General features: G+C 34.9%; 1 protein-coding gene, 1 long non-coding RNA gene and 1 pseudogene across 2 annotated transcripts; 2 read left to right on the forward strand and 1 right to left on the reverse strand.

The window, feature by feature from the left end:
- Window positions 1-4459: 4459 nt before the first annotated feature.
- Window positions 4460-5504, forward strand: LOC115452349. The gene is made up of 2 exons (XR_003939477.2): window positions 4460-4565; window positions 4877-5504. It is a non-coding gene; the product is annotated as an uncharacterized LOC115452349 (long non-coding RNA).
- Window positions 5505-12157: 6653 nt separating this feature from the next.
- LOC115452348 (odorant receptor coreceptor) lies at window positions 12158-28157 on the reverse strand. The gene is made up of 11 exons (XM_030180847.2): window positions 27974-28157; window positions 27468-27567; window positions 26783-26993; window positions 19993-20129; window positions 19290-19450; window positions 18399-18585; window positions 17563-17776; window positions 15407-15506; window positions 14850-14954; window positions 13656-13811; window positions 12158-13110 (listed from the first exon to the last, which is right to left on the reverse strand). The coding sequence occupies exons 2-11, from the start codon at window positions 27565-27567 to the stop codon at window positions 13060-13062; spliced, it is 1422 nt and encodes a 473-aa protein (XP_030036707.1). The 5' UTR covers window positions 27974-28157; the 3' UTR covers window positions 12158-13059.
- Window positions 20406-24729, forward strand: LOC119188820 (annotated as a pseudogene).
- Window positions 28158-72089: the final 43932 nt, after the last annotated feature.

The raw sequence follows: 72089 nt of genomic DNA on the forward strand, positions 1-72089 counted from the left end.
TTTCTTCAACTGCGTGAACTAATCACTAACTAGACGTGAATTTAAATTCTTTACTTGCCAATACTTGTTTAGTTACCCAGATTAAAGCCGAAACAAAATGTATGAAAATGGACCTTGAGCTACCACCTTAATAAACGTTTGTACGTGAGCAGTCTATTTCACAAACCAGACAAAAAAACCTGAACCAATTTCCAACATAGCACCTTGTTTTTTGCGTCATAGCGTCGAAAATACTTTATACTACAAATAATACTATATGATGTCTCGTCAGAATTATTCTTTTGTTTTTACAAATAACCTTCAAACTAATCTACGGCCAGACAACATACAAATATCAACCAGTAAATCTCCGCAACGAACCACACACAACAAAACATTTAAAAAAATTGTCTGTAGTGGTTTGTATTGGCGTACCGTTGCAGCTGTGTGTCAGATAAATCATCTAACAAACAACGGCCTTGGCATTATATATCAATTTGTTCTGCGTTTATTATCTTTGCTATTGTATTGATCCAAGTTGAAAAGAAAATTTGACTACCCTCACTCTTATTTTTAGATTCGTAAAGATCATAATTGTGTGTCAAAATATTTTTAATAATAATAATTAATAAACATAGATGCAAATGTTCAAGGCTTGCTATTGTTTGCTTTATACTAAATAGCATAACCTAAAACTTCAGTGAATTTTGTCCCTTTGTCTAGAAATGCGGCCCATTGAAATTCACCACCACTAAACCAATAGTTCAATGCATCAATTTTCGGTGGCAGCTTTGTCGACTCAAAGCAAAGCAGAAATTGGGTGAAGCCAGTCGAAAATCGAGTTCAATAGAACTCAGATGAGGTCCCCATGATTGGATTAGTTGGTTATAGTTGATCGTAGATGTGTGGACGCTAGATATGATATTTAAGGCGATTATTTTGGAGTTTAAATCTGCAATAACCTTGAGGAACTTTAGAATTTTCAAAATACTATTAAAATTCAACATTTTGGTCTTTATCTTATATTTCACTTACAATAGAACTTATTGATACTTACACTAGTTATAGATAATTGTTCTAATTCTGCTAAAGTATTCTATTTAAAACCAAACTGATAGCCAGATCGAAATTGTGAAATGCAAATTAGCATTCCTTCACAAATTTAAGCTTTTTTACAGTAAATTTATTGAAACAGACTTTGAATAGACCCAAATAAAAATAAATTGAAAAACACGTATGAGATGTTATCGAATATGAATCTATTACAAGAGATTTCTTATCAAAAACAGAATATCAAAGTAGACGCGTCATAAGACCCAATATCGCGCGATGTGTAGTTTTTGGCGAATTTTCTATGTCAGCGTGGGTGACAAAGGTGAGCTCGCAATATTTATCGCCCAACTATCCCTAATGTGTCCTTGTCACTGAAGTGACAGGTCACCCTCTGACAAATGTTGACCTCGTTGATACAGAAACAAATCGTTTAGAAGGCTCATTTGGGTTTTCTTCCAATTTTGAACAAATAGCTTATATGGCGAAGAAATTTAAGTGGCAGTGGCGAAGCGTCCATACAACACCATTACTACCGGCTTCCCTTTTTGGTTCATTTACGTTTGTCTTACTTTTTGTTTGCTGTTAAATTGTCCGTAATATTTAAACTAAGGCAATTATTTTTGCCTGAGGTTAACTTTTGAAAAAAATCACGTAGTTGTTTAAGTGGGTAGATTTATTCTGAGACAAAGTCGACTCTATTTGTCCATTATACAGCTGTTATATTACAAAATAATAACAGAGATGTCAATGTACCAATACGTAGTAAACTAGTATAATGGAATATTAATAACTCGGTGTTTCAGTCATGAAAATCGATTCCTACTATAAAAGTCCCTTACACTCAATACGAAGCAACCTTTATTTAAACAAATCTGAATAAAAATATCCGTTATTTCCCATGGGAGCAAATTATCAGGTTAAAAGGCCTATGTGTTTATCCCGGACATTGTCTAACCGTGAGCTAGATTTCATCAAAATCCATTCGGCTCTTTCTGTAATAACTTTTAACAAAAATATTTTCACATACTTTCGCATTTATAAATAAGATTTGTTACAAGTGATTCATCGCCAAGTTTTCATTGGTACATTGGCCCAGATATAGCGTTTAAGAGCTGGAGCGAATCGTCCGCGGTTTGATTACTACGTCAAGCAACACTTTATATAAGTTTTTCTAATATATTTTGTTGATCCCAGGGGCCAAAGAGGGTTCATGTCAGGCAAAATTCGGCAATAAAAACCATAACTTGTGTATGCAACTGGTAAAAATTGTATTGCAATAATCTAATATTATTCTCCGTATACGTAGAAGAAGAAAAACTGACGAACATCCAGAGGCAACCTTTGGGGGAGGCGAACCGGACAACCGCCTCGGGCCATGCGTTTTTTAACGATCAGGGATTTTTTTTGCTCCGCACGCGACGAGGTCCCTTTTTTTTTGCTTTCGCCTTAGGCCTCGGTTGGCGCCGCCACTGCTTTCGCTAGAGCATCGCGTCGTATTTTTTGCTTTCGCCTGTAGCCTCGTATCGTTTTTTTTTTTTGCGCTTTCCCCTGGAACTTCGCGTCGTTTAGGGTCGCCATAGTCAACAGCTATATTTAAACAACGATTAAACCAAAGACATTAAATAAATCTCTCTTTAGATAAAACCAATGGCACTATAAAAGTGAAGTATCTGTACCATGTTTGTGTTGTGTTTATTCCCGATGTCGTACAATGTTTACCTATGAAACACAAACGCCGGCATACGGAGAATAAGAGTAGGTGTTTTTGCTTCTCGATGTACGTATTTACGTAATTTATTCTACGTCTGTTTTCTATAAACGAAGCCAAAATGTTATTTTTATCATGTACAATTTTTCTCTATTTTGTTTCGGAATTTCTTTGCCTTTATACAGGGCCATTTTGAGATTGCGTTACAAAGTGAAACCACATGCGTATCTTCTTGAAAATAACGTATTACAATAAGTTACTCGAAAAGTTGGTAAAATAAAAAGTGTAAGTTTCGAACAATATAAAAAGTAATAAGTAATAAGTTTTTTGCGTAAAATTAAAATTAATAAAAAGTAATTTTAATTTTACGCGCCCTAAGCCACCACTTCTGCTCTAAGAGAATTTCTTGCAGCGACAACATCACACTTTTAGTCAGAAACTACAAGAAAATAAAAAAATAGAAAAGTAAAACCGGGATTTTTGATGATTATATTTTTTATTCATGTATATTTATGACAAAAGGTTACCAGAGGTAACGTCAAGTATATGACTTAATTTATTAATAAAATGTAAAAATAACCCTTAATATGTTTTTACTGTATTCTAAATTGAGCGATGCCTAAATGAGGGTACTCTATAGATATATAACTAAATATTAAAGACAGGTTTAAGGTAGGTCTGATTATGATTGTGATTCTAAACACAAAGCATGGTTTCACGTCAATGATTATATAGGTCTATTAAAAGATGTCATGAATAAGAATGTACAAAAAAAAGGGCTCGCATGCATGAAATAAATACCCGCGAGGTCGAGGAAAATACGGTTGGCTTATAAAAACTTGGGAACAACGTAATATACTGGCTTGTATAAACTTTTTAATTATATTTACAGGCTATGACACTAGCCGTTATTCAATCTGAAATGTACTCTAAATTTTATATAAAATAAATCACAAATTGCAATAAAGCGGATCATAAATTTGCAATCTAGACAAGTATTCCTGCTGGGTGAAAAAAAAGCTTCTGTTAAAATATCCATAGATTGCTCAAATTCGTATTCCAACCGTAATATACATTTTTTTTGCTTTGAATAATGAGACGAGCTTGCCTATCGCCTTATGGTAAGCGATACGAACGCCCATAAACAGTAGAAACACTATCCAATACTATGAATCACACAGTATTATTTGGTATTCCACTGCACTCGCCATCCTGAGACGTGAGATATTAAGTCTCATTATGTCCAGTAGTTAAACTGGCTATAATGTCCTTCAAACCGGAATATAACAGTGACTACATACTCACACAGACATTACAGTGCTGCTTGGCGGCAGAAATAAACATTGCGGTGGTACTTACCCAGGCGGACTCTCACATATGAGAGCTACCACCATTCTTTTTTGAAAGTTCCCACTTGTTTAGCAGTATGGTAAAAACAACGGGAAATTAATTTTTCTTGATAAATCTTGCCGACTGATTCCTGGAAATACACATCAGGAAAAATTTAAAATACTCAATTATCGACCAAACGAGAATTGTGACGAATTTAAGTCCATCATTATTATACCTGTGGGAACATCCACTTGTTAGGGTCAGCGTAGAGCATGACATTAAGCGACTTCATCAATAAGTAGGGGAGACCGAGGGGTTTTGAAACAGAGGTGAGTTGAAACAGTCCCGATTTCTCGGAACCTAAAAACGTTACCGACCTGGCAAAGTCGTTTTTCAACCACCTCGCGCCACCCGCTATCGCGTCAGCTCGCGCCGGTGGCGTCAGTCGTGCGGTTGTGTAGTTCTGAGTGACATGTGCCGAAAATCGCAAAAAGTAAGTATTTCACGATTTTTTACTATGCTCGTACTTTCATAGTGGTTTTGTATTTTGGGTTGAGTTATATACGTTTTAACAACTCATTATCTATAGATTCATGAAATATAATTGGTAAATTTGATTCCTGTGTATATACTGCTTGATCGTGATTTGAATAAAAATTGGGAGGTTTTTTCTCACTGAGGTGATTTGAAACAGACTGTTTCAACTCTCCTCGTTTTCAATTTCATATCTGATTATAGCTAAGAAATAAAAAGTGCAAAGATTAAAGGATTTTATTGTTGCTTTAATGTGTTTATTTGTATCAGCATGCCTACTGATAAACGAAAGACCGACAGAGGTAAGGCGAGTCGCGAGATTTACGATCTCGCTGCTGAAGAAGTCACTTTACGACACAAAAGTCTCCGTGAAGCGACTTCGAGTTACAACCTGAACCACACCTCCCTCTACAGATATATAAAAAAAAAGACTGCTTATGAAGCTGACGAAACTGTGGGTGCTCCAACGATTGGATACCCCGAGAAAACTGTTTTTACTGCTTCAGAGGAGAAGATACTCTGTGACTATCTTTTAAACTGCGCTGCTGCTAATTTTTGCCTGAGTAATAAGGAAACCAGAACTTTTGTCTATAAGTTGGCTGTGGAATATAATAAAAACATTCCGTCTTCTTGGACACAGAATCAAATGGCTGGAGAGGTTTGGCTCCTCCAAGAAAAGGAACTCAAACAAATAGACGCAAAGGGAAATCTGCTATCTTAACTGACACTCCCGTAAAAGATGAACTAGCTGCAATCGAAGCAGCTAGAACGGCTAAGGAAAAAGTGAAGAAACCTAACTTTGAAGAAACTAAAGCAAGAAAAAGATCAAAACCAGGGAGTAAAACTAAAAAGGTTAAGGTTGTCAAGAAAAAGAGAGGAAACAAAGACAGTGATGAAGCAGAAGAGGAATCCTTCTGCATTTGCTGTATTGAGCCATATTCAAATAGCAGATCCAAAGAAAAGTGGGTTCAATGTTTGGAATGCCAAAACTGGGCTCATGAAGCTTGTACTGGTGGAGAATTTTTTTACGTTTGCCACAACTGCTTGTCTGATTAATTAGTTTCCAATTTGTCTTTGACATTTTTTACATTATTGTTATTTAAATATTTGATAGTTCTGATTGTAATACTTAAAAAACAACTGATTGTTAATACTGATACTGATAGATAAAAATGTAAAACATTTTGTTGATTCGACTGATCATAATTGATGTTACGCATAGGATGTCATGTTACTTTTTAGTAATTTAGGAGTTTATTATTTGTATTAGACCTACTTGACTGATATGTCATTAAAACATTATTAAAAAAGGTCGTTAATTACTTGAAAAGTTTAATTTTAATTAAAACCTTTAAATCAGATCATCATTTTTTATTTTGCAGCTCCTATTACTCCCCAAAATCATAATGTTTCAACTCTCCTCGGCCTCTGTTTCATCTTATCTCGGTATGAGGGGAGTTGAAACAAGTTGACTTGTAACGGTTAAGTCGATTTTTCACCACAATTTTTAACGCTTACAGTTTCTTTATGCTAGCCATTCGCAAGTGTATAGAATAACCTATCGTTTGGTACTAGTACCATAAGATTTCTGATAATAGTATGAGTTATATCAAACAAAACGTGAAAATTGTTTCAACTCCCCTCGGTCTCCCCTAGAATAGGGGAGACCGAGGGGAGTTTGTTTGATATAACTCATATTCAAATAGACCGCTATTTGAATATGAGTTATATCAAACAAAACGTGAAAATTGTTTCAACTCCCCTAGAATAGGCTAAATATTGGATTTTATTCTTATTTTGAAATTAATGCAAAAATGGACGTAGACGATTTGACATGTAAACATTCCCAATGTCTTTAGGAATCCAAATCAAATCTGCCTTCTAAAATGCTTTTCTGGGATTTCAGTCTCTGACATATGCCAGATAGAACCTATACGAAATTTTGTTTAACCTGAAACTTAAACTCAGTACCTGCCAGTCCGCAGGACATATACTGCCAAGCGAACAAGGATCCAATAATGCAGTATAATCTCTACTATTATACAAAGCTGTTGAGAACCTATGTTTTTTCTTTGAACGCACTAATCTCAGGAACTACTTGTTCGAATTGAAAAATTCTTTCAATGTTGGATAGCCTATTTATCGAAGGCTATAAGCTATAAATATATAATAAAATAATACTAGACTTGTATTATAAACTACAGATTGCTGAGTACGCAATCGCAATTATCTCTATTATTCAGAGGGTTTAAAAAAGCTTTATTCTCATGCCTTAAAGGTGAGTATCCACTAACTCATCACTCACCGTAATGTGCCATTGTCTGTTTTATTGTTCATTTTGACGTTCGTTCTTTATTTAACTCCGATAACCATTCGTAACATCAGAAACGAAGCGTCTCTTATAAACGACTTCACCGGTGTTTTTAATGTTGCTATTTTTCAATCGAATTCCTTAATCCCGTTAGAGTGTTTAAATGAACACAAATTACGAAATCAATAGGGTTCTGCGGAACTAAAAATGTTTGTAAATAAGTATGTAATGGATTATTTCAATCTGTTTGGAACAACAAATACTTAATTTGTTCTTTGTCTACAAGTTACCATATAAGACTCTCCATCATCGATTTTATGTGTTTTTATACTAATAATAGTTTTTACTCGCGGCGTCTGTGGGAAAATTTTCCAGGATTAAAGTCCTGCGATATATTTTCCCGGAATTAAACTCTTCTATGTCTCTTTCAAGATCTCATACTATATCCTTGCCAAATATTATAGGAACCCAGATTTTAGTAGTTTTTGAGTTTATCGCGATCTGGCAGACGCGGCGGAGAACATACTATTATAAAATTTCTTCTTCCTCTTCAGGCTTTTGTAGCCCAGAATATAGGTCTCTCCCAAAGATTTCCATACCTTTACGAGGCCCTCTGCCCGCCTCGTAGGAGGACGTCCAACGCTGCACTTGCCAGTACGTGGTTTCCACTCAAGAACTTTTCTTCCCCATCTTATAACATTTTAATCTCGGATGTATTTATTTTAAAAATTACCTTCGTCACATCTCGTAAATCTCGAAAAATTACTTATAAAATAGTTATATAAGTAAATTTAATTGTTATTTAGAAAATATAATAATAATTATTCCTATACATTGTTTTGACGTAAAGATATCTATCTACGATTATATATGAATGACATTTAACCGGATAGCGGCACCATACACAAGGTGTTAAAATTCCCCATAGTGGCCACGTAAGTGTGTCAGCCTGTTTAAATCCGGTTCTAACAGGCCGGCATAATTATGTTGATTGTCGAGGATGTGAAAAAACGAGATTGTGACGATATACGTGTTATGCTTTATACAATCACGCTTTAATCCTCGAAGGTGACGGCAGAAGGGCAACCAGGCATCCACTTTTCGCTTGTCAAAATGACCCTGTATTTTAGCGAAGTAAATCTAAAACGAGAGAACAGTATCCGAAATTTAAAGTGTATGGGCAAATTGTATCTCCGCTATGCTTTAATTAAAACTTGAAAATGTCTTGTACAGTTTAAGATCACCCGGGCTGGGGTTAAATGGACCAAATTGATTGCTCTGAAAAGTTTCATTTATATCTTGAGAGTTTAATTTGCTTTTACAGCGGAGATGTATTTTATATTCATGGCTTTCATTTGTTTTTATGAGATTGTTATAAAATATTATTCTAACAGCTAATATTACAGCTATATTTTATTTTTATAACATAAATTGGACTGCTACGGTGGTGTAGATTTATTGCGCTCGCAGTATGTTACCTCGTTGACGTCCTGAGTTTGAATCTCGGGTCGGGAAAAGTGATGTTGGGTTTATTGCTCAATACCAGAATTTGTGCCTGATATGGCGATAGGCCCCATTATATCTTAAGATGGAATGCACATCGCGAAATCTAGGTGCCTTAGTTGCGCCTCTGTCTATCCCGTCGGAGATAAAGGCGTGAGTATATTGAGTTGTATCCACAAAACTTACGCTTATTGGACTCTATTCTTATTTTCATTCCTTGGTGGCAAGCTTATCAAAATGGATACAAGCTCTTGAACAATTTAGAAGGGATAATTTTAGCCGGAGGAATTAGTTTAAAGCCCTAGTATATTTCTTAGATGTCTTAACAAAGACACTGAAACATAGCCCAAATTAAAGAAATTCAAAACAGTCCCTAAACATTTAATTTTGTTTGCATGAAAAGTGGCCGACGTTAATTAAAGTCGTAAGGTTATTAATGTTTACCTTGGAGATAAAGGCGTGAGTATATGGTATCCAAATAGCTTACTTACTTTTTGGACTCTATTCTTATTTTCATTCCTTGGTGGCAAGCTTATCAAAATGAATACGAGCTCTTGAACAATTTAGAAGCGATAATTTTATCCGGAGGAATTAGTTTAAAGCCCTAGTATATTTCTTAGATGTCTTAACAAAGACACTGAAACATAGCCCAAATTAAAGAAATTCAAAACAGTCCCTAAACATTTAATTTTGTTTGCATGAAAAGTGGCCGACGTTAATTAAAGTCGTAAGGTTATTAATGTTTACCTTGGAGATAAAGGCGTGAGTATATGGTATCCAAATAGCTTACTTACTTTTTGGACTCTATTCTTATTTTCATTCCTTGGTGGCAAGCTTATCAAAATGAATACGAGCTCTTGAACAATTTAGAAGCGATAATTTTATCCGGAGGAATTAGTTTAAAGCCCTAGTATATTTCTTAGATGTCTTAACAAAGACACTGAAACATAGCCCAAATTAAAGAAATTCAAAACAGTCCCTAAACATTTAATTTTGTTTGCATGAAAAGTGGCCGACGTTAATTAAAGTCGTAAGGTTATTAATGTTTACCTTGGAGATAACATTAATTGTACTGTAACGTTGGAGTTCTTAAATCCTTATTACCTAGATTGCGTAATATAAATGTTTAATGATTTCTAAAGGTGTATCCAGATCTGGCGAATACGCTGCGAATGTGCCGCTTGCGAGCTGCGTGCCCATTGCTCGTGTGGGGTTACTGCAAACGTTCGGTGCGCATTCTCTGTGCAAGTCACGGTAGGCTTGCATCGTGCACGCGTGCAGTGCGTATGCAGCTCACACGCACTTAGCTTCTTTCGTATTTAAACAATGAGCCTCAGTTGCGAACTTGCTTCCGACGATGACGGAATACAGCCTGCAGCATCGGCTATTTAATTATTTAAAAAAAAGGAAAAAATTACGACATTGGAGACGCAGAGGTTGCTTTACCTATTGTGCAGAGTGTGTGCTGCACACGGGCGCAGTGTGTTAGGGGGCGACGAGAGTCGCTCGCGACACTGGCGCTCTCAAATAAACTGCGCCCGTGCTAAGGCCGGCAAGCGGCTTCTTTACTTTACACAATAACTTTTGATTTAATATTAGTATCAGATTTATTAAATGTTACATTGTGTCCTAGGATGCGCGAAGGAATTGATTGCACATGGGCGGCGCGACGCATGAGCTAGAGCCGCCTCTGCGTTGGCGGCAGATTCCGTTTTTTAAAATAAGACAAAAAAAAGTACGAGAGTTCAAAGTTATGTTTACGCGAATGTTATACATTGAAATAAAACTATTTACGGATTTTACGGCGGTTATTTATTTTATTATTTTCTCTCGACGTTTAGAACAATTTGCAGCCTTCAAAGTCATGGGGAGGACTATCCGAACGGAATAGATACTATCAACGTTATTTCATAAAATATCCTTTGAATACATAATACATATTTTGCAATAATATCTAATTATTCATTTAAATTCTTATTGAAAAAAAATTACGTGCCTTTTTCTATCTCTATTGTGAAGTTTTGCTATTGAGGGAAGTGGACAATTAATATATCCAACTCCTCTCTTTCTATTTGATTAATTTCGTTACGGGATAAAGACAGATTTATGTTCCCCGAGACTCGCCGCTTCATCGCTCGCTGTCATAAAATGCGTGCCACTAATCCTGGCTTAAAGGTGTAGCAGTAGTGGGTGTGAGGGCGAGAAGTCTATCCACCTTTATTGATTTCTGAAGCTTGAAATAACCTATTTTTTATTTATCATTTCAAAACTAATGCTATAAAAATGTATTCAGAAGATTCGGAGGTAAGTACATATAAATAACCAGGTAAGAAGAAAAAATACTAATAATCCGTATTTTTTTACGGGCATGTAAAGTGACCTGTGCACCTGATGGTAAGCAGATTTGGGTCCAATAAAATGTGGATTAACAAAAGATGATTACCCCTCGACAGTTGACACAATAATGCCGGTATTTTGAATCCGGATATACACAGGCAGATACCGGAACGCGACACACGTGGGCTACTATGGTGGGTCTAACACCTGGTGTACCTTGGTACCTATCTGGGCGGGTATAAAATATATCCTGCCACCAGTCGTATGTGGAAAGACCTTTTTTAATGACAATTTTATAATGTACCTTCTAATTGATTACAAATCGATAGTATATTGAATGTATAGTTCAAAACGTACTTTTGTTTGAGACACTATCAAAATCATTTTGCAGATTAATTTCGTATACACGAGACCAGTCTATTCTAATTAATTTCCAGTTTGAGCTATCGATAGCAAATTAAATTTATAATTAAGTAATTTACAAAGGAACCAATTTTGGTAATTAATTTAGTGAATATTAATATCGGATGCTGAGCGTTAAGTAATCCTGTCGTTTAATTAATTATAATTAAGAATGATTTATTAATGTTACGGGTGTTTGAGCTTGTTAATATTAAGGAGAAGCCATAATGGCAATCGGTAAGGATTTTATGAAAATAATTAAAATATTGGTAATAATACTCTTATATGTGAGAGTTCGCCTGGGTAGGTATCACCGCAATATCTTTTTCTCCTGCCAAGCAATAGTGTGTAGTCACTGTTGTGTTCCGGTTTGAACGACATTGTAGGTAATGTAACTACTGGACATAATAAGACTTAACATCTCATGTCTCTGAATGGCCAGCGCAGTGGAATGGTGTTTTTAGTGTTTATGCAAGCAAGCAATAACAACGAGGCAAGTTCGTCTTGTCATTCAAAGTATTTTTTTTTGTTTAAATTAGTTTTTAATCATAATTTTTCTTTATTTTGAAGAGTACTGGTAAAAGAGGATGTATATATCAGGTGAAAAGGGACAAAGGAGAATAAATTCAAAGGAGTAGACAATTTAAAAGATAATAATTTATTAGATAAAACCATGCAATAACAAAAATTATACATCTTTTTGATGGAAAATAAAAATCGAGTATATTACTTCTAGCTTACATTTATAGATTTTTTACTTAATATTATAGTATTCAAAATTGTGCATGAATCAAATTTATTTGAAAAATAAACACGTTATACAAAAAAATACTTATTATTTTTATTGACATTACATTAAGTTGATATAGTAAAATGTAACAACGCTTCATTCAGACAATAAGGTTTATTACTTTAGCTCTCCGTAGACGATCATGCACCATGACTTTATATGTTACCATGCATGCTGTTACGCTTCCATGGCTAATCTATTGAATTGATTTTCATAAAATTTTGTTCGAAGTAAGTTTGAACTTTAAGCAAGGATATAGGGCGCTTGTTATCCTTTAAAAGTATACTGTATGAATTTTATCCCGGTTATAAACTAACATGTATGCGAAGCCGCGATCTTTATTTTTTCAAAAGCGCAAAAGAACCTTTTCACTGTACTATTCAGGATGAGATGAGATAAAATGATTCATACCGGTATCTAGCATTAAAATTCACGTAAACACATGTCATGCTACTTGATCATCTAGGGAGTGCATTAGATTGTCAATAATGCCACGTTTTTTACATAATAATAAAATGTGCTTTGCACTTCTAAGGTTACATTATCTACATAAAATTTTAAAGTTACCTATTCTTAGCCGTTATTCATTAATTTCATATGATTTTATCAAATGCATGATATATGTAGATCAAAATAAGTAGATCACGCTCTTTCAGACTTAAAAATGTTTTTGTCTAATTATATTCTGAATTGGGTACGTTTAGGTTATTAAAAAAAATTACTTACTACATCTACAATCTTAAATCACTATTACTTAATGCTAATTTTATTAGCTTTATATTAGAAAGAATCGTCGAAATTGAAGGATTTAATTATTTTTCCCAGGTAACTATAGTAATAGAAACATCTTCTTCGGCCAACCTAGTAAATATAAGAGAACAATAACTATATAGAAATCAATCTTATGATAATTGTAATTAATGATTGTATCATAGTCATTAGTAAATCGTTCCCCTATCATACATGTTATGTATGCGCACGCGTAGAAGACTACACAACTCCAGTATTAAAATAATTGTCTACATAGACTCTTATTAATAGATGGTCAATGGTAACGCATTTCTTTGCCGTATCAGCTAAAACAAACAAAAGTCTGCAACAGTAAAAAGTCTATTTCAGCTGCACCAACACCATGAAGTAGGTCACTACAGCGCCGAGCACCTAGAAAATTATAAAATTGATCATTGTTAGCACACGCATACACACTCATGCCTTTTATCCCTGAAGAGAGGGGGGGGGGCAAGGGCGCAACTGGCGCACCCACTTTCCGCCGTGTGTATTTTGAGCACACATTAAATTTAAGGTTACTTAATTGAACTTAACTTAAGTTTTATATCTTCATTCGTCTTATTTTTTTTTATTTCATCATGAACCAATGCACATGACTTTATAAACGAGCGGTAGATATGGAATCCTTTTTATTGTGGCTCAGCAAATTGGCTTCACTACACTGATGTTAAGCCAAGTGAATCCCAAAGAAAGTGCCGACCGGCGAATGATACAAGCATCCCCGGACGGTCGGCACAGTCATGCCGGCCTCCATAATTGCTATACGCTTCCTATGATTACTATACTATGCGCGTCATGTGCGATGGCTCTAAAAGTCTACTAACAATATAAACAAACTATTTTATTATTGACACGTGACAATGATTTAAAAAATATAACTATCTAATATCTCACTATAATTCCATGAGATGTCTTACCGAGGCGAACAAATCCAGGGACACCGTGAAGAACTTTGCACCAGAAATAGTCAATGCCTTCTGGCACTGCTGGCAAACGATCTGGACGAAGGTCTTTGCTTCCTCAGAACCATCGTACCACTGGCAGGAGTAAGCCGCTTCCATCACGGAGGAACTCTGTGTAAAGCCATGAAGAGTAAAAAAATCACATTTGTTTATTTGGAACTTCCTCTGATTTAACTTCCTTGGCGGCGTAAATGTATTAAGGTACAACTATCCCGCTGAGATCTTGGTTTTATACCTCAGACTGGCCAAAGAGATTGGGTTTTTTATGTTCAGCATCAGCCTGAACTCTTGAATTGGTGAATAGCAATAGACGCACCCCCATTTCATAGGCCCTAACATAACTGGCGAAAAGAGAATAAAAGACGTTATGTACGTATCTATATTGGTTCAGCGTTTCCTTGGAAATGTAATAGAGTTACATAAAATGAGTTTGAGTACGCCTTCGCGCGGAAAAACGTGTTATCACTAACACCATTGGGCGATGATGGAATGGCTATTGTGGCTTCACCGGTCTTACGGTCTAATGTCGACTTTCTCGAGTATAGCATCATCCGATAGAGTATTGGACAGAATCATTAACAATATGTACACCATATACCAGTATACCAACCGAATTCCGTTATGGTCTTGTGCGCCTACGAGACGGCCTCGGGTAATGCACTAAGATAGCTGCGTAAGAAAGTTCGAGTAAACCTGCGCTACACAAGTAATGAACTCATGTCTCAACACGTCACTAAGTGCGCTTAAGGCGTACGTAGTTACTAAACTTCCAAGTATCTTAATCGTTCGAAACCTCTTACAAACTCATCAATGTCCTGACGAGTTTTAAACTCTCTTGTTTGGAATAATGTTGTGTATAAACATTTTGTTAATTGAATTTCTTGCATGATCACATAAAATCAGAGAAGATTCTTTAGAAAAGTTTGATTACATTGTTCCTGCCATAACGTGGAAACTGATTCAAGATCGATAGAAGTGGCTGGTGGATATACCATGGTATAAGATAGGTATATACCAAGCAATAGCGCCCTAGATTGTGAAAGCTACGTAAAAAAGTAAGAAACATGTTAGTCCGATTGTCCGTGAGGAATCGATATCCATTTTAGAAAACTTCTTCCAAAAATTATAGATATTTAAAACTATACTTACCTCTTCAATCAGCCGGTTTCCGAAGATGCAGAAATGGAACACTTGTCCGAGGGTGTAGCATAAGTATCCGATTGTGCTGAACGCGTACACATTGATGCTATTGATCTGGAAGAAATTGTATATTTGAATTTCTAATTTAAGCATTAGGTAAAGTAAATGACACGGTGGCTCATTCCTTGGTAAGTGATAACGTTGATTATTGTTAAACAAAAAATATTTCTATATGACATACAGGTTCATCAATCAATGAGGAGGAAATAGATAAGATGTAGGGGAATTCATTCGAACTAGAAAATAAACTTAAGTAGTAGTATATAATACAAAATTTACTCGATGATAAGAACTAAATTTTTCTCTCTATTGGTACTGATTAAAATTATGATTTTATTAACATATTATGCTACTATTAAAAGTAGCTTCTAACATTTTTTATTATGATTTTTTCCTAAAGGTTTGACAATGTTTCAAACTGTATTCATAAAGCTGCAATATTAATCGTTATCTAGTCTAACGAGGTAATATAGAAAGTCTAGATTAAAGATCGTGGTAGTACTTGCCTTGGTAGCCTGGTAAGCCAGGAGCGTCAGAGTAATGGTAGAAACTAACATGTGGAACAGTAGGGCCGTACCATACGTATCTCCAATGGACGCCACCAATCTGGAAAGGAAAGTAATATTATTCTCGAGTCTTCTACTGTTAAAGCAACTTATATAAGTCATGATACTCGTCTCGTGTATGGTAGTAACGATGTTTTTTACTATTGGTACGAAGGAAACATAGTATTTTGGGATACAGTGAAATCAGTATATAAAGACCAAGATAAAAAAAAATATTGTGTTAACTTTCAAGAACTATATTGGCTTGTTTTACTGATATTGGTATAGCAGCTAACACAGAAATCTATCTCACTGTAACAAAATACGATGTTGGGTTCAACACAGACATCTTTGATGCTATATTATTTAAGACACTTGGTTATGAATGAAGATAAAATTAATACCGAAACTATAGCACGATTAAAACCTTGTCCACAATTATAAAATATAAAACATTTTAGTGGTAAATTACAAATAGTAAACCTTACACCACGGAATGTTTAATAAGGACACGGACCACAATGAGGCTGTTAGACAGTTTGGGGAAGTTTATTCGTCTGCGGTGAATAAGGGTCATTTGACGACTCTGAAGTTTGCCACCATTAAAGCAACTTTGCTAAGTTTCAGCAAAGTTTTCACCAGACGGGGGAAATTAGTGGAGGTTCTGGTTAAAAAGAATAAAGTTTCATATCCTAGTGGACTTCTCAATTATTTTTATCTTTATGTAGTTGCTAAAGTTTTGAGTCGTGTTTCAGATTCATATCTACTAGTTTAGTTAAAAAAAACTATGAGAAAGAAGACAATGTTAAATAAAATCTCGTTTTGTTTTCAAAAATGTATTTTTTTATGCTAATTTCAATTTTATCACTTTAACAATAAACCCATGAAATTAAAAACATTAGTTTTATACAAATTGTCAAAAAAATATATTTTATCCTTTATACCTTTTTAACCTTCACTTTCACTCGCATTCTGTAATTTAAACCCCTGATCAGTTAATAATACATCTGTCTTCAATAAATAATTATGTGGTATCGACTGTCCTTCAGCGACATCAATATCTAGTGTCAGTTAACAGTTGGGGTTTCTCACGTACTTACCGCCATTTGCTTTTGACAACCGATCGATGGCGTTGATGGGACTTGAAAACTACGTTATAACATTATTTTTTTTTTTTTTACTAGTTACTCTTTGGAAGTCGAACTTCGACCGTCGAATTTAATATATTATTATTTACTCATATTACACACACACTCACGCATTTTATGCCCGAAGGGTTAGCCCAAGGTGCAACCTGTGCACCCACTTTTCGCCGTGCGTGTTCCGTCCCATGATGTGATAGGGGAGGAGCCTAACGTCATATCAAGCTAAGGTATCAGGCTGATACTAAGCAGAAGACCCAATTTCACTTTGCTTAACTCGGGGATTGAACCCGAGATCTCAGTTCTGTAATCATACCGTAACACAAATACGCCATCGAGGCATTTATAATTACATTACATACTTTTGTTCTTCATGTTACAAAAACCTACACACATAACGAACTCGTCTCCGTAAGCAGAGCTCTCTGCTTACCCCTGAAAGCAGAGGCGCAACTATGTTTCCGCTACGTGAGTCCCGTTTCATTATGTGATAGAGGATGAGACTATTTCGAACAAATATTTTAAGTAACAGACCATAGAAAGGCTACCCGAAAAATACGATGAAAAAGTTTTTTCGCAAATATATTCATCGAATATTTGTCAAGTGTTTTATCATAAAAATCTTCAAATCATATATTTTATCCGCTCTTACACGCAAATCCTGCAAACCCTGCAATGTTTATTATGGCTGAGCAAATACTCAATAATGATAAATACTAATACTATTGAGGTATAATATGTTTAGCAATAAAACAGTTACTGCACACAAGTTGGCCATCTCCATAGGTTCTATACTAAGGCTGACTTGCTAAACATATTTAGCGCTAAACACATTTAAAACTTCATGCTGTCTCTGTCATCTTTTTAAAAGATGAGGAAAACAGCACTATGGTTAAAACATATTTATCATTAATCATATTTAGTGAGTGGTTGTGCAAGACAGCCTAAATCTTAAATCATAAATGATACACTTACCTGACCACGTGCTTATGGCGTTCAACCCAGTACTTGATAGCAGATCTGGCCAGCATCTCTTGCTTCTGAGTCAATCCGTTAGGATTGACCGTATTTTGGACGAAATTCTGCAGTTTTCCACCAGTTCCTCGCAGTGTCATGCCGAAGTCTTGCTGCGTGGAGTATATGCCACGAATATCCATGTCTACTGGATCTGGCACTTTCTCTGACTTATCTATTTTTTAGAAATAGAGTAATGTAAAATTTTCTTTTTAGGCGTCTAATGTATGCACAAATTACAATGGTTAGTGATAAAGTGAAAAGCAAGAGGGTGAAACGAAATTGCTGTTTCAAGGAATATCATGATTAAATTTATCCAGTTTAAATTCATTTTTAAATGCCTTGCTATAAATCAACATAGCGATGGTTCTAGAAATTTTAACAAATAAATTTGACGTCTATTTTATGCACCCAACGTAGATATTCAATGTATATTCTAACATATAACCATTTACCGATTTGCTACTGTGAGAATGGCATTTACATTAGGAATCCTCAATCACCAGCAATAAATTTCATAACACCTTAATGTTTCTCGGTAATCATTTAACAGCATCTGCGCGACGCCTTAATAGAATAATATTAGTCTTGTACAATACTGTCCCACTGCTGGACAAGAGGCTCCTCTACTACTGACAGGGATTAGGCCTCAGTCCACCACGCTGGCCTAATGCGGATTGATAGACTTCACCTAACTTCAAAATTCCTGGAAACAATTTCTCAGGTATGCAAGTTTCTTCACGATGTTTATCTTTACTGTTTGCGCACGACGCCTTAAAGAACTTTAATCTACTCACCAGTCGAAGAAACTCTGAACAGCTCTGCAGTATTCGGTCTGTACGTGTCTAGTGAAGCACTAAGCTCCATCAGCGGTTTCATGATCGCCTTCAAATGCTGCAGTTGCTCACATGCGAAGATCAACCACGCGCAGAATAGAACATCAAGTAGATTAGCCATTGACATGGAGAAGAGGAGCCAGTAGATCTGAAAGAAGATGAATTGTGAAGACATGTTTGATGCGAGGGTATGCTGCAAAGAAGGTCCGATTGTGTCAGTAGGAACTAAAAGTTAAGTTCATCCATGAACCAGAAATGTTAGTAAAATATAGTATATTGGTATTATCTAATATAATATTTTGTTCATTCTTGAATAACTCCAATCCTACATAATATGATGTAAATCCAGGTTTAGCAGCTGATTTTGGTAAGTTGCATTGCAAATTTTGACGGTTAACCGTGGTAATTTTAGTCAAATACGCCTACAAAATTTAGGCAACCAGCTACAGGAGACTACTTCTGTCCTGTCACTTTCATCAATCTCTGTCGCTCTTATAATATCAGCCCTGTATTATATACTTGCCCACTGCTGAGCACGGGCCTCCTCTACTACTGAGAGGGATTAGGCCTTAGTCCACCACGCTGGCCTAGTGTGGATTGGTAGACTTCACACACCTTCGAAATTCCTATAGTGAACTTCTCAGATGTGCAGGTTTCCTCACGATGTTTTCCTTCACCGTTAAAGCGAACGATAAATTCACAAAGAATACACACATGATTTTAGAAAAGTCCTGCGGACATTCGTCTTCGCAGTCCGTTCCACACCCAACTAGGCTATCGCCGCTTTATCTGTCGCTCTTAAAGTACTCTTATTATAGTTTATGTTAGTAATTAAAAATATAATTATAATACCTGAAAAACGAAGACGAAAACATACATAGAACCACTCATGGTATCAAATGGATACCAGGCCTTGAGTGGCAGCCGTGGCGCGGGTTCTGTCAGGGTCTCGTTCGTCTCCTTGTTAGCGATCATACGCACTGACTCGCCGAAGAAGGTAATCGTGACCCAACCTTGTAAGGAAAAAACTCTTTGAACGGATTGGTAATTAAAATTTTCATGGGTTTGTTCCTTTTTTTAAATGTCTTAGTGTTATGGTAACAAAATTTTATATAAGTCAAATCATTACTAATGTAGGTTCATTATAGTTTTTATTTCGGTACTCAAGAGATTTAAATTATAGTATGGCTACTGCTTAGCCATAAGCATTTATTATGCTCTCAGACACAAGTTAGCAATAAAACCAAGTGCTTTCAAGTTATTTCACCATTCACAAAGTTTGAGAAATTTATAGTTTTCTGACTAAAGTTATGTGGATTCAACTTTAAGAAAGTCGATCGTCGAATGTCATGTGGAGATGCATTCTAAAAATTCAGCGCCCAGATTTCGGTGCTCGAATTTCAATTCTTACATCATAAAGAATTTGCGACACTAACTTTGAGCGTCTTATGGTTGTAAAGGGTTGTCTATTTCATTTTACACATTTCAAAAAGCCATCAAATGCAATAATATATCTAAAAAAATGATTTATAACTTATAAAGCAAGACAACTTACTGACAACAGACATAACAGTCATGAAGCAGATGAAGTAAGTAAGCCTTCTCATTTTGGTAAGAGCAATTTGGTGGTAGCGAGCGTCAGACTCCGTGAACAATGGGTGGCTGTTAGATTGATTCCACACAGCCATAGTCCTAGAGACAAAAATGCGTAGTTAACGTTTTAAAACTCACTAAATAAGGCAGATTTTTCGTCAAATAACAGTCTTTGTAGACAAAAAATAAATTTTAACCTCAGGCGATTCAAAATTCGATTCAGTTTAGATATTGTTATATATATGACTGGCAGGTTTAGACCTGTCACAATAAAGACGTCAGTGCGTTATTGACTGTCAACGAGTTTGCATTAAATAATTACATATTTAACATTGGCGACGAGGATTTTACTCAATATTCTCGTAAAATGTGTATTTACGAAAATATGGCTCAAACATTTGGTATTCTTACGACCTTCGACCACAATTTGCAAACTTGGCCAGAATACAAGGGACGGTTGCTACAATGGTTCGTCGCAAATGACGTCTCTGAAGCTACCGATGCTTCAGGATCCAAACGGCGTGCTATTTTATTAAGCGCACTCAAGGAATCCACGTACAAGCTTGCTGCGAATTTGGCCTTACCGAAAGAACTCATTTCCATCCCGTTCGATGACATATTGGGTCTTCTGGACGGGCATTTTGTGCCCCAAGTGTGTGGTTTTCACGAGAGGTATAAATTTTATTCAGCAATCCAAGTCGAGGGAGAAACCTATCACCAATGGGCGGCGAGATTGCGTGGACTATCGGCAAACTGTGGATTTTTAAACGTGGAGGAAGCATTACGGGACCATTTTGTAATGGCAATGCTACCTGGAACGGAGCGTGAAAAACTATTTGCTCAAGATCCAAAGAGTTTAACGCTAGGAAAAGCGGTGGAGTTAGCAGAGAGGATGCGGTGTGCGCGTGCAGGCGCCTTAGCATCAACGGTCCCGGGAAAGGCACCGTCTAACAACGATCAAATACTCAAGATCGACGCCAAAAATAATTCTAGTGTTAAACTGTTGTGTTCGGTTTGCGGTTTTAAAAATCATTCTTCAACTCAATGTAGATTCGCTAGCTATAAATGTAAAAAGTGCAACGTTAAGGGGCATTTGCGTCGCATGTGTAAAAAAAATAATTTCTTGGCACATGAGATCACTAGCGGGGATGACGGTGAGTTGTATAATATTCGCACCTATAATGGTGAACCAATGACAGAGGTTGTCACTGTTCTAGGGAAACGGATCAGGTTTCAGGTTGATAGCGGGTCAGCTGTTACTGCGATTTCCGAACGAACGTATTTTAAATATTTTAAGGAAGTAGTGTTGTCCAAAACAACTAAGTATTTAATGTCTTATACTGGTCGACGTATTGAATGCGTAGGTATTGCAAAATTGCCGTTCACATATACTGGAAAAACATGTACTTTGAATGTGTTTATAATTCGTGATGGCGGTCCGCCACTTTTAGGGAGGGACTTTATATCTTTCTTCCGATTAGAATTACTTCCCGTCAATTTTTGTGAGAAAACCTCAGATTTAATAGTGCGCCTAAAGAATGAATTTCCTCGAGTATTCAGTGATGAGTTAGGGAAATTTAGTAAATATAAAGTAAAACTTAAATTGAAAAATGACGTAAAGCCAATTTTTTTTAAGCCGCGTCCCGTAGCCTTTGCTTTACGTGATAAGCTGGACAAAGAGATAAAGCGTCTAGTGTGCGTTGGCATATTGAAGCCCGTAGAGCATTCCGAGTATGCTTCGCCCGTGGTGCCCGTGTTAAAGCGCGACGGTTCCATCCGGTTGTGTGCTGATTATTCAATCACAATTAATAAACAACTATTGGTCGATCAATACCCTTTACCCACCGCGCAAGAACTTTTTACAAAGTTACAGGGGGTCAACAGTTCTCTAAGTTGGATCTTTCACAAGCCTACGCACAATGTGTATTAGATGAAGAGTCTCAAAAGTATACAGTTATCAATACTCATAAAGGGTTGTTTAAGTATACGCGCTTAGTATTTGGGTTGTCCAGCGCCCCGGCTATTTTCCAACGCCTCATGGAAAATGTTTTATCAGGTTTGGACGGTGTATTGTGCATGCTCGATGATATTTTGGTGACAGGAGTGAATAGGGCGCAACATCTAAGTAGATTGCGCACTGTACTTGGTCGACTACAGGACGCAGGCCTAACGCTCCAAAATGCCAAATGTGAGTTTTTTAAAGAGGAGCTAGAATATTTAGGTTATGTAGTTGATAAGCATGGGTTGAAAAAGTCACCCAAAAAGGTTTCAGCAATATTAAACGCTCCAGTTCCAAAAGACGTTGCTAAACTACAATCGTTTTTAGGTCTTGTAAATTACTATCGTAATTTTGTGCCTAATGCTTCATCAATTCTCAGTCCTCTATACGCATTGCTACAAAAAAATTGTAAATGGTGTTGGACTCCAGAGCATAATGCCGCTTTTAAGAAAATAAAAACATGTTAGTATCGGAACAAGTTTTAGCTCATTTTGATACAAACGCAAAAGTAATTTTGACTGTAGATGCTTCTCCGACCGGATTAGGTGCCATTCTGTCACAAGAAGATGCTACAGGGTTGGAGCGGCCAGTATCATTTGCGTCGCGCACGCTGAATGTTGCGGAGCGCAGATACTCGCAAATACAGAAAGAAGCGACAGCCATCATATTTGGGGTTCGTCGTTTCCATCAGTATCTTTACGGCAGATCTACTCCTTTTGTTCTTCGAACTGATCACAAGCCCTTAATTACTATATTCGGGCCTCATCGCGGTATACCCGAGATTTCTGCAAATAGATTACAGAGGTATGCACTTTTCTTAAGTGGTTATAATTTTATAATAGAGTATGTCAAAAGTGCTAATAATAGCGCAGATTATTTTTCTCGCGCAAGTTTAGATGATTGTGACTCATGTGAGATGGATGATCACGTAGCGCACGGAGTTTCAAGATACGTTGAGGATAAGGCAACTTATGTTAATTTTGTTGTAGACTCTAGCTTACCTGTAACGCTTCAGAGGTTACGCGAAGAAACTCAAAAAGATGTGATATTATCTAAAGTGATAAAATATATTTTGAATGGCTGGCCGAAAAAAAGTTACAGACGAAAATATACGTAAATTTTTTCTTTGTAGAGACCAACTTTCATTTGAAAATGGTGTGATCATGCGAGGTTTTAAGGTTGTAATTCCTAACGTGTTACAAGCAAGTTTATTGTCAGAGCTTCATAAATCACACTTAGGCATTGTAAAGTCTAAAGCTGAAGCTCGTAGTAGACTTTGGTTTCCGGGTATCGACAAAGCGATAGAATCTATGATTGCTGGCTGTGAAATTTGTACACAGCTAAGACCGTCACCGACGCGGGCACCGCTTGCCGTGTGGCCACACCCGTTACAACCATTTTATAGAGTTCATGTAGATTTCTTAGGTCCTATTAATGGTGAGTTATTTTTTGTCATTGTGGATGCACATTCCAAATGGGTGGAAGTGTACAGAGTGAATTATACTTCTTCGGCCACAGTGATAGCAAAATTATACGATTTCATGTCACGATTCGGGTTGATTCACACGTTGGTTAGTGATAATGCTACATGTTTTGTTTCTGAAGAATTTACGAAATTTTGTTTAGCGAATGGAATATCGCATGTAACGTCGCCCGCCTATCATCCAGCTAGCAATGGCCAGGCGGAGAGCTATGTAAAAATTATCAAAAAAAGGTATTAAATCCTGTTTGTTATCTAGTAGCAATTTAAAGAACGTTACGAAAAGTTATTAAAATACCTTTTCGATTACAGAAATTCGGTTCATTCTACAACTGGGTCTTCCCCTGCGCAGTTAGTATTTGGGCGGAAACTTCGTTCGCGCCTAGATTTTATTAATCCTATTTCACCGCCATCCCCTTCTGAATCTCTTACCAAATTTGTGAAACGACAACAGTGTTCACAGAGTAGGGCCTATGGAGGTTCCAACAGACAAAGTTTTAAAGCGGGTGATGTTGTTATGTACAAGAAATATCAAGGAAATAAACAATTTACTTGGAATCGTGGCATTGTTACCAAACGAATAGGCAAATTAACATATTTAGTTACGGACTGTACGACCTTAGTGCAAGTGAAAAAGCATAAAAATCAACTCGTAGGAAAGTCTCTTCCTCCTATCTCTAATACCAGTGACGTCCTGGATTTTACGCCTGAACTTTACGAGACAGATACGTCTCCAAGGGAGGACCAAGCGATTGTGTCGCAAAGTTGCACCAGAGAGGGAGATGGAGATAACGAAGTGGCACTACCCGAGGCTCCAGCTGGAGAAAATGAAGTGGCACTAGCCGAGGCTCCAGCCGAATTACCGCTTCAGCCAAACCTGAGCTCTGATGATGAGTTTTTTGAGGCTGTGACATCACATTCGGAAAACCAGTGCGTTCAAGATGGGACGTCAGGTTCAGAATGTCAGGTTGCTCACGAAACTGAGAATCAACTTTCCTCGGAGCAAAGGCCAGGTCAATCGGAGAGATTATTACGCCAAAAACAAAGAGTTGATTATAAAGCTTTCTTTTGTATGGACTTGTAATTTGTTATTTTAGTTTATGTTCTGTTATTTAGTTGTACCTTAATAATACTTATGTTATGGGGGAGAAATGTTATATATATGACTGGCAGGTTTAGACCTGTCACAATAAAGACGTCAGTGCGTTATTGACTGTCAACGAGTTTGCATTAAATAATTACATATTTAACAGATATAAAAGAAAATTTTGACATAAAACGATTTATAATAACTTTTCTCGAAGGCTTAACGATAAAGTAACTTTTCAAAGGCTGTTCCATTTAGTCGCTTGTCACTTAAAATTTGCTTGATTCAATAAAAAAACAATCAAAGCGGTGTCATTTATTTTTGAATGAGCAAAAAAGCGGCTTTCATCAGAATTCTATTAAAAATAATACCATTCGCGAGACGTCTCGTTAAAATTAAAATAGGAGTCATTCGTTTCATTCAATCGGTTGACCCCGACTATGATTCTTTATTTTTATTTGATTACACTCCGATAGCACGCGTATAAGAAAATTTTGTTCGAACGATATATTTATTTATTTATTTACTAACTTCTCCGTTCTTTATAATTTGGTATTGCCTTAAACGACTCACACTAGGCTACGCCTGTATCGTGAGACGTTTTTACAAGAATATCTTATATGCAGTAATATACCATGGAATCTCCAGTAGTGCGACGATTATTATTAGTTAATTTTTCAAAATGGTATTAAAGATATATATACGCATTGTTTGTTTAAATTTCATCTGAGAATTGAAAATATTGCGATAGTTTATGCATATTTAGCAATATATAAAGAACATCTATTGCTATTTAAGAAAAATCATGGCAAACAAATTTTCACTCTCTACCTCGAGATTTTATTATTTAATTTTAGTATCCCCCCAGCTAACCCCCCCCCCCCCCAAGCAATTCTTGAGCGCTCAGTCTACACACTTAATGCACGAACATGCACGGAGAGACATTTGCCGCGGCCCCAGGTACACAGTTCAGTGTGTATACCTCTTAGTTGTCAATAGACATTGAGGCTCATAAAGGCTCGCGAATATTTCCAAGCCTTCTCTCATCTGCTCATCTTAAAAGAGTTCCTTTTGCTTCCCCCATACTTCCCTTCCCCAGACATCCCCTCTCAACTTTCCCCTGGGTCCTTGCAGGAACTAAGTCTGGGGATTCCAAAATTATATTCGTAGGTTTCCTAAGGTGTTGATTGCGGGGACCGATACACAATTTTTTTTTTTAAATATACTACGTAATTCATACTCGGATTCATTATTAATTACCTATGAAGTATTTCTTAAAGTGCCTCGTTATTTAGTCAAAAGAAAAAATATATTTTTCAAAACGCTGAAAAGTCGAACATTCCTTTGTTTTCCAACAGGAAAGAACTCGAAATACCTTTAATAGCCATGAAGAACAATTTACTTCCTTCCAAGAAAGTGCTTTGTGATGTTTTACTTTGATAGTCTTATTTAACAGATAATTATTAAGTAGCTTCCTTCCATACAATTTCTTTGAAAGAGATCAAAGACTATGTGGCCGCTGAGAATACATTAAATTTAATTAAATTATACTTTGTTTCTATCTAAATTTTCGTAAATCGAACACTATGAGAAAAAAATAGTTTTAACTAAAAACTTCTATCATTATAATAGGTATTACTAAATTAGGTAACGTCATGGTTATTTTCATTTTAATTAAATAATACTCATCTTTCTGTTCCTATCTCATTAATTTTGAGAATAAAATTGAATTATCTAAGTTTTTATCATAGAAGATTTCTAATAATCACGGATGATAAATAAACCGCCGCCATGATTATTGTGTTCTATAATTTTACCAACAGGAAAATTTTAAAACTCTTTTTTCAACATAAATAAAACAATTCAACGATTTTTTGTTTCATGACGAATTTTGCTCAGATTTTATGATTGAACGCCTGCCTGGCGTCTACTTACCTCTTGGTATATAAGGAAAATCGTATTAGAAAAATCCTATCAATAGCAAATGAAATATTTCTTCCACAGACAATAAGCGTAAGTATTACTATCGAGTATTTCAAGTTACCATCAAAGTCAGGCCTGGGAGCAATGAGCTAATAATTGTGGATCGATGTTTGATGCTGCCTATGTATAACACGCTTTTCGCCTGTTTGGCCAAAACATCATATTTAATATCTCTGAGAGAATTACAGTGAAATATACAGTACCTGTAAAAACTTTTGGAGGTAAAGGCCAAGAATCCCAATTTAATGATACTGTGGGCGAAGAATAGGACTGTGATTGTATTTGCAGTCAGCTCGTTTACTTCATCAGCGTACATCGCCATGTTGACGCCCATGCATACAAACTGAACAAAGATCAGAATAGCGTGCACCGTGGAATACATCTTCCGCAGAAGCATGGTCATTCCAGAGTTATCTAAAATGAAAGACTTATATATCAAAGGTTAAAGGACTTAAAGGTTTTGTAGAGACATGAAATGAAATGAATGAATTGGTCGTCTAGGCAAAAACATCTCTTAGGAGACATAAAAATCAGATACTAATGAAGATATATCTAAAAGTAATTTAAATGCAAGTAACTAAAACAAAGATGCAGTTTTAAAGTAAATTCCACCTTATCTACCGAATCGGAAACTTATGAGCTCCAGAGTATTAAACGATCTTAAACTTTTGGGTCCGAAAAAATACGAATTTTATGGAATAGAAAAAAAATGGTTCCATTAAATCGAACATGCGATCCTGGAATATGTCCGCAATAAAAATTCATGGAAGTGAGCATTAAAATATAGAAATATCAGTCTCGATTATAGCTTTTTACGATCGTTTTATGTGTGAAGATAGCGATAAGCGCATATTTCATATGTGTTTTATTGTTCTATAAAAAGTTAACCTGCATAATAATTGAATAGGAAATGTCCTGATAGCTGCAGCAATTTGATGTTTGGCATCACATCGGTCACCAGACCCTGTGTTTTCACTTTGGCCATCATCTGTAAGAGAGTTGCATTTGAAACATATAAAAAAAATATTATTAGCTCTCAAAAGTTTATCTTACATAAAGCAGATATAGCATTAATATTTGTAGTCAGCCACAAACGTAGCTAAACAAATTCAAAATTTCCAAACGCTTCTGTTCACATTCGTCACAATGTCCACATTAACTGTAATCGAAATACTTATCTTCATCTAAAATAAATTAAATCCTCTGAATTTTATGTTACTGAAGAAAAATCGATCTTTGATACGTAGTAAATCTTTATTAGCGATTTAATATTTTGAATTTGTTCAACTACTTTTGTGGCTGACACATTAAAATTAATTAATATTACTGCTTCTAAGCCAAATAAAGCACAAAATTTTCACACACTTAAAATTTAACCAACTCTAAGAACAAACCTTGGCGGATTATTATTTTTCCTCCGAATTCAAAATAATATCTTCAAGATTGTCTACAGCCACTCTATCTTCAGAATCGCTGATTTAATCACCAACACGTCTACCAGGAACGCCAGTTGAAGGTAAACTGATCGATTTCTTCCTTCGTCGTTCACCAAGTTTTGCACTGACGTGTACGGTTCAAAGTCGTCAATACCAATGGCGTGGCCACAAGAAGCCGTGAGAACTGCCGCATCGGGTCTCTGGGCTATTTCTTCTACATTATTAACTCATGTGTGTTTATTTAATCTATTGGGTGGTGTTTCAATGTTAAAACAATTTTACGTTGCGTTGTTCGGTTTTTATTTCTATTCAAATATTTGATTTCACTGTTTGGATTGTACAAATTGCTAGGTTATTGTTTGTTTGGAACGAATCGTAGAAAATATAAACAAAATAGCTTCAGTAGACTTTAATTTTTCTTGGAACGGTTGTTTACTATATAATTCTAGGAATGAAAAAGTAATCCATAGTATTCGTTTTAAAGGGCTTAGGCACTCGTTGCATTTCAGAAGCATTTGCTTTTAATTTATAAGAAAAAGAAAATTATGAAGAGCTTAATAATATTAATATTTATGTTACCTATTTAGTTAGCTATTTCTACTAATTGAGGACTGAGAAATATCCATGATGGTTATATGGAAACCTAACTAGTTAGACTTTAGATATCATTTTCACACACAAACATCTTGAGTATTAGTTTCCTCTATGAAACTAATACTCAAGATCTTAATCAAAATTCCACCAGACATTCATAAATTAAGGGTTTTAACATTAACTTTACTCTACCCTAATGAAATATAAATGTTGAACTAAGCTCTACATTCCCGCCTTTACACAATTGTAATATCTTTGTTTTACTTTTCATATCTCTTAATAAATCCTAATGTGAACCTTACGGCGATCATATTAAGGATGAAAATATTTGAATGCAAAGTTTTGGAAATACAAAATAACTTGCAGTATGGTGTTAGAAGGGCAGTTGTGAGAAACAGTAACTTAAGCTGAGAATTGAACGGACCACAGTATAAAGGGATCAGTAGTAATAATGATAATTATGAGTACCTTGGTGGTGTTGTTGTATTATGGTAAGACTGCATTAATGAGATTTCAGATTCGTTCCCCGGTTCGGGTTAATTGATATTGGGTTTTTTTCTGAGTATCAGCCCGAAGTCTAGAATTTGTGCTCGATATGGTGATAGGCTTGCCCCCTATGACATCATGGGACGGAATACACAAGGTGAAAAGTGGGTGCGCCAGTCACACTTCTGCCTACCCCTTCGAGAGTAAAAGACGTGGGTGTGTGTGTGTGTGTGCGTGTGTATAATAATAATGATCTTCATTTGCTGGTGTGATTTGTGAGATATTAATTAGATGAACCCTTAAGATAAGGTAAGGATCGAGTCGAACTCGCATTGTCGTTAGTCCCGGCAGGCTATACAATAGTCAACTTTATAAGTACATTTTATGACATAAATTTCAAAGAAATTATAGTCTGTAATTTATGTATTATGAACTTCATGGTACTTATATATAAATATAATGCCCGCTTTATTTAAATAGAACAACGCTGAGATATTTTAAATGGCCACGTAGAGAATTAAAATGTAAAATTTACAAAAAGATAATCTTACTCCAGGTTATGGTTTATCTTTGTATCAAATTTAATCCAAATCAGTTGAGCGGTTTCAAACATCCAAACCTCCATATTATCCTTCACAAAGTTTTTCATTCATACCTGTTTATATTATTTTTATGTAAATGAACAGCTTTCAGAACTCTGGAACGCTTTAAGTAATTTTGGGTTACTGTTATTTTAATTTACTGTGTATACTGATATTAAATCTCTACCATTAGTCTGACTTAATCACTAGATTTTTGGATAGAAGAGAACATGACACAGAACAAATTTAGCGGAATATGTTTGTTTACATTATATTCACGTGTGCTGCGTGAAAATAGACTGTATTTACGTAAAGATACGGTCCTAAAAGCATGTCCCACGTATAGTCTCAATGTATCAAAATATTTAACTTTACTCAAATAAAAGGTCATAATAAATAGTTATGCTAAAAAAAAAAGGTCATAGTTTTGCTAAAATATAACTTTCCGCTTTAATTCTTAAAGATTAGACAGGGGTGCAATTAGAGCATCCAGATTTCGGCAGGCTTCTACCTGGCATGATCTTGCGCATGACTTCGAGACGCCGGGTTATCGCTATACGAAATAAATGGTCTATTATTTTTATTTTTGCCGGACTGTATTATAATAAAAATACTAGATAATAGATACCTCACTCTCATGAATACGAGAGTCCGCCAGGATTTATTACTGCAATATTTTAAATCTTTGCCCTCAAACTGCTGCTTGGGAGTACTTGTGGAAGAACTGTTATTACAATTCGAAAGTAGTAGCTCAATTATAAGGGAAAATAAATGTAAAACGTTTGACACAGACCAACCTGACGGCAAGAGCTAAGTAACAGCAATAACTAATGCAGGAGAAATAGGAAAGAACGGTTTAAACAGAACCCGAAGAGACGAACTAAAAGACTAGTGGACAAATGTATTTCCAACTCCATCTTATCTTTGTTTGGTCAAATTCGATAAGGGTTAAGGCTAATTAGTGCTCCCCAAGTCTCCGAACTTCACCGTTTAGTGTCATAAAATACATGCTATAGCCGATCTTGGCTTACAGGAGTTGCAGTGGTAGATGTGAGGGCAGAAAAGTCTCGTAAGACACGAGCTAGTAACCATAAAACGTAATCATTAAACCTCATAAGCAGAAGATTGGCTAATATTACGTCGTTAATTTCCTCATTTACCGCCACAGCGTTATGACGTCCTACTAGACATTTCGTGCCAATTAATTTGCTAGTAAACATCTCATAGCTGTTTGTAGAAACATAAACTTTAATGAAAAACAAAATTACTGTGCTCATAATCATTTCATTTTATGTAGGTTAGATTAGGTTTCTCGTGTGAGAAGCCCTAGTGTTGTTAGGACCGCTGTGTTTATTTCTATCAACGAGTAAGCAAACTGTTTTGATGGGTTTGGGTATTGTCGTCAGTGTATTTACTGAGTATAAAAAGGGACTTAACATCTAATGCCTAAAAATGACAATCGTTAATGGATGCAAATCGTCGATAGAATAAGGAATCAGCGGCGATTCATGAAATTCATGGCACATTGTTTATTCTATCGTAGTAATAAAAAAATAAAAATCCGTAAATTATAGATGATTTGCTGCTAGCTGTTTAAAAGTTATTTGTCAAATGTTATAACCGTTTTTATTTTAGTCAATATTAGAAAGTTTCATAGAATTCAGTAACATAAGATTCCGTTAAATCTATTAAACACAGGGTTTGATAAAAAAGGTTTATATCACCTGAAAACATTAAACTTCATAGATAACTAGTCAAATTTCAAACAGAATTCCCATTACAATCCCAGCGGTAACCAACATTTTGTTAGTCAAATTGTTCGCCAACACTATAATGGGATTGATGTAGGGACCTAGTTTCCATCCACACTTTCCAACTTATATTTGTAATCATAACTTTACTAATTGGGTATTCTGTCTGGTACTTTGGGGAGGAGATTGGAAAGCTTATTTCAGGTCCTATAAGTTTTAAATTTATGTTTATTTCTTTATTTGTGTCATTTAAACTCACTAAATGGGTTGTAGAGAGTGGTGGCTGGATATCTAGACTACGAAAATGTTCAAGTATCAAAGTAATGTAATCTATACTATCGTATAAAACTGAAGAATTTGTTGAAGTAATGGTTCGAATTGAAAAAATCTTTTAATTTTGGATAGCCCATTTATCGAGGAAGGCTATATAATATCACACCATGACCAATAGGAGCGGAGCGTCAATGAAAAATGTTGCAAAAACGGGAAAAATCATTCCTTTTGAGTTTACGTTGAATCAATCAATTATATAATCAAGCTTTTAATCATTAAGAGAGCCAAGGGACATTATATTATGGTGCAATAGCAACAGATAGTTTGCTTACAATTAAAAAAAGATTTTATTAATTTACTACTGCTTATCAATTTAAACAAAATTCTCAAATGTTGCCAGCATTGAAAACAAGGTTTTTGACAAAAGCGATAGAAATTTAACAATCAAAGAAACGTTTGGAATATATTGACTTTTGAAACTACTAACATGATATGACCGAAACTAATTTCAGAACTGTAAACTGAAACTAGATTTACAGATGTAATGCGGCAGTTAAAGTTTCCACTGAAACTCAAATCAAATCAGCAGTTTGCTGTTTGTTTGGTAATTTCACAGATCTGAATACTAATGTGTTGTATGCAATTCGTAGACGTACGAAATACTCTATGCCTAATTGTGTGGATTTAATTACTGTAGTCAGTTACATTTTCTTATGACAAAAATGCGCAAAAAAACAATTTTTTCTTTGAAAAATCCTTTTCATTATTTCCACAGTGTACCAAAACGATTTATAGAATCATATCTTTGTTTGCATTTAATGCTAGGAGGTATTTTTTCAACCACCTAATTATTTTTTTGCCTTATTAGGCTTTTGAGATTATTGAAATCAGTGCCTATAGTTTTTCTTCAGAATAAGCCCACGTCCCGAAAGCGTGTTAAATCCATTACGATTTAAAGATCTTTTGATATAATTTAAATAGATATATAATGTTATTATCAAATGAAAAAAAAATATCAGTATAACTTCTTCTGCCAGCAGCCTTAAACTAAAACTTCTTAAACCTTCACTCTTCTCAAAAACACCCAACACTCAGCCTTTTCAAGAAATCACACCACTGCATAAAGGCTCGTGATCCAAGGACAGTGGTTGCTCCCTCTAGATGCGAGGTCGTAAAGCTGGGTGAAAGCGATGCCGTGATTAAAGTCTTCATTATCATCTGAAATTAAACGAGATATCACGAGGCCCCAACGTTCGCTTCTTAATGAAAATGTTTGTGCACGTATGTGGACCATTGTATGAGTGAAGGCGTTTGTTTTAATGTCAAAATATATTTAAAAAATACATCTATACGTGTTATAAAATAAAGTCTCCTTTTCTGTCTGTGTGTTATTGATTTTCTCAAAATTTACCGAACGGATTTTTATAAAATTTGCTCTGGAGATAGTTTAAGACCTTAGGAAGGTTAGGCTACTTTCGATCCCGATTAACTACATCTGGGCCTTGAATAAACTATTAGCTTTGATGTTATAGCGAAACGCCATTAGTGCATCGTCGCGTCGGTTAGATTATTGATTAGCAGTAAAAAAATCTTTACCTTCCTTGACGTTTCTTTTACTAAAAATAAACGCATGAAAGATTCTAGCATTGTGGATATGGTGTTCGATGATCAATTATCATCACAATATTCATTATTGTTTATATCTCTCCGACTACTAAAAATACATTTTTAATCCAAATCTTTCTTATATAATAAACGTGAATTGTTGAATTAATTAGATGTTTTGTAAAAGTAAACATAAAAGCAACTATACGAATTTGGATGAAATTTTGCCACACTGTTAAGCTATCCCTTGGATTTATACATAAACTTTTATGCCGCTAATCTTATGATTTAAGTAGATAGCACTGGCATCGTACATTATTTTAGGAACTTTTGTAGCGGGTAAAGCATTTCACGCAAGCGAAGCCGCAAGCAACGTCTAGTATTTTATAATTTTATGTTTTCAACAAGAGATAATGAAAAAAAATATTAGGCACATTGTTTTTTTTTTTAATAAATCGCTAATACCTTGATGCTTGCGCCCCATAATCCTTTGGAACTTAGAGCTTCAAAACGTCTCGCAGACTCATCGAGTGTGTACCTACAAGTACAATTATACACGACGCTACATCCAACCTAAAATGACCCCAAGTATCGTATGAGGTAACGACTTCGTGTCCTCGCATATATGGATAATGGACGCCCAGGGATCTTCTTATGTTGGAGGTAACATCTGCTACATTTGCTACGTGATAATCTGACTTTAGCGATGGCATTTCATAATTAGTAAGATTAAAAGATATTAGCACGTATTTTCTTTAGTAACATGGGATAATTGTGAAAAAGTAATTTTTCCAAAGGTTTTATTAGGTTATTAATACAATTATTTCTAATATTTTTTTTAATAAGGTCAATATTTGATGGTGCTTGCAGATCCAAAAAACAGATGTTGAGATATCATCATTCAAGTTATGATTATTCATAATATTAATTTTAAGTATTTGACGATGTTAAATTGACTTTGAGTTATCTTATTTAAGATTTCAAAGCGTGATCATAAAATTCTAGCCATAAAATGCTCCGATGGTAATCACTCTAACTCATGTATTATATCCGACAGTCAAAAAATAATTAACAAAAATATACCTTATTTCATCCCTGTTAAAGTCGCACTCAAAGGGCTCGCTGCAGCTGATCGATAGTTGACAATCAAGTGATAGGCTGGAGTTATACAAAAATATATATATTGAGTTTTTTTATTAAAGGTAATTTGGAACTGCTGAACCAATTCTAAAATTTACTTGACGAAAAGAAAACCACTTTAACTCCGAGTAATATAAACTATTTTTATTCGATAACCTTTCCGAGGATATTTTAAATAGAACGGAGCCGCGGGCATAAGTAGTCTTTAAATATACTTAACTAAATCAAAGTGTATGAACTCTAAACATGTATTTTGATTATGGCCGGACTTTAGGGCAGGTCCCGAGAGTAATACGATTCTTAAAGTTTTAATATTTATCACAATTTAATTGTAACACATTGCGGTACCTCCGAACAAATACCTTTATGTAGCCCCACTAATTACGAAGTTTGACAAAGCTTGGTTAAAATTAAACTATTTTACGGATTTTATTACGGTTTTAATAATTTTAGTTTTCTCCCAACGTTTCGAAGACTGCAGCTTTCATGGTCACGGAGAGGACTGAGGTGTTATTCATCCGCAAAATTAAAGTTACATTTACCTACATTTTACAATTATACAACTTTTTTAAATTTTTTGGCTATTGGTAGTCCGGTCTATACAGAATGAGCTCACAGTGTCTTTAAGTTTCAAGACACAGTGTCTTTGGTTATTTTCCGATCATGTATAGAGTAGACATATTTATTTATTTACTCTATATTGTATCAAACAGAAAAAAATTATACAAAGAAGAAAAGAGAGACAAAAGGCACATATACAAATGGCGGTCTTATCGCTCTAGGCAATGTCTTCCAGACATACATATCAATATTATTTAGGTACACTACCGATTATTTTATCCACGAAGGTGCGCCCCGCTATTTTCAATAAACGCTTAGTGTAGTTAAGCAGCAAGAGGTGTGCACTCTACGATGGATAAAATTTGGGAAGGTGCAATACCGCGTAAGTGACATAAAAAGAGTATAAGAATATCAATCAAATGTGTCGTACAAGTACCAATTTTAATCCCATTACCCAGCGACACCTCGCAACGCCCCAGATCAAAAAATGATGGGGCGCGTCTTCGTGGATGACATAAACTATGACTTATACAGACACTTTGTAACGTGTGACTTCTACTTATTCATTGTTTTTAAATAGTAGATATTTTACCAATTTACAGTTAGAAAAAGCAAACTACAAATCAACATCTCGTACTTTGCGTTTCCAAATTATTTTTCTTTAACTAAGCAAATTCTTTCATATTTATATACATAAATAATTTGCAAATGCTACGCAATTTTGGAACATCCGTTCGTATAAAATTATAGTTCTCAATTCCCCAATAAATCTCTACCATTAAATGTCACAATACCCAATCAGCACATTATAAAGACGAATTACCAGCGTGCTAACGTGGGTAGTGTCTGGGCTTTACAAATTGGCCGAGAGAAACTCGCCTCACGTACCTAACGACCTGGGGAATTTAATACCTGTCTCTTGAAAGGGAACGAGGCTTTTAATATTTCTTCAGGATACGCGTTGCGGACTAATAGATTTGGTACTCTAACATAAACAATAAATTTTATTTCTGAATATATCGTAGCAGTCATTACAAATGCTTTTATTCGAAATTCTTTCCTTGCGAACACCATATCGATATTTATATAAATGCGAAAGTAATCCTGTCTTCTGTCTCACTTTCATAACTAAACCCCGGTTCTGGGGGTTCTTTTGATGACAATTTTTACAGAGTAACTTTAAACTATTAGAAAGGATATAATAATATCAGCCCTGTATTATATACCGTCCCACTGATGGGCACGTGCCTCCTCTTCTACTAAGAGGGATTAGGCCTTAGTCCACCACGCTGGCTTAGTGCGGGTTGACGGACTTCAGATACCAATTTTTTTTTATATAATACTTCTCAGGGATGTAGGTTTTCTTCATGTTGTTTTCCTTCACCGTTAAGGCAAGCGATAATTTACAAAGAATACACATAACGTTTTATGGAAAAATTAGAGGTTCGTGCTCGGCAGTGGTTCGGCAGTCCGTACCACTCCCAACCAGGCTATCACCGCTATAAGAAAGGATATTTAGTCTACTTTTTGTACCGGAATGTGCATACCGAAACGATGTCTCCTGATTGTTTTTCCATGTGGGCTAAGCCGCGTGATGATGCGTAAAAAATAGTCGAAACTTACTTATGATGGTTATATAAATTTTCTTTCAAGCTGTATTTATTTTTCACTAATTGACCCGATAGACGTTGTCCCGTCTTAACTATGAATTTGCAGCGCGCATTCTGCCAATCGCTTACAGTTATTTTAAACAATTGACAGATATATAAAATTAATATTTTCGTTAAGTTTTCATTTCATTTCTATATTTAGATATATTATATAGATTATTTCGATAAGTGTTGGATACAAAATAGTTTAAATAATAGGAAACCCACATTAGTATCGAATTCTATCACATTAACGACCCAGCCGTTTCTTTGTACCTATATTCCGCATACCAATATCTATTGAATTCTCTTGAATATTCCAGATAAATGTCTCCACCTTTTCACACAAGTCACATACCAATGGCGATATAGTTTCGCTTACAGATTTGCATTTAAATTAGATATATATTGTAGATAATACAAAACATGTGGGGTCATCTCGCGTGTTATATAAAACCTTCGTGACTGCTACATTTAGATACTAATGGAATTATCATTTAAAGTATTTAATGTTTATCAGAATTCGTAAAATATTAGAACTCATTATGATATATAAGTATATTGTATTATAAAGCACTTTACTATGACGTCACTCCTTTTTAGTTTTATATAAGAAAAATATTTTTGTGTGTGGTCTTCTTTACTTAATTTATTCATAATTCTACTACATTTTTTTTTATTGTAACATAACATAGTTTGTGAGATAATGGCTGTTTGATGCCAAAATAAATAAACAATAATAATAATAGAATGCCACAACTATTTTTGAGAATTTCAAATATGTTTAAGAAAATTATACTTTGATTCATATTTTCATGTGTCTAAAATTCATTTTCTCTTATTCTCATAATGTCGATAGAATAAACCTACAGTGCGCTCGATAACACAAGTTCTCGATACAAACATTATAGCTGAATAATTAACTGACCAACTCGCTATTGGTCCACGTGTCATCAATTATAATAGGTAACAAACCACGAATACCACTCTTCCAATGTAAAATCGATGTAATTACTTTTTAATAGCGTTGTTTTCGAATTGGCATGTAGATTTATTTGTTGGTCTACCGAATCTCGTAAATATTACGAATGCGAAAGTGAGAGACGTGGTGATGGTTGTTGTAGTAAGGTCACAAACTTCTGGAATTAAATTGGATTTTTTTTTGTTTTTTTACGGGAACGGGAAAGAGATCCCACTGCACCTGATGGTAAGTGGTGTGGAGTCCAATAGAATGTCGACTAATGGGAGATGATTATCCCTTGACAGTCGACACAATTATGCCGGCCTGTTGAAGCCGAATATGTGTGGATGTTTACAACTCACAGACCATGCCTGAGATTATCATGTGGTTAATTTTTAGCATGAAAATGTACACAACTATTATATCTCTAAAGGTTGTTGACGCGATCTGATGAATAGGTACACCTTGTTAATAATTTTAGGATGATGTAGGCTCATGCTCCGAGATTAAAAAAAACTATTAGAAGGCTCAACCCTAACGTTATTCTATGGATTCTTAAGTCAACAATTAAATACTTTCTAACCAACATGCACCAAAACGATCCAAATACACAGTGTCTAGCCAAATGTATTTTTGTATCTACAGTTCAATAACTTCGAGAACATCAATAAATAAAGTTAAGAGAATATTCCAAGAAATTGATGCCATCAAGATAGAAATAGGATGTTTGCGAGATACCCAGCTAAAGGCGTTTCTAAATATAATTTTCGATCTTGTGTTATAAAACTTACGATAGATCGATCTTTAAATAAAAATATGTTAGCTGTAGATCTTAATATTAAACCGATGCCATATAATCAGTCACGCAACACTTTCTATTTAAATTTTTTCGTAAATTCAAAGCAACTTGATATTTGAAAGAAAAATGAAAATCAGAGATCTATTTTTATATTCAATTCGAATATAAAAACTTCGGAACAAATTTGAACTTGTCTGGGACTTTCAATTCTGATTTCACATTTCAGTCAAACAGATGGTGCCAATTTCTTTGAATCCTTTCTACACTTGTAAAGATACAAATGTCCCCAATGCAGAATTAAACATGAGTTTGGAGTTTCTTCACAAGTTACTGATTGGGCGAGTTTTGTTATGACTGTTTTCAAAGATTTCATTGAACAACTTTTGTTTATAATTTAACTAGCTGACTCGACAGATGTTGTCACGTCTTAACTATACATTTGCAGCGCGCATTCTGTTAATCGATGATAGTTATTTCAAACAATTGACAGTTAAGTATACAAAATAAATATTTCCGTTAAGTTTTCTTCAATTTTCTAATTTTTTGCGCAATTTTTTTAATTTTTCTTTCATAAGAACCTTCTCTTGACAATGACAAACACAACAAAAAACATAGTGAAATCGGTCCAGCCATTCACGCGTGATGGCGTGACCAAGGGAAATAGGGATTCATTTTTATATATATAGATAATTGTACGTTGCAACCATACATTTTCGTAGGTCAGCAATTATTCGCTGCGCATGCGTCCCAATTACTTCAATATAAAACAAATCAATTTGTTTCCATAGCACAGTTCATATTGAGCCATCACGAGCACAATTCATACTTAGCCAACAAGGGCCGAGTTTACGTTCAGCCAACAAGGGCCGCGCGCGCTAGCTTGTCATATCATTTACCATCAAGTGTATCATCAAGTTTATCTCATCAAGTTTTTGGACAATACAAGTTTATCAGTATTTACAGCATTTCAATTATCACACAAATAATGTATGATTCAACAAGGAACCGTACAATAATAATAAAGCTCACTTTGCGATATTGACAATCATACATTTTCAATTGCTTTCATTCAGACATCACTTCGAATGGTAAGCAACACGAGCTCCCATTAGAAGAAACATCACCAACCGAACTCTAAAATAAATGCGTTACAAATCTTCACCACTATACACTAAACGTGGCGTATTAGAAAGACACTTGGGTCGCTCATCGAAAATGTTAGAAATAAGAACGCGAACTGGCACCTATAATCAATTTATTCTTTTATGTCCTGTCACTTGACTCGGTTCTCTTCGACACCGGCGATCATGCCATTGCTATACTAGCCCTAGTCACTGATAGTTGATTGTATATTATTATGTTATTTACAATAAATGTATTTATCGTTCGATCCTTGGGGGCGGCCTATGTTCAGCAGTGGAATTCCTGTGGCTGAGATGAATGAATGAAATGTTCGATAGGTAATGACCAGATTTTCATCAGAAAATCAGCACTGCAGTAATATTACACCGTACTGCAGTAAGGAGGCTGAATAAGGGTTCCTATAATATTGATTTACATTTCTCATGTTTAAATTTGTATTTTTTTGTCCTACCGATAAATCTTTACATAATATTATAACATAAGTTCTCCCGTCGCACTGTGTCTGTCTGACTGAACGCGATAAACCCAAAAACCGAACGGATTTCATTTAATTTGATATGGAGATAGTTTGACATACTGGAAAGGTGGAGAACTTAGGTTCTAAGTGATATTTTGGTTTTTCTGTTCAGTATCGGCCTTCAAAATTGTGGTTTTCATATAGGCGTTCAGCGTATGAGTTCCATATCAATCGTATTAATGTCAACAACACATCATTAAGCGACGATAGCCTAGTAGGGTGTGGAACGGACTGTCAAGACGAATGTCCACAGGTTCAAATCTCAAGGGCACACACCTCTGACTTTACTAAAAAATCATGTGTGTACTCTTTGTGAATTTATCGTTCGCTTTAACGATAAAGGAAAACATCGTGAGGTAACCTGCACATCTGAGAAATTCTGTATAGAAATTTCGAGGGTGTGTGAAGTCTACCGATCCGCACTAGGGCAGCGTGGTGGAGTAAGGCCTAACCCCTCTCAGTAGTAGAGGAGGCCCGTGCTCAGCAGTGGGCAAGTATATAATACAGGGCTGATATTATTATTATATTAACACATCATTATTTATCAAAAAAGGTAGCTGAAATTTTTACTTTTTTACTAAAAAAATTTGAAGTGTTAATTTACCCCTAAGTGTTGGCCCAGCCATTATGGCAATCTGCTAACCCTCATTACCTGGAAAGACCAGAATTGAAATTATTAGGGAATAAGAATTAATTTACTAAAGCCTAAAAACAAAAATCATAAAAATCTTCCTTCAAATTTTGTCTGCTAAAATCTGCGGCCCGTTGTACATTTCAGTCGTCGCGTCCTCAACAGAGTGCCATTCAACATCGCCCTAATTAGGAACCCCTTAGCGCCGAAACTTTTTCGAAAAACATTGAACAGCCAAACTTATTGCTAGGATTTTTACTGTATTGATAATAATTTTATATACACTGAGTAAAGCATCTTAAGAATATTATAAATCAAAAGCTTATAAAGATGATTGCATAGTTTTATAGGTTAAAAAAGAAACCGCGGGGAGAATTTGGAAGATATTTAATATACAAATAGTAGCGGTGGTGATGGTAGTGGTGGTATTGGTGCTGATGGTGATGGTGATGGTGATAATCTTAATAGAAGTGGTGGTAATAGTCGTAGTAGTACCCACTACCCCATTTAACATATAGGCTAAAGTTTAATCCCCTTATTCATAGACGTTTTTTATCTAAGGACGGAGTATTTCTGTGATAACAAATCTGTTTCTCAGTGCTGCCGGCATGGCAACCTTCGCAGTGCGTAGCCATTAGGCCGTTGTGATTGGCGAATATTGTTGTATCTTAATATTGAGTAAGCACTGAGAAACAGACTTGTTATCACAGCTTTACTCCGTCCTTAGATAAACAACGTCTATGGATAAGGAGGTAAGGTTCTACAATAGAGAACCCAACAAAGACTATAAAATGGGGATTTAAAGTAACCAGGATTTGAATAAGAAATCACCGCGTTTCAAATATCATAGATAGGGTATAAACTGTTAATTGGGCACAGCATGGACGTCTGGGTACTAAACTATCCATTATTCATCGGTTATTCCAATAACGGATCGACATTTGAACACTGGTATGTGACTGGAAACCCTAATGACGTATGTAGTGGCTCATTTGTCCACTCTCATAAACATACACGTTACGAATTTTAGTGATCCGTCAACATTTGACGCTTATTAATAACATTAGTGATCTATATCTTTTATTCCACTCTAATGAGAGAAATATACACCTCATTTGATATTTGGATCATTTATACGAACGGCTTCCAATCTGATGTCAATGAGACAGAATACTTCAGAGAAATTGTGTTAAAAATTATTGCCCTGAGATTTGAATACCTAGCCTACAATACATTGTCATTCTAGACCAGGATTTGAAAACTTGGCCCACAACATATAGTCACACCAAAAGACTAAGACCCGATTACAATTATAATAATAGTAAATATTGTTACTGATATATTATATACATGTGTATACCAAACTCGTGTGTGCTTTATAAATTCATCCGTGCTCCAAGTTAGCCTGAGCCCGGGGAATCGAAGGCAACCTGCGGCGATCAATTATAATTTTGTGGATAACACATGCTACGCGCGTACTTCTCGATTGACTAAATAACTAGAATGGCTCCAGGCATAGATATTGGCATTTCAGAAATATTTACAATTAATTTGTCGTGACCAGTTAAGAGATTGATATACTAGCTTTTGCCTCCGATTTCACCCGCATAAAACTCCGTACATGAGATAAAAAAGGAACACTTATGGATGATGTTATTTCCTAGCAGTCTCCGTGTTTAAATTGAGAATTACTGTGTTGCAAGAATAAAAATACCGTGAATTTACCTTAAATCAGTAAAACCAAGCTGTAATGAGGCGGGACGTAAACAGTTCGTTTTTAGACATTTCCGGTGACCAAATGCAATTCATTGGTGATACAGTAAAATATTACACGGTCAAAGTATTATCTTCTTACCTTGATGGTAGATTAGGGCCGGTACGGATTGCATTCACCATAATTACTGTCTACATGGAGACACTGCTTCCTCGTGAAATGTGAAAAAAGAATGGTAGATGTTCAAGAGACTAGTGCGTTCAAACAAAACCGTAAAAATAGTCTTTTAAAATATAATTTCCTTAAAGCTATTAGATAAATTGCCGATCTATGTAACGCTACGTTTAGCCTGGCAAGTTCTTGTAGCATTCTGCAAGTTCTTGTAGGACTTCTAAATGCATTTACACTAATGGCAATAATTTACTTTCATATACGTCATGCGACTTGCCCCCAATCCTGCACGTTTCTAAATTGATAGAAGTCAGCTTGTCATTATTGTTCACACTTGAGAAAGTAGACTTTTAAAATAAAACTATTTTTCTGATTTTATCACGCTTTTTTATATTATAATTTTCTCCCGACGTTTCGAAGACTACAGCTTTGGTGTTCACGGGGAGTTTGCCCCGATAAAATCCGAAATATAGTTTTATTGTAATGCCTAACATTCGCGTAATCATTAAATAGACTTCTGCAAATTTTCTTCATAATGTAAATCTTTATAAAAAAGAATGCGAATTATTAAATAACTAAAATCATGACATTTCTGAGAATCAAAACGAATCGCCAGCAAGATAGAGTGTCACTGGGCTATCGAAGAATGGCGAGAGGCTCTCGACATCGTCCTCATTAAAACGCCCTCTCGCGCCCCTCAAGTTTACCAGCCGGCGGCTCATTACGCGAAAACAAATAATGAACTTTATATCACTTGTAAAGGCCTTATTTTCGATATTTTCTCGATTAGAAATTTTTCGTTTTGCTTGTTTTGATACAATGATGAGAGATATCATTCGCCAGTCGACATAATTATGCCGGCCTATTTTAAATCGGATATGCATAGGCTGATCTCTCAGTGCAACAAATTTATGTGGAGCATCATACAACAGCCGAATTCCTGCGACTGAGCAATTTTTAAGATGAAAAAAACCAGATACAATTATTTCGGCCCGACCTGGGATTCGAACCAGGACCTCACAGCGGCAGTCGTACTCGTACCATGTACAAATACAACTACGCCACTGCGGCTGTCAAGATAAATTCTACATAAAGAGAAGCCAACAGGAATCGTATTATATTGAACCCACGCCACTGCTACTAACAAATCTATACATTATATAGCAAACACGTTCAACCTTCCGCAGCAAAGATACACAAGGATCATAATACTGCTGTATGCAGACAAGAAACAACTACAAACTAACAGTTTGTTGAACAACCCAATGCGGTGTACCTAAGCTGGTTCAAGCCGTGCATACGAACACCGACCTATGCTTGGTAAGAGTTTATTTGAACTCAGATACGACAAAATGTAAAACCCATAAATTATCCAAAAATAAGTTAATAATAATTAACACGCAATTAATTCAAATGTGACTTTGCTGTTCAGCAAAAGACGCCAAAGGCAAGAGCAAAAGATGAATTGATAAAGGTCGCAGGTACACGTTGTGTGCAGGCCGCTTTCGACAGGTCCGTCTGGAAATCTTTGGGAAAGGCCTATGTTCAGCAGTGGACTTTATGTGGTTGATGATGACGATGAAAAGACGCTAAGATCTATTTATTACTGAAACAACAATCTATGTATTAACAAAATGATTTTTTTTTAAACATTGAAAATCCAGCTGCAACATATAACAACCCAGAAATGCTGTTTAATATTATTTGGTACATTTTGGCATAACTCGGACAATTTATACTTTAGTGTAAGTTCAATTATTAATTATAAACATAGTTTATTATTTTTATTGAGAATGCTCGTATAAACTTTTATATTTCTCTCTATCATTATTTTTTTTCCATATTTTATCACATTATTTATTACACCTACCTACATCATCATCATCATATATTGTTTCATCTTTGAATTACCTAAAGGTTTACTGGTAGACACGGCTTCGGCATTCAATTCGCCTTAAAAATCCAAAAATCCTAATAACTTCTAATACGAGGTTCTCAAATACATGACGGTACAACAAAAAATTCAACATCCGTTATATTAAATCTTTCGCGCCGAAAAATCTCATTTTCCCGCGTTTACAACTATGTAATTTGCAAGACATGAAAAAGGTTTCCCTTCAACGAGATCGCCTTAATATAATCCAGCCAAAAACGTAGGTAAGGAAGCGGTTTTTGATGTTGAAACGTGCACAACGTGTCTTGAACGAGTTGCGTAATGCAAATGTGGCAAAATATTTTTGGATGTTTAACATATTCACTTTCATTTTCTTCGGTGTAAGGGTGCGCATAAGGTTCGTAACAATACAGTTTTATAGCAACAAATTCACTATTTTTTATTCAGGTGAATAACCACGAAATATTTCTCAGGGTGGCGACTGCAATGAAAACAATAAAATTTGCCAAGGCAGTACGTTGGCGTATTTTGTAAGTTCTGTACAGCATTATTCCTAGTTCTGGACAATCGAGGACTTACCATTAGAGGACTTAACTTGACTTCCAGGTCTATAACAACATCAGTAATAGATGCTCGCTTTTTTTTATTGTTTTAAATGACGAGACGAGCTTGCCGTTCGCCTGATGGTAAGCGATACTACCGCCCATAAAAAGTAGAAACACCATCCAACGCCGTGAATTACTAAATATTGTTTGGTATTCCACTGCACTCGTCATCCCGATACATGAGATGTTAAATCTATGTCCAGTAGTTACACTGGCTACTAGGTAGTTCTGATTGTGAATGAATTGAATGTTCTTCTGAATTATAAGTTTTTTTTAAATTTTCTGGACCGACGAGCATGCTTTCATCTAGTAACTTAATAAATTTCCCGGTGCGCTTTTAACGAAATATTTAAAGGTTCGTTCACATCGGTAGTATATTTGCTAATAAAATCGCTAGCATGTGTGAAGCTCGAGTTTATACATTTTAATAATTGTTCAGCTAACCAAGGACTAAGCAACCAACTAAGTTCTAGAAATATTGGATCTAAAACAATTCTGTCCATGTTTGTAATTCAAGTTCCAAACAAAGATTGTAGGTACAATAAATTTGTTGGATATTGTTTCCATTTTTTCATAATTCCTATTGTAGGGTAGATGATATTATTTTATAATTTTCACTTGCCAAAGTCGTGTGTAGTTACGGAGTTATATGCTATCTGAGATGAGGAGAACACGATATAAGGAAATTCCAGGCAAGGAACTACGAATCCATGTCAATGCATACATACATATACTCTCGTCAACTACCTCACTTGGCATGTCGTTTTCTTACCGAAATTTCCCTCCTCCTCCTACAAATTATATCAGTATTTTTTAATCGTCTCGTGTGAACAAACTCACGATATTTCCATAAAGCCAAGGGCTATTTTGGATGAACATTAATTTTTGTCGACGCTAATGCGATGCCGTTGACGCAGCTTCATTGTTCACTAAGCATTTGCACATTTCGCCCCAATTTAATTAATTTGAACAGAAAGTACTGTACTTGACGTGCGATAATTACACACATACTTAATCTTTGAGAATGTTTGTGTTTAAAAGTCACTTCTTTCCGCCATATTCAATAAACGATCTTGATCCCTTTTTTCGATCTATCTCAAAAATTGACCAATCAAAATAATATTTTGACATGCTTACAAATAACTTATTTTAATTGGTCTTGTTGTAATTGGTTTTAGTTGATTCTCGGAATCGGATTGCAGATTGAGATTGGGATCGCTTACTGAAAACGAATATTAATCTTTCAAATACTTATGTTCGTAGAATTTCTTTCTACACTCTGTTTTCATTCTAACCTAAAACCTACATAAATTAACTTTGAATTTCCAACATCACTTTTGCTGTGAAAAAAATGTTTCTTGATTATTAAACTACTCAAAAACAATTAGCATTTAAACAATGCTTCTAAAATGTACCACAAACATCACAAAACTATTATCCTGAGCTTCCATTAACCCATGAAATGTTTCGAACAAATAATTCGAGTTACGAACGTAATCTGACGTATGTTGATACGATTAGGATCCACTGCGGACCACCGATTGTGCGCGTAATGAGATCGAAGCCAGACTTATAGGCATTGAGTTGTGTAACAGATTACCGAGTCTATTTAGACGTAATAGTCATAGATGTACAGAACTGCGTCGGTAATGGTAGTAATGCTTAAGTCTGTTTGCCAGATAATAAGTATAGTAAAAATTAAAAAAAAAGCTCTTAATCAAAACTGTACCTAATTGTCTTTTTGAGAGACAATATATGTAAAGCTACCATGACTTTATCTATTTTTAAATTTAATCTTCATAAGCATTAAACTAAAAAAATCATAGTGTAACAAGAATTCTAATCTTATTCTTATTCGTAATTTAAAATGTCCATAGTTATAAATGTCATTTTATTGTTATATAGAAATAAGAATAATTATTCTTATACTTTGTTTTGACGTGTCATAATTGCAACTTTGTTCGCCTACATGATAAATATTTTTTTTTATTTTATAGATAAAAAGCCGCGACGGAAAACCACGAAAGGTTTTTGCATCGCTGCTGCATTCGACTTGCATGTATATGACACTTTGTTCTGCTGCCTTTTTTTCGCAGTAAAAATCCATGTTGTGGATGCCATTTTTGAACCTGGAGAACGGAAGAATGGTTATGTCAGATTCACCGGCCTTCCGACCCAGATGTCATTAAAATGCCCTCTGGATTTTGTCCCTAACAAGTTCATGCCGCTATACCGACTAAAACCTGCGATGGCCTTCTGCTGCCTGCGTACCATTTTCTGTAAAAAAATATAACTGGTACATAATAACACATAACTCTAGAAGAGGCCGTCACGTTCGAAAAAACAAAGGATTCTTATTAGTTAGATATTAATTATTACATAAGTATAGTGTTTGAGATAGAATTAGTTCAAGTATCTTATTGAATTTATAAAGATTTTTTTTTTTTTTTATAAATATTACATGGTTATCACTCGTATTGAGTTTTTCTACTGAATGTCAGTTAATTTGGAATTTATGTCCGATATGTCGATATGTCGTCTATATCACATCATAGGACAAATCACAAAACACACGACACAAAGTGGGTTTCCTGGTTTCATCTCTATCTGCCCCTTCAGGGATAAATGCGTGATGTTTGTTTTATGTGTTAAGCATAAAATAAATGAAATTTTATGAAATATTTTTGTGAATATAATCTATGTGCTATTAAGATGTATAAGTGTTCTGCCAAGATCCACTGATTCCATCAATCGCGTTCGACGCTTTATGAAACGAACATGAAAATAAGGATATTGATGAAAAAACTAAGAAAAGAAATAATACTGCTAAAGAAAGTTTAAATTAAAAACATAATTAACAAATAAAGAATTCTTCAAACAGACTGGTACGCTACAAATCTTTACTAATATATGAAGCCGAAGAGTTTGTTTGAATGCGCTAATCTCAGAAACTACTGAAGCGATTTTTTTTTCTCTAATAGGAAGCTACATTACTCCTAGGTGCTTGCTATGCGCTACTTTTTATCCCGTGAAAATATAAAGTGAGATTTTTATCCAGGAAAACTTTTTCACATGGGCACAGCCGCAAGCAAATACTAATCCTACTAATATTATAAATGCGAAAGTTTATAAGGATGGATGTATGTTTGTTCCTCTTTCATGAAAAAACTACCGAAACGATTTGGATGAAACTCTACAATAATATTGGTTAGACATCAGAATAACACATAGGCTACAATTTATAATCATTTTGTATAATTTGGTCATAATATAACAATACTTATCAAGTCGGAAAAATTATTCCGCAAAACTCCTTCACGCGGGCGACGCCGCGAGCAAACACTAATAATAGATAAAATAGAAAAAGAACCAATATCCTTCATTTTCCAGATATTAATTTCACATCTGTTCCACACATTTTCTTTAAGAGTATTTTTCTGTATTTCTAGCTGTGTATGAGTCTCGTGTATTTCTGATCGTTGGACATCGTCTTATTTCGAAATGTTACACTTGTTTATAGCATCAGCTAAATATAAGATTTTGTCCCTATTGTAAACTGACAAAAATATTTTCATACTAATATCTTTCCTCTTTTAGATTTTTATTAATAATAGTTTTGTTGTGTGCTAACTTATGCTCACGACTGTGCTCGCTTGGAAGAGTTTTTCAGAGATACTTAATTGCTTTTAGCTATATTTTTTATCTTTGTATCATTATACAGGACATAAGCTACATTTAGCTTATGTCCTTTCCAAATCTTAAACTTTCCATACCAAATTTTATTAAAATCCGTTTTTAAGATTATCACATTTAGACAGACAGGTGCAACGAGGGTCTTTGTTATATATTATGAAAGGATAATTTTTCATATATCCATAGGCTACAGTAACTGCTTACCATCAAGTGCGCTATTATTTCGTCTGCCTTTGCAAACAATAAAATATTGAAGCAATAAAAAAATATAGCATCAAAGTAGCGCAAAGTACAGAGTAAGCGCAGATATTCTTTATAAGTCGCACCGTTGTTTTATCTCTATCACAGCTGCTCGTGTTCACTTTAACAGCTGGACAGGATTATGAACCGTACAGTCCAGAAGATATATCTTTATCTGCTCGGATAGCAACCACCGTACAGAAGGAGTTAAGATACACCATAATAGCTTACGTAAGTGTGTCACTTTTCGGGATCAGACTGTGTATATTGGTTCTAAGAGACCGACATAATTTTGTCTGGCAAGGGGTAATCATCTCTTGTCAGTTGATATTCTATTAGACCCACTCCACTTACTATCAGGTGCAGTGTTTTCATTTTAATAATAATAATAATAATATCAGCCCTGTATTATATACTTGCCCACTGCTGAGCACGGGCCTCCTCTACTACTGAGAGGGATTAGGCCTTAGTCCACCACGCTGGCCTAGTGCGGATTGGTAGACTTCACACACCTTCGAAATTCCTATAGAGAACTTCTCAGATGTGCAGGTTTCCTCACGACGTTTTCCTTCACCGTTAAAGCGAACGATAAATTCACAAAGAATACACACATGATTGTTTAGAAAAGTCAGAGATGTGTGGCCCTTGAGATTTGAACCTGCGGACATTCGTCTCGGCAGTCCGTCCCACACCCAACTAGGCTAATGTCGCTTAATGATGTGTTGTTGACATTAATACGATTGATATGGAACTCATACGCTGAACGCCTATATGAAAACCACAATTTTGAATTTAGATAATCTCTTTTTATCGTTCGTCCCTTTAGACACGAATGTTGACATGATTTTGCCGTACCCGTACAAAAATACATAGTCTCACTGCAGGAGATATTAAGTATCCACAAAAATACTGCAACTTTTGATATTATCACAATTTGGAACAAATATTGCGGCACTACACTACAAGATCTCAAGTCGCTCCTCCGCTATTAATATTGCCACGCCCTTGGTTACTTAAAGCTAACGGTTATTGGGAGCAAATGGAAAGTGCTATTCACAGACCCTCTGCCCTACTCCGTAACATAATTACATGCGTTCACTTCGCTGTACATTTGCGCAAGTAGTGTACCGCACTTATAAATGGCTATTACTTTTATTATTGTTCAAGTTTCTGTAAAAGAATTGATCATATTTTCTATTGTGTAAACATTGTTGTTGTTAGTTGTTAACCAGATTGCTAGACATTTATCCTTTACAGTTTCAAAATGTAATATGTTGACAACGAATAGTTCAAAATATATATCATAATAATAATAATATCAGCCCTGTATTATATACTTGCCCACTGCTGAGCACGGGCCTCCTCTACTACTGAGAGGGATTAGGCTTTAGTCCACCACGCTGGCCTAGTGCGGATTGGTAGACTTCACACACCTTCGAAATTCCCATAGAGAACTTCTCAGATGTGCAGGTTTCCTCACGATGTTTTCCTTCACCTTTAAAGCGAACGATAATTCACAAAGAATACACACATGATTTTAGAAAAGTCAGAGGTGTGTGCCCTTGGGATTTGAACCTGCGGACAGTCGTCTCGGCAGTCCGTTCCACACCCAACTAGGCTATCGCCGTTCAAAATATGCGATACAAAAATTATATATAAAAATAGAACGCCACGAATGTTTTTCAAATAAAAGATAACTAACCAAGAAGACATATCATCAACTCATTGTTAAAAGAATTGCAAATGAGATGTGAAGGAATAGAAATTAGTAAAGAAAGGGTATTTGATGAGGCTATCTGACATTAGCAGCTCAGTTGTGTCGACTCATGCACACTACAAACCTATATGTAAAGGTCTACCAGGTGTATGACAACACTCATACTGGTGGTGGATGTATTTTACAACCGCCCGGATGGCGACCATACTACACAGGCTGTTAAAACCCATCATAGTCTATTCTGAATGTTTAAACAACACAAATATTCGCACTACCTAGTCAATGGTAATATCCGTGCAACAATCTAACCATTCAGAAATTATGAGTTTTTTTTTATTGCCTTAGTAGACAAACGAGCAAACCATCCGCCTAATGTTAAACAGAATCCGCCGCCTAAAGACTTAGCAATGCCAGAGGCTCAGCCAAGAGCGTCGCCAGCCGATGGGGAGGGGGCAGCGGGGGTGGGGTTGATATGGAGAATGAGAAAAGTATGAATTGTAGGTAAAGTCGAGAGCACATGTTCCTCCTCCACTCCACCTCTCCCGCTTGAACAATAACATAGAGCAGAGCGTAATTGAACGTACGGAATATTAAGAATAGAAATGATGAATTCATTCCAGTTCTAGAACCTTTAGGGGGCGGCAGCTGCCCCTCCCTGCCTCCCCTTGGCACTCTTGGGCACAGTCATTACCTCCCAGGAGGTGAGCACTCTTTTTAAGCCTCGTTTAAAGGATAAGACATAGCACTCGGGGAACATCGATGCAGGGAGTTCATTACAAATTCTCATATCTAAACGACAACCAAACAAATGCATATTCAAGTGTGTACGGATAAGTCTGGATAAAGTACATCTATGAATGTACAATGAACGAGTGGTAAACAACGAACGATAGTGTTGGGGGCGGTCACGTAGCGCTTACTAGCTGACTCCGAACTAGCGTGTTCCGAATCATAAACCAGCAGGGTTCACTGTGGGGCAAGTTAAGAGATTGAGACGTGAAGCGTGAAAAAAAAATCTGTAATCTATACTAATGAATGAAGCTGAAGAGTTTGATTGAACACGCTAATCTTAGGAACAACTAAACCGATTTAGATTTTTTTCACTAATAGGAAATTACTCCTGAGTGCTATAGGATACTTTTTGTCCCGCGACATTATTTATCATGGAAAAACTTATTCACGCAAGCGAAGCCGCCTTTAAAAGCTATATCGTGCTATACTTAAAAAAATACATCACTTTATCTTCGAAGGGGTAGGCAGAAGTGCAACCAGGACGCCATTTATGTTCCGTTCCATTGAGAATACGATGGGGGCGAGCCCATCTCCGTTTCAGGCACGAATTCTAGACTCCGGGCTGATACCACGCAGCAAAACTTAATTTCACTTTTCCCGACCCAGGGATTCCAATCCAAGTAGATATACTAATTTGTTATTTTATATGAATGACGATTGCGTTATCATTTTTTATAACTTTCTTATTAAAAAAACTTACATAAACAAAGTATTCATAGTTAATTTCCAAACACGGCAACGATGATTTAGTATTCTTTTATTGCAATAATTATTGCAATAAAACTAACGAATTATATATAAAGAAGTGAGAATAATATATTGTCTTTTTAGCTAATAAAATTAATTAAAAAATTCCTTACTTTTTTAAATAATCCGCTGGAATCGTATAACATATTCCTCTAAAACGAGTCTTCGTCGCGGTCAGATCGTGTGGTGACCTAATCACATTTTGGCTGTTTCACTATTTCCCTCATACAACTTCATTAAATTACACAGAAACAACGACATTCTGAGTGTTAAGGAACTTGAATCTCTCCTAGCATTTCGGCGTCCAATCTCAACGGACATTAATTAGGTGCGCAGGAGATATTATAGTGCACAAGTGTGTGCAATACACAGGTGCACTCTCTGTTCCTTCATAGTCCGGTGAGAGAGCAATCCGAGAGAAGAGAGATTGGACGCAGGACCAACGGCTTTACGTGCATTTCGAGGCATGGGGGCATCACACCGCCACCTCCATACTCCGAGCGACCATACCTGTTCTCGATTTTCTGTTCTCATAAATATCAGCATCGTTCTAAGTTAATTTCATTGCGGTTCGTCCTACACAATAAATTGTAAAGTTATTGCTACATAAACCAATATAAACTTTAATTATTCCGAATCTCACACCTTGTGCGCGAAATTTGCTCAAAAAGGGAAACAAGGTTTTCTTCGGTTATTCATATATTGTAGTGGCCTTGTACATCTTTTCAGATGATTTAATTTTTGTCTGCTAGAACTTCACTTTATTTCGTAGCCGTATTAACCAACAAACTCTGTCGCATAAATTATAAGAGACGCCATAGACGCTTCGCCTATATTGTTAGGATAAACATATTTTTGTGAGGGTATTTGTAAAACGTTTTGCTATAAAACCCTGAGCGTTTGACAGACCGAGGTAGTTAGCAGTTGTTCATTGACAGTCGTATCATTTGGTTTGTATAATATTTGTGTAAGTATATATGCAGTCACTAATAGTTCTTTTTAATAAAAATCGCTTCAGTTCGTAACAATTGAGATTTATTATAGCGATGGCTCATAATTAGCGTGTTCATTTCGTCATATTTGTTAGTTATCGATAGCTCTTAGCCATTCAAATAAAATATATTCACCACAGAATTTGAAATATCGGTGGCAGACGATGCGATAGACTTTTTTTTAAACACGCCTTTGTTAAGAATAGAATATTCTATTCAGATGGACTTTTTGAATCGATTAATTTTATTTACGGTTGTCAGGGTCCAGCGCGCGCAGAGGGGCCGTTATTAAATTTCCAACACGACTTTTCATTTTAATTACGAAGTTTTATTTACTTTTTTTCCTATTAAACTTTCGCAAACAAGTTCTAATTTTGCGACCACTTTGAGCGTTGCCTTCATTAAATGTTTTATAACTTCAATTAAATTAGGATGTTCAGAAATTAACCGACACAGTACAGAAACAAATGAAATTAATACTTTTAGGTTTGAAATTATGTAAATTAGCCAAACAATTCTGAATCTCATGAAAAATTTCTTTGACTGAATAAATAATACAGTTTTTTTATTAATAAAACACAATCTTATTAAGAAGATATGAAATATAAGAAATTCATTGTTGATAGACGATTATTTTGACAATCTCGAAGTATGAAAAGTCACGGTAAACATTTTATAGATCTAAATATTGTACTGTTAAGCGGTGAATAAATAAATGGTGTTACAAAATAACTAAATATGTTACGCATAATTCTAAATAAGAATATTACGAATGTATAAAACTATTAAAGGCCAAAATAAATAAGAAAATAAAAACACACAATGTGAAACTGTCACAGATTGTACGTCACTGTCACATAGAGTGACATGAAATCACACGCCATTGCAGTTCGTGCAGTCATAGTTAAATAAAATACATCCCGGATATTCCTATTTGCAGCTAGTCACACGAAATCCGACTACAGGCGAGGGTCAACTATAAAAATTGTCGTGATAAAATTTTTACAAATAAACAGTTGTATTTTTATCACGCCTAAATTTGCTAATCTTTTTACAAAAGGGATGATATTTTCGAAAATAAAATTAAAATCTACTTGATAAATGTTACTCGGGATGATTTGGGGTAATACCGGACCGTCGCGTAATTTCTTTGTTTCAAGACAACTGCTAAATCCGACACTATTTCCTAATACAGACAACACAGCCTGAAGTCCCATTTTATTCTATTTACCCCTGTATTAAGTACTTTTAGTTATAATTTAGCAGTAATCTTTATGCAACGGAATTATACCACTATCCCGTCTCACCCTAACGCATCCATACTAAATAAATAATAAATTCAACCCATACTCGACACTCTTTGCACAATTCAAATTTGCTTTTATAAATATGACGGTGAGACTTAGCCATAACTGGTATAAAAGTACTTAATACATTTTTTATACTCAATTGATACTTCTAACAAGTTCAACAAAGTTTCATCATTATCGAGGGCTTCATAAAACTTGGAGCCAAACATTTTATTCCATCCTCTAAGGTCCGCACTAATTTTACTTATGATGATAACAAAATATTATGTAAATGTAATTACGGGTGAAGATAATATCACGCCTTTTTGAGGGTAATTAGATAGAAGAAGATAAATGTACGGACAGAAGCGCAATGGCATTGAACAATTTGATAAAACAATTTATTGTCGCTTGATATCCGAAAATATTATCCGCATTTTGAGAAATAAAGGCGTTGGAGTAACTTTGGTCGCCATAAAGAACGCAGAACGTAATGGCCTCAAAAAATATTAGTAGTAGCATTAATTCAGAGCTGGGCAAAATACATGTTTAGCTTTAATAAAATATAAATTTTACACTATCTTGCATGTATTTCAAATACATGTTAAAACCCACCATAGTGGCCCATGTAAGTATGTCGTGTTCTGATCAGCCTGTATGTATCCGGTTACAAGCCGAAATAATTGTGTCGACTGTCGAGAGGTAATCATCCCTCATCAGGCGACAGTCTATTGCACCCCACTCCACTTACTATCAGGTTACAGTGAGGTTACTTTGTCGTGCATATACATATAAATAAAATACGAAATGCAATATTTTTAAGACGTGTATTGGAAATATAAAATAAATAATTACTTATATAATTTATGTATAATATTTTATTTAAAATACAAATTACAAAAACAGCCGGGTGGCGGTAATATAACCAGAATACAACAAATCGAGCCCAGTCTATTAATTAGTATCAGTATCTCTCTGAAGTAATGTAGCTTCCTGTTAGTGAAAAATAAAAGAATCGGTTAAGTAGTTCCTGAGATTATTGCGTTTTAACAAATAAATACTTCAGGGGCCTTATTCTCTATCCCGCACGTTATTTTGACAGTGTGTAACAAGCACGTAACACAACGCATCATGTTTAGGACTATAGAAATTTGGCTTACAGAATACCATTCCACGCACATTTCTCGAAGATAACATGACACGGCCGCGTTACGCGTTTACACTATCATACAGAATAAGGGCCCAGCTTTATATTCAGTGTACATTACAGAAGTAATTGATGTATAAATATGTTTCACATCGTAAGGTATTAAATAATAAAGTTTCCTATCACTATTATAAAGGAATTATGGTAATAGCACATTAGAAAACATTAAACGTGTACTTAGATGGTTGTACAAACATGTTTCCTATTTAACAATATTAAAAATATATATCAACATTGGATGTGTACTTACATAGTTGTACTACTCATGTATCCAACATAATTATTATTAAAATATACAGTGTCATTTTGACATTGCGTTACTAAATGAAACCATATGCTTATCTACTTAAAAATAATACTTTACAATAAATTATTTTAGCTGTAGATGTAAAATAAAAAAGTGTATGTTTCGAACAAAACAAATATTAATTTTAATTTTGTGCGCCCTAATGCCACTACTCCTACTCCAAAGGATTCGTCGCAGCGGCAACATCATACTTTCAGTCAGAAATACACTCACGCACAAGACATATTCGTATTAAACTACAAAATAATCGAAAAAGCAGAAAACTAAAACCGAGAAAAATATTCGTTATTAATTGATGATTTTTGGCACAATTTGAACACGGTTATGTGGTTTCATTTAGTAACGCAATGTAAAAATATATATATATATATATATTTGTAACAAAACCCAATTAAGTCCATAAAAAAATCACCTTATAAAATAAAGTAAAATTCTTCCACCGAATTTTTCTACGAAATAAACTCTATTTCATCAAAATAAACAGAATATATTCCACGAAATTCGTACACACGTCTGACCGTACCCGTTAGGGGTTCCGCGTATATTTCAATGCCTGAGGGAATTCAATATAAGACCATATTTCCTGGAATATTTCGCTTACATGAAAAATATTTTAGTCGACGCTCGAGTATGCATATCATTAGACATTTTATGAAGAAAATACAATATCAATGACATTGACACGTATAAAAATATTTTTATTAAAACTGGAGTGAAGAATATTTCATATTAAGTAGATAACTGAGGTTTACGCCGAGAAAGCGACTGCGATAAGATATATATAAAAAAAAACATACTAACAGATAAATATATAATTTATATATATGTAAGTAGTAGATGTAAAGGCCTATTTGTTTATAAATATATTTATATCTAATATTATGTATAGATACTGTGCTAATTTTATACACGTTCTAAATACATATTACGGACAGACAGAGTCATTTTTTGTTATAATATTATAAATTTCTGTATTAATAATTAATCTCACCTTTGAGTACGATCTCAAGGAGACATTATATTGAACTATTTATAAATAAAGCTTAAGTTCTCATTTAAGAGCTTGTTCTCAACTAAGTCGGCGCTTTTAAATGAATAAATCTCAGCTGTCAAAATTCACCACATATTGTGCCTTAAAATATCATTTGAGTTAATCTTAATATTGGTTTATTAAATTGCGAATATATTAAAATGCTCGCGGAACAGCATCTCAACTGATATCGCACTTCAGAGCGAACCTAAATGGCATCTACTAATACGGATCGAACAGTGTGCTAAATGATATCACGAAGAGATAAAAAAAAAAAGAAAAATTCACGACGAATTGATAAACTCCTCTTTTTTTTGAAGTCGGTTAAAAATAAAGCTTTTCGAAATTAATATATTAACAAAGGTATATCATCACCACTATCATCAGCCACAGAAAGTCTATCAATGTGTACCATAGTGTCATTTATGACACTAGGAAACATAAATCAACTTGAATCAAAGTAAGAAAATTTCGCGTTCCTTACAAAATGCGATAGTAATTCCGAAAAAGGCAAAGAAAAAATCCGTCAGTGTTTCTCGCCTCAGTTATCCGTCCAAACGGGCATATGTCACTCAAGATAAGGCCTTTTGCGTGCTAACTGGCTTGAGCAGTAAATTCACCGCAAGAAATCATGAGAACAGCGTAATAATGCAACTTATCTCAACATCTTTACAGGAATACATAATTAAAGTTTCTGTCTGTGGTTTCATAGGCTTTTTACTTGTTTTTTCTTCTATATAATGGAAATCAATTTATAGCACTTTCATTGGTGGATAGAAGACTATTCAATAAGTATTTTGGACTATATTATATCTTAAGAAATAACAATTACTGGTGGTAGGTCTCTTATATGTGAGAGTCCACCTGGGTTGGTACCACCGCCATGTCTATTTCTGCCACCAAGCAGCAGTGTGTAGTCACTGTTGACTTCTGGTTTGAAGGACATTGTAGCCTCTGCAACTACTGGACATAATGAGACTTAACATCTCAAGTCTCAGGATGGCGAGTGCAGTGCAATACCAAACAATACTTTGTAATTCAAGGTGTTCGATGGTGTTTCTACTATGTATGGGCGATCGTATTACTTACCATCAGGCGAACGGCAAGTTCGTCTCGACATTCAAAGAAATAAAAAAAACGTGTATTAAACATGGTGTACACACCCGGGACACTGTACTCACTACTTTTGACAAATGCTCCAATAAGTTGACGTCTGCGCGGCGTCTTATGTATTCACATCATACACTTTCGCATCCACATAATAAAGTTTATAAAACAGGAAAACTTCAGAAATTAAATAGTATTTACCGTTAGGGAAAAATAAAATTGTGTTGCAAAACACAATATTTAACATTTTACAACCGCTTTAAATTCCTGTTTGGCCAACTAGATGAGAAAGAATGGAAACAATGTTTATTGCGTTTTGAATTTATTTTCTTGGCACGTTACTTTTCCAGTCTGCATATTTTCAAATACATTTTCTGTTCAACTCTGAAGGTAAGTCTTCTATAATTGATTTGATTTTTGCCATTGATATTAGTCTTGTTCTTTTTACTTACGCTGTGGGACTTGTGCTTATTATATGATTCCTAATTCGTTCATTGTAAGTGTTTCCTTCAATAGAGTGAGACTTGTCGGCTTGTTTAATCATTGTGTAGTGTAATTAAGGATATAATATGTAACTAGTAGGCACTCAAAATTGTCAGTAACTTATGAATGGACTAGTGGTATTTCTGCCTATATTTTAAAGGATATACACTTATTATGTTATAAAACATTATAAACAATGCTTTGGGTCCATTGATGTGTTATGTATTTACAATTTTGGGCATTTTGAACTACCCCGTTCCTATAATCAACAAAAGTAAGTGAAATTCTCATCCCCCTTTCCCATGGTTACGTAAGCATAGGTAGGTACGATGTTTACAAAATCTATTAAAAAAAAAAAATTTAAAATACTTTATTTATCACGTAGGCGAACAAAGTTGCACTTATGATAAGCATAAGAATAATTATTATTATTTCTAAACAACTATTAAAATTATTTATATAACTATGGACATTCTAAATTAGGGATAAAATTTATAATAAAAACATGATACAAATCGAAGTAACCAGCTCGGGCTGGCAAGTAGGGAGAAATAAATATCTCCATTATTATTTATTAAATAATAATTGAATAAATATTGCTGATGTAATAACTGTTCAAACCTCTGTCCTCCTAATAAAAATAAGAAAACCATAGACCCTCAACCTCCTTCAGTGATTACGTATGTAACTTCAAAACGGGCCCTGTAATGTCATCACTCCATTGAGAAGTAAAGTACTTATTATTTTTCTGTAAATCAAAATTTCCACAGCTATAAACATCATAAATAAAATTCCTCCTAATATTATTCCTTGATATTCCACAACATAAAGCGGACAAAACCTTTCCATCCATATAAAATAAGCCTAAATATAATCCAACAGCAGCCGAGATAGTAAAATACAAAGAAACGCTGTAACAAAGCCTCAGGGTAAGAACCTCACCGTTTTACGAGATCTATAAAATATTCCGATGAAATATTGATTTTGTTTCAAACCCACCTATTTGTATTTGAGGAACTTTCTATAATATAGGGGTGACGTGACTAGAATATATTAATAAGGAATTAGAGACTAACATTTAAGTGGATATTATAAATTAGGAATAATGTCAGCGGCCCCTATTCCTTCCATAGGGGCGAATCCTTTTTTTGCAATTACGGGCATTCTTATCAAAGGACAATTTTAATGGTCGTATAGGTAAATAGGTGATTATTTGACGCTCTCTCCTATACAGCTATCGAAGCTGTCCTTTGATAAGAACGCCTGTAATTGTAAAAACAAGGATTTGCCCCTATGGACGGAATAGGGGCACCTGAACTTAATACTTATAATTTATTTGTCATTATAATAAGCATTATACGATATAATTTTAATGTTATATGACATGATATCAATAATTTTGAGTATAGTAAAGTTAATTGAAGGTTTCTTTTAAAAAAAAATACTATTTGTATACGTTATTTTTGTTTTTATTTTTACCTGGACAAAGACATTTTCTTTATCCTACATATAGTCTTAGGTTATATACCTATTATTATTATGTACATATACCACGTGTGCCTTCTGCTTTTCAAACTTGACATTACCAGAATTATCGTAATAACGATACAGCAATTACAACAAATTGGAATTTAATTGTAAAGTTATTGTGAAATAGAAAACTAATTTATAAAATAAGTTTGGAAAGCAATGTGAAGCCATATTTTTAAATTATTTCAAAATAAAATTATACAACTTTCTTAAAGCGATTTAGGCTGGTGGGCGGCCAAATACTAAAAAAATACGACAATGGTAACATAAATTGTCTACTAATCATTATAATTATCATTCAAATACTAACAATTCTATGCCTACTAATATATTAAATAGTAATGAAGTACGGAGAATTATGTTACATAACTATAACCTATATAATGTAGGTAATTCCCGAAGGTTTATGCTTCCAAATCACATAGGTATTGTGGGAAACTGCTAGTTAATTCATAAGACCTAACAAGGTCGAGGTATATACCTAAGTTTCAAGATCTTTATCGCACCATAATATCTATTAAATTAATTGAAAATCATTCTCTTTACAACATATACTCACGCATTATCGCAGAAGAGGTAGATAGAAAAGATAGTGCACCACATTAGTTGAACTTTTTTTTATTTTAAAACTACATCATCATCATGATCATCAGCCGCAGGATGTCCACTGCTGAACATGGGCCTCCCCCAAAGATTTCCAGATCGACCTATTGTAAACGTCATTAAAGTACTTATTTCTTCAACAAAATCTCTTGGCCACCAGGCCTGAGAACCAAACCCATAGTCCCACGTTTTGTTGCCCAACTACGTCCTTACTAAAACACTGGAATAATTCATTCTCGGTATACATATATCTTCGTATGTCCGAACGCATGTCACCGCTTTCCGTCCGTCTGCCATCGATTCGAGCGGAACGGCCGACTTTACTTCGTGACAATCAGCGCTGTTTGTTATCTACGATAGCTCTCATACATACATACATACCTACATATATGCATACGTGGATAATTCTCACAAAATCTTAAATTTATGTTCTGAGTCTTTGGTGCTTGGTGTTTTGGTAGCTTTCATTAAAATTCGTCATACCCTTATCGTTATATTATCATCATTAATTCTAAGAGAAAACATTAGATTATAAATCTTTTACGTTTTTATTCCATTTTTTTTTCTTGTGTCTCACATAATTTTATACACTAAGGTTACATACTATAATAAATATGTGTTAACATGTTATACACTGAAACTTTAGGAACCACACGTGAATAGGCTACTGTTAGTAAAAACCTCAGTTATACGCCAAAACAATTCAGCACATTAAATCAGATTGAAATTTCGAGAGTTTGTAAGAATCGCCCACAAACATGTATATTCCTTTTTTAATATGCGTGACATGCAAGGTACAGTTTTACTTCAGAATACCATATGCGTTAAAATAAGTAAGAATGAATATTATTATTCATTTGTGGGCTGTTTTTATATTATCATCTTACTCAGCCATCGTGTTAACTAAACTCTAAACCCTCTTAGTAGTAGAGGAAACTCGTGCCAAGCTATAAGTCACTATATTTCATGGCTGGTATTATTCATACTTTTCAATAATTTTATAAACTTATCGATACAACAAATTATAATTCGACTAAATACTTGATTTATACTTGATAAGAGAGATAGAATCGAATTACTTTATTTTCAAAATTATTTTAATTTGTATTGTATTTTAGCTCAAGAATATATTCCATCTGATTCGGCGTATGTTTCACGAAGTCTGATTAAATGCTACAAGTCATATAGCCATAATCGTTGGTGTCTCATCCTCTTTCAGTGACCGTCCTTAGTCGAGGTTAACGCATTAGTGGATTGCCCTCAGCTTAGTCCCTTAATTTTCAAGGGTTGCGAGTGCCTATAGCGCTCCCCCAAAAATTGTGATGTGTTTGTAAGCCGACCCATGCCAAGTTAACAAACCTAGGGTTATGTTAAAAAAAAAACCTAATGTTATAATTTGTAAGACGACGAAATAAAAACCTCACACCGTAAACTACACCTTCAAATAAATGATAATGAAATAAATGCTATCAAAATTAGCTGTATAATACGTTCAGTGATGCATAAAATTTACTTGCACACTGTGAAACTGACCCTAAATAAAATAAATAAATATTATATTAGTCGACTTTGTGTTTTTCTGCTCAGTATCAGTCCGAAGTCTGAAATTTGTGCCCGATATGGCGATAGGCTCTCCCCCTATCACATCACGGGCCAAAACACGGTGAAAAGTGGGTGTCCTAGTTGCGCCTCTGCATACCCCTTCGGGGATAAATGCGTGATGTGTGTGTGACTTTGTAAGTCGTGTATTACGTGTGCGTCTAAAAAATACCAGTGATTGATTACCCAAAAACGAATATTACGCAGCAGCGTGTGCAAAAAGGAACGTTATGGGGAACTCAATCAATCATCAGCTTAACAAAAAAGGGTTTGTTGAATGTCTCTAAATATTACACTGCCCGCCGTTACACATATTACGGGTTGAATTTATTCGGTAAATTACGTTTTTAGGTGATAAACCTCAAATATGTATTAACTATATTACTTTTACTTCGATTTATAAATATATATGGAGGTTTGTATAATGCTTTAGTTTTTATTTTTGTCTGGAATAGGTCCATTTTAAAAGTATTCTTCAGTTAAGAAACTGTATTATTTTTGTCAGTTATTTTGCTATTTATCTAACGCAGTTTAAATAGTTCAAATAAATATTAAATATTAGGTCCTTACACGTGAAATGGGCATACTAATAAATTATGAGATCTGTCACATGATTGAGGTCGCTGCATGCGGGTCGCTTCCAATATGCCGATCTAAAAAATCTTTGGGGGAAGCCCATGTCCTCGGTAAATATCCTGCGGGCTAATGATGATGATTTTCCACATATAAACATCAATCAAACGAACACTGCACACTCATTTAAATACAGCAAATTGCAATAACAATACAATAATGCCTTTAAAGTAAACGGGTGACGTTATAAAGACCTATAAATAATTAAAATCCATCGATTTATTGATTATCAGGTGTTGCTCGCGGTCGCGCCCGCATGAAAGGTATTCCACAGAATAAGTTTCACTCTTCTGTATATGTGAATTAATTCAAGACTTACCTATCTGTAGGTAGGTAGGTACCATCGTATGCAAAATGTTAAAACCCGCTATAGTAGCTCAGGTAAGTGTGTCACGTTCCGGGTTCAGCCTGTGTATATCCGGTTCCAACAGGCCGGCATAATTGTGTCGACTGGCGAGGGATAATCATCACCTGTCAGTCGATATTCTATTAAACTCGACTACCCTCCTAAGGTGACCATAGTGTACCTACACTATGGTCACCTTGCCGTACCCGTTTAATATAAAATAAGCAAGAAAAGTATGCTTTTCTGAATATACTTCTATCAAACATCCAAGCATAATCACAAACTTTCAGATTTATAATATTAAGGGGCTTTTTCACAACGTATTTGCTATTTACATAAATAAGCTGACCAAATACAAAACTCAACCTAATCTAAACTCCCAAATACATAGTAATAAAACGAACACTATCTATAACTGTAAAATGAAATACTTGAAACTTGTGAAACTAGCCCTTAGTGTTTGATATTACAAGCTTCGCAGAAACTATTCTGTGTAAAAGCTTACCCCCTTATTCATAAACGTTATTTATCTAAGGACGGAACATTGCTGTGATAACAAGTCTGTTTCTCAGTGCTGACGGCATGGCAGCCTTCGCAGTGCGTAGACATAGGGCCGATTGTGATTGGCTAATATTGAGATAAAACTTTAATCTAGTTGGCTGTCAGATAAACAAAGCTGAACAAACAGTAAGCTGTCAGATAAATAAAGCTGAGAAACAGGCAAACAGATTTGTTATCACAACACTGCTCCGTCCTTATATAAATAATGTTTATGAATAAGGGGGTAAGACTGTCTTACTGTTTTAGAAAATATTTGTCTTCATAGTATAACAAAAATAACTGAACTCATAGACTAAAAATTGCAGAAGCGAAATACCCCAGCGTGAATAACGTAGACCTTTTAAAGTGAATAGACAACGCCGCTTTGCATAGCTTTTATGCACGCGTTCCTGGAACAAAAATAGAAACATTCTACACAGATGTTTGTTGCAAGAACGTGCATTTCACTCTACATCCCCAGCTCTAGTAACCTTGCATTTATCCAAATAACTATGATTTTTATTGCTTTGAATAAAGAGACCAGCTTGTCGTTCGCTTTATGGTAAGCGATAAGACCGCCCATAAACAGTAAAAACACCATCTAACACCTTGAATTACAAAGTATTGTTTGGTATTCCACTGCGCTCGCCATGCTGAGACATGAGATTTAAAGTCTTACTATGTCCAGTAGTTACACAATGCAATGCACAGCCTGGACAGGAAAATAAAACTACTCTCCATACTGTGATAAAGTATTGAACTAATTACTTATACTGACGAGGTTAACATGAATGAAAAAGCAAATGTGGCGCCCATAAAGCAGTTTTATTTTCTTGGATAGGCTATAGAATTTTTGGCAGGCTATAGAAAATGGCTTGAACCATTTTAACAGGATATTCAGTAGTAGATAGAGGATATTTTAAAGGATAAAAATCAAGGATAATAATTGAAAGGCTTTTAGTCTCCCCACTACGCTGGTGTGATTAACTATAAAGAACTCTACAACTAATAGAAGGTTATGATACAAATCCGTGATACTATAATCGTGCTGGCCCATCTAAACCCTATTAATATCTGTCTTTATTAGAAATTCTTCGTACAAAACGTAGCTCCATCCCGAAAAAAAACCCTTTTTTTGTCTCCGTTTTCAACTAAATGCATCCAATTGTGTTAAGTAATAGTTCATTTGGTATCTTCGTCTTCTCCAGTCTTTCAAAGTCTAATGCTGAACATAATATGCCTCCCCTAAAGATTCCTAGACCAACCAGTTGTAGTATATGTATTTTCAGCCTTTGCTTTATAAATCTATAATATAAATACCGCTTCAAGTAGCATTGTATCAATGTATTACTATAACTGTTCCACTGAAAGCTTTTGCTTTGAACTTCGCAAACGCGTACAGGTCGCGGCTTTGTCGATTTAGTTTACAGAATTCAATTTTTGCTCATGTTTGGCGGTACAGGGATACCGGATTCTATGGTACTAAAATAAGAACATTTGAAACACTTTTTTGTGTTATTTCTGGAAAACATATTGTAATATTTTGGTTCCGCACTAACGTTTGAAAAGTAAATTCTATTCATAATACACTAATATTATTACTTATAGTAGGTACACTCTAATTATTACAAAATTTAAAAGGTAGATAAGGCAAACAAAATATTTTCCATATAAACAAAACGCGAATGTTAGACATTAAATAAAACTATTTTTCGGTCCTCTCATGACCATTAAGGCTGCAGTCTGCGAAACGTCGGGAGAAAGTTAAAGCATAAAAACCGCGATAAAATCCGAAAAAAGTTAAATTTTAAGACAAAACTAACATTTCCATTCACATATTTTGCATCTATTAACAGCCAAAGACAGTTTATAATCTTAGAACTACTTGAATACAGCCAAAACTCCGTTTTATCTTCGTCTTATTAAGATAAGAGCGTTGTTCAGAAGTTAGCTGTGACGTTATGATGCTGGCGCGACACGGATGACTGACGTCAAGTCGAGTTAATTCAGATAAGTTCGAAAAGTTTGCGCGTGTTGTGTAGTCTCTGAGCGGCAGCCCTGCAGATAAGGGCACTTTCATATTTAGTATTTATGTTTATGTGAAATATTTTAATTCAAAATAAGTAAAAAAAAAAAGATTTTATAAATGTTAGTTGTGGTTACCTGTAACTGGCTATGATTTGAGTGTTTTCTTTTGTTCTTAATGTATTACCCACTGGCGATGCAATAAAATAAATAACTAAATAATATGTAGTTGAATATTTTTTTTACAATTCACTAAGGCTAGCATAGTTTAAAATTGAATAGATTTTTTTAGCTTAAAATAGACACAACAAAACCCAATTCAATATCTATACAGAATAGGATTCTTGATACACTATTCTTTTATTTTCACGTTCTACAATCAATCAAGTTCCGTTTCTAAGTTGACGGTATAGTAACAAGGTTATCCCTCGAAGTAAAGTCTCTTCAAGATAAATAATGACCGTGGCTAGCTAGGGTGACATATCCTAAATCCTAAACCTAAATTGGAAGTCTGTGGTTCGTTTGTTACACGATTTCTAAAAAGGTTTAACTTTCATAATTTGGGGCCGATTATTTCATGATAATCAGTACTACGATAGACGTTATCGACTTACAAATCAATTTATACTATCAAGCTAAAGTTTGTATGTTTAAACGAGATAATCTCAGGGACTACTAAACGGATATGGATTTTTTTTCCACTAATAGGAAGCTACATTACTCCTAAGTGCCATATGCTTTTTATTATGGGAAAATATGTACCCCGCAAAAACTTTTAACGATAGCAGATACGCAGTCAAAAGTTCAGCTTAATTAATAAAAAATCAGCTATTTCGAAATCTATCTATCTAATTAACCAATCAAAATAAGTTAATAATAGGTACAATATTATGAACATTTATAAATTTCAGAAACATCTCTACATGTACCAATTTTAATTTGACAATTGACAACATTTTAAAATGTAAACATGCCTAAAACAAAAATACCGTTTCTTTTTTTTTTCAACTCTGAGTTCGATTATGAATTTTTAATATTTTTTTAATACTTAATTTCGAAGAAAAAAATTAAAAACCGAAAAATGCTTGATGACGTCACATATACGGTTGAATGAAATAGTTCCTCGGTCCACCTTACTATTTATTTTAAAAAACTAAGACACCGTCATTTGTCAACGTCAAATGTCAATATTACAATAGATACGTCACAACTGTTACTTTCAAAGAGAGAGAGAAATAAAAAAACTGTCACTTCACTTCTTTTTTACTGCAAAAGCAAAGGTCATTGCGTTTTGAGCCGTATATTTGACGTCATTTGGTGCTTACGTCGTTTTAAAATAAAACAAAATTCAAAGTGAAAATCATGAATGAAAATATCTGAATTTCGAAAAAAGAAAAAATATGGGTCTCATAATTTTAGATCTAGTTTCATAAAATATAAACATTTGGGTATGTTGAAAAAATGAAATGTTGTCAATTCCGTTTATTTTTATGATAGAATAAGACCGAACCTATCCCTTAATATAAGCTCATTTTACATTTATTTACGAATGAAAATAATTTTGATATTCATACTCTTATCTGAATTGGCTACTAAAATATTCCATACAGCATTAAATTTACTTTTAAGCTGGGTATACAGTTTGGTTCCCCGACGGCCACTATTTCGCAGTCCCGGGTAGCGGATAACTGTAAATAACTAGCTTGGCAGAATAAGCCAACAGCTTTACTTCTGAGATATTTGCATTAGTGGTCAAATAAGTCTGACCTATGCTTGACCTCTAGCGTTTATAAGCTGTGAACTGTTTTGAGATTTAAAATATATAGTCGATTTTGCTGGTGGTAGGATATATTTTATATTCGTCCGGATAGCGACCACCGAACACAAGGTGTTATAACCCGCCATAGTGGCCCACGTAAGTGAGTCACGTTCTAGGATCAGCCGATCTCCGGTTTCAACAGGCCGGCATAATTGTGTCGACTGCTGAGAGATAATCATCTCGCGTCAGTCGACATTCTACTGGACCCCATTCCACTTATCAGGTGCTGTGGGGTCACTTTGCTGTATATAAAAAAATGCAATTAAGAAATTAATTAGCAGTAGTGAGAAGTGAAGAAACATCACATTTCTGTCTTCTGCCTATGGCTTCATCCGAGTAGATAGTTCAATGTTTCTTAAGATTAACATAGAAAATGAAGATATAAAAATGCTACAGAAATTATTGAAATATGTAAATTCCTCTCTTTTCTAGTTTATCGTGTATCCCAAAATTTACTTTCAATCCCACAGGTTCACTTTCAAATCTAAAGTTCGGATGCTTTTCGCCAATAGTGTAGCAGATTATTATTGTTAAAACTTGTGGGACATAAATTATTAGTATTAAAAAAAAGATCCACAAACATAAAAGTCACTGAAAATTATTATATTTTATATTAAGTATATATTTTATAGTATAAGTGTATCTGTATTTATGTAGAATGTATGTTTTATATAATACTAGTTGACCCGACAGATGTTGTCCTGTCTTAATTATATATGCACGCGCGCATTCTGTCGATCGTTGACAGCTATTTCAAACCACTGACAGTTATGTAAAATTAATATTGTCGTTAAATTTTCTAATTTTCCGCAGATTTTTATGATTTTTTTCTTTCATAAGAACCTTCTCCTGACAATAACAAACACAACAAAATAAAAAAAAGTGAAATCGGTCCAGCCGTTCACGCGTGATGGCGTGACCAAGGGAAATAGGGATTCATTTATACATATTTATTATAGATACATGTATTGTCTTATTTATTTTTATACACTATACACCCACATTGTCTCATCTCTGCATCAAAGGTTGGCTGTTAGAAGATGCCTCAGGCATTAACTCCACCTGTATACATCTACTGTATATAAAGTCGAAATGAATAAAAAAAAATATTAAACCATGGACACAAACGCAAGTATTTGTAGTCAGTCAGACCACGGCCCAACATAACTTTTGCATTGAGATGAGCCAGCAAAATCGAGTACTTTGTATTCATAAAATGCAAACGGAGTTTGGGCACTTCAAAGTTGGAATGACAAGGTCGAACACTGGTCCCTTAAGGACGTTGTCAATTTGTTTTCATATAAAATGAGGGTATTTCGTGAATACATGATTTTTCTACTTGAATATTTTATAAAATAGCTAAGGTTTCGAAGATGAGTTTCGTCTAACAAGGACTTATTTGACAATGTTTTAATAAATGTTATCCTTCGTCGCGTATAAGACAGTCAATGTTATACTTTGTTTACCATTTATTTGGAAGCTTGACTTTTGTATTTGGTCGCCTTAGTATTATATTTACACACTAGTGCACTATAATATCTCCAGTACTTGGCTGATCTCTGTTGAGATAGATGACCATTGACCGTGGCCAAAATTAGGTTAGAAGGGATTCAATTCAGTTCATCATATTGGACGATTAGCATTTACCCAGATATTTTTTATTGCTTTGAATGACGAGACGAGCTTGCCGTTCGACTGATAGTAAGCGATACGACCGCCCATAAACAGTAGAAACATCATACAACGCCTTGAATTACTGCGTATTGTTTCATATTCCACTGCACTCGCCATCCTGAGACATGAGATTTTAAATCTTTTTATGTCCAGTAGTTACAGGCGGACTCTCACATATGAGAGACTTGCCACTAGTAAAATAGATATTGTGAAATAGGCTCTAAACGTAGAATATAGAACTTACTAGTTTCCAAAACAATTCTGGCGTGTACGATCGTACTACATTTTTTGTCAATGCTATCGTGCTTGCATTGTTGAGCGCCAGTCTATCATTATTGGAAGGGGTGAGGCCTTTCATTAACCACGTTCGCGTAACAAAGGGTGTAATCTTTGTAGCTCTGACTATCCATTAGTCTATATGCACGTGGTGTATTGTGTTAGAAAAATAAATATTTATTTAATGGAATAAAACCGTGCCACATAAAAAATTACGGGTAAATGAGCTGAGATGTAGAACTAAGCAGGAATAAAACTTCATAAATGTAATAATAAACACAACAACACACATTACACTTTTATCTCCGAAGAGATAAGAAGAGGTGGAACCAGGGCCATTTGTGTTCCGTCCCGTGATGTGATAGGGGGCGAGCCTATCGCCATATACGGCAAAATTCCAAATGCCGAAAAATTTTCAGATTCACAATGTTGATAATTTATTGTTCTTCTGAAACAAAGGCCACGACAATAAGTGTAAGGAATAGACGTTGATTTCTTTGTGCTTGTAATTTATCTGACCAAGAGATTGATTGCTGGAGAAATGTCACGAGAAGATGGAACGAATGAAATATAGAGATCTCGAGAAAATAAAAAAAAAAAAAAAAACAAAGAATGAATGTTGTAAATCATACTGTTACAATGGTTTGGGGAAATTTTAAACGAGGTGAACTAATGGCAAACAACATATAAAGACCACCTCAAATTCGGCAACAATCGGATAATCCAATCCCAAGCTAAGAAAATCTGAATATTATTTTATATCGAAACATTAAATCCTACATACATATTACATATATATAATTAGTTTTTCCATTTTTAAATTTTCAAAATCTGAACCGTAGAACACAATAGGAGTTTGTAATAAACTGTCCACAATACATTGAAAAAACATTAAAAAGCACACAATTAGAACATTTGTCACATAACCAGAAGCTATCAATATACCACAAAACCTTCCTCGAGGCAACAAAATCCTAAACCGTACATTTTTTACAAAGCACATCCCTGCCCGACCGCGATTTAAATCAGGGCTGCCACGCGCTCAATACACGTCCGAGTGACCCACAGCGTGGCAACCCTAGCGATTAATTTGAACTGAGGACATTTCACAAAATGGCCTGTTTTCTATTATCGACGGGAGCAGGCGCGGTTTAATTTGACTGCTTAATAATTAAATTGTTATTTTGTTTTTGTATTATTATTTTATGCAACTGTTATGTTCATGAATTGTTTATTATTTGTATAATACATTTCTGCGTAAATGTATATTTTATTTTGTATTTTTATTGTACGTTATATTCCTTCTATACTTTTTTATACTTAGTTAAGGGAATTTCTGAACAACATTTACACTAACTACCGTATTATCAAACACTGCATGACATTGCACTGTCCTATGCCCATATCAATTTGTCACCAAGCAGCAATATATGACCATCATTATTTAGTATAAAAATATAAATAAGTTTTTATTTGGCAGCAACTAAATAAATACATTTACAGGTTATGGCGTCTCCTTTTAAGTATAGCAATACTTGTATTAGGGGACACTGCTCTTCCATATCTATAGTTATATTTTAGGCAGTTCCATGTACGATTAAAAGGATATATCCCGTTTGTATGGGCGCAAAGTATTTCGAACAGATTCCAAACAAAATCATGCTTATAATAATAAAGTGACAAAAATTTGGATCTTGGATTTACTGGTTTGATACTGTAGGTAATTTGTATGTAATGTGATTACTTATATCCTGAGATTTGAACATACATAACTTACTATAGCTAATATATGATGAGAAGAAATACTCACTCCTCAAAATTTTGATAATATTTTTGGCTTAGCATTAACCAGGCAACCTATATATCACGCTATAAAAAAGAAAAAAAATACACAAAATTACAACACTTTCATTTTGTTATCTCCACAGGTTGCAGTGGCGAAGGGTGAAAATTTTCAAAAGGTAAGCCGAGGAAATATTTTTTTCTACAGTTAACATGTAATACGCTGTTGACCATAAATTAAAATCAATAAAATATTATAATACATAAAATTTCCTTATAACATAAATATTATTTCTAAACCCTTAATTTAACAAATAATCACATATTATGAACATAGATACTTATTTAAAAGAGCCCAACAAAAATTAATAACCCACACTATACACAAACACTAATATTATAAATTCTAAATTATTAAAAAATTTCGCGCCAATGGCCCAACATTAAGCCGCTAATTCTCGGGTTACCCTGATTAGACATACACGCACGCACACATGTACTTTTACGTCACTTCCAATAGATTAGACAAAGACACCGCGCTGCGTGTGAAAGAGACAACAATATCGCG

Source organism: Manduca sexta, chromosome 9, assembly GCF_014839805.1.
Source record: "Manduca sexta isolate Smith_Timp_Sample1 chromosome 9, JHU_Msex_v1.0, whole genome shotgun sequence".
Lineage (NCBI taxonomy): Eukaryota > Metazoa > Arthropoda > Insecta > Lepidoptera > Sphingidae > Manduca > Manduca sexta.

Excerpts from the sequence above, each read along its gene's own strand:
- LOC115452348 (XM_030180847.2), bottom strand. The coding sequence starts at position 27,567 with ATGATGGCCAAAGTGAAAACACAGGGTCTGGTGACCGATGTGATGCCA. Across the intron at positions 26,994-27,467 it reads CCTATTCAATTATTATGCAG|ATAACTCTGGAATGACCATG; the intron begins GTTAACTTTTTA and ends CTTTCATTTTAG. Across the intron at positions 17,777-18,398 it reads GTTCAGAGTTTCTTCGACTG|ATAAGTCAGAGAAAGTGCCA; the intron begins GTGAGTAGATTA and ends TCTAAAAAATAG.